Raw genomic sequence first — 70,673 nt, 5'->3', positions numbered from 1 at the left:
CGGTAGAATTAGGTAATCACTCTTTAATTTTTATTTTTTTTGGCTTTAGTGGAAGAGTTAGGTAAATAAAGTTGAAATGACTATGCTGCAGTTCATTACTTTATGGGTCTCACACTTGCTAATGAAACCTCCTTTTATCATTCTTAGCTGAAGAATGAAAAAAGCAACATATTTCACCACTTGATTAATTGTTTTTCTCTTGTGAAGAGAGTGGCAAAATTGCAAATTCTCACCCGATAGGGTGCTACATGAGGTTATCTTTAAGAAAAGGAAAGGTGCATGAAGTTGCTAAATAATCATCCACACCACACATCCAAGGATGATAAGAAGAAGAAAAAGAAAACAAAAAGCTTCATTTTGTTATATCATAATCTGCAAAAGCTTGTCCTCCACTATCACTACCCTTCAAATAAACTAAATTTCCAAAAGGCGACAAATGATTCAAAAGGTTTTATCACGGGAGTGTGTCACTGGAACATGGTAAAAAAAACAGAAAGAGGAAGAAAAAAAACAGAGAGAGAGAGATGGGAGAAAAAAAGAAAAGAAAAGAAAAAAGGTCTCAAGGTAACGTATTTCCGTGCCTAGTATGCGTAATTGCGTATAGATCGAACACTTCATTGTCAGAATCTTCAACATGTTCAACAGTAACAACCGAAAAATTCTTTCATCTATACGACCATCAATTTGTGTTCTTCCTGTTAGTTGGTGGCTGGCAGTTACTATCAATTAATTAATCCTTCAATTCTTAAACCTTGTTTGTATAAAGAGTTAAGTCTTTTGAATATCAAAAATATAAAAGATTCTCCTAAAGGTAATTCCGATAGGTTTTAAGTATATAAATTAATCATTAATAAAATTAATAAATATTCTACATCAATAATATAATGATAAAAAAATATATATTGAAGTGTAATTAAAAAAATATTATAATTATATTTTAGAATTCTAAAATAACCAAAGTTTTTTCTTATAAAAAATATATTAAAACAATCAAAGTTTATGAATGGAAAGAGTAATACAACCAACTTCAAACGATAAATATTGATCAAATTAATGATAATGTTTAATATAATGTAAAATAATTTGAGATAATAATTTAATTATAAATCATCGTTAAAATGACTTTTAAAATAATTATTAATAAATTTAAACTTGATGTATAAGAGTTAAATGACGATATAAAAATATTTTATACTTTTAGTATATAACCTAATTTTTTCCTAAATGATATAGATTTTATGTCTACTGATAGCTTCTTTCTTGAAACAGCATGTTGAAGATGTTGTATGCATAGGACAAGAGCCTTCTACTCCGCTGGTCTTAACCAGTCGATCACGCATTCAGCTCGATTGAAAGGATTACTGCCATTTGGCAATCAGACATCAGCTAAATTCCTACATTGCAAGCAACTTATGCAGCTGCAAAACTTACACATGACAAGACATACTACATTGTATTTCGAGACCCATACCACTGATAAAATGTACAAAATCCTCATACATAAAGGACTAGTTGTGCAAAACTTATGCAACCTCTACAACTTACACTTCTAACCACATATTGTTTTTTTTTCCCCAAAGCTCAAACAAAATATTTTTAGTAAGATGTAAACAATTAGCACAAGTTGTGCACATCCTACCAACAAACACAAGTTCTAACTACATAATATTTGATTCTGTCGAATTTTAACTTGAAATTGGAGTCCCTACAAGTACGACATCTCGTGTCACAAACTTAGAGAAAGAGGATATCACCATACCTCAAATTAAATGTCAAAATTGTTGAGAATAAAACTACTCACACACTCAAGAAGGAAGAAGATAAATGAGAGGTGAAGAAATAATAATTTTGTATTTATTACTTGAGTGTACATGCATTCATTGCCTATCTTACAACACTCGTACATAAACACCCATTTATACATTACACATATAGATGCATATATCTAACTAACTAACTAGTTGATTATACAACAACCACTAATTGATTGAACGATGCACAATGGATGACATTTAGTGTACGAGTCCAAGCCTTAGATTGGATGACCCATACTAGACGACCTAAGTCTTAGATTGGACAACACACCTCTTGTGTCCGTCAAATTAACTAACAACACTTTTCCCTAATTTGAATGACTCAAAGAGATAACTCCTAACACATCTCTTAGATCTCTGAACTTTTCTCCCTTCAAGGCCTTAGTAAAAATCTTTGCAACTTGTAGTTCTGTCTTGCAGTACTCCAAGATCAATTTTCCTTTATTCACTTGATCTCTCAGAAAGTGAAACCGTGTTTCTATGTGTTTGCTCCTTCCATGTGCAACAAGATGTTTAGCTAAGTTTATTGCTGATTTGTTATCCACAAACAACTTGACTTCTCTTGAGTTCTTTACCTTGATTTCTTGCATCAATGTGTTAAGCCATACATCTTGACAAGCACTCATTGAAGCTGTAATATACTCAGCTTCACATGAGGATAGAGCCACTATAGATTCCTTCTTCGAACACCAAGAGATTGGTACTCCTCCACACATAAAAACATAACCTATGATACTTTTTTAATCAGATTTGTCACCACACTAATCTGAATCAGAGCACCCAAGCAGTTCAACTTCTGAGTTGTCACTCACTTTAGGAAATAGAATTCCAAAGTCCAAAGTCTCTTTCACATAAACATTATTCTCTTGGCTACAAGTAAGTGAGGCACTCTTGGTGTCTCCATAAATCTGCTTATTAATCCAACACCTCCTAAATCAGGTATGATGTTACATAGATATGAGTGATCCAATGATCTACTTGAAGTAGGTAAGATTTATAAGTTCCTCAATGTCTTTCTTCTCAAGTACCAATCCAATTTTAGCTAGTGTGACAATTGAATTACACTTGAACATGTTGAATTTTTTCAACAAGTCAGTTACATACTTGGTTTGGTGCATCATAATACCATTATCTATTGTTTTGAATTCAATCCCAAGAAAGTAGCACAAGAGCCCCAGATCACTCATCTCAAACTCCTTCATCATTTTCTTCTTGAACTCTTCAATCTCCCCTTCATTGCTTCAAGTCACTCCTAAGTCATCTACATAGACACACAATATCAGCAATTTGTACCAATGACCACTTTCAAGACTTTGAAATACACTCTATGGTTAGATGTTAATTTAACAAAGCCTATTTGGCTTAGAAAGTTGTCAATTCTTTTGTTCCAAGCACATGGAGCTTGCTTAAAGCCATATAAGGCCTTCCTCAATCTGAGTACCTTCTCATGTTGATCCAAAATCTCAAAACCAGAAATTGGACGACACAGGCTTCCTCATCCAGTGGTCCATTCAAGAAAGTAGACTTCACATATAATTGGTGCATAAACCAACCTCTTATATTTGCTATAGCTATGACCAATCATATTGTTTCTATCCTTGCCACAAATGCATAGACCTCACCATAGTCAACCCTAGGTTTTTGTAGAAGTCCCTTTGCCACTAGTATGGCCTTGTGTTTGATCACATAACCATTTGGATTCACCTTCGCTTTATAAAACCACTTTAATGCTATGGGTTTCATGTCATGAGGCACGTTGACAAGTTCCCATGTTTGATTCTTCTCAATAGACTTCAGCTCCTCTTTCATTGCATTCACCTATTTCAGATTGTGCATTGCTTCATTAAAGCTAATTGAGGCAGATTCAATAAATAATGCATAATGCATCAATTCTTCTTTTGACTCAACTGTAGAATCTGACACTAATTCAAAGTTATGTAGGGTTGATGAAATTTATCTGGTTCTGGTTGAACTCCTTAATCTAGTAGTAACACTTGTGTTGTTTTCAACTTCATCAATATTGTTATGATTTATCAACATTCTGGTTGATCCCTTCTCAGTTTTTGTGTTCTAGTCCCAGCTCTTTAATTCATCAATCACAACATCTCTACTGATTACAATTTGTTTATGTCTTGGGTTATACAACTTGTAACCACCAGTAGAGTGATACCTACAAGAACCATCTACTCACCTTTGTTATCCAACTTCCTCCTTAATTGACCAGGCACATGTCTAAAGCATATAGAGCTAAACACTTTAAAGCGAGTCACATCTGGTTTGGTGCCTGCCCATGCATCTTCTAGTGTTTTTCCACTTAACCTCTTAGTTGGGCTTCTATTTAGAATATATAGGCAGCATTGGATGATGCTTCTCACCATATTCATAATGGTTTTGTTCTTTATCTCAGCAGTGCCATTATGTTATGGAGTGTAAGGTGGTGTTTCTTTATGCACGATCCCTTCTACCTCACAAAAGTTTCGTAACACATTTGACACATACTCACCACCTCCATATGTTCTTAGCACTTTTATATGTTTGCCACTTTGTTTCTTAACCATCCTTTTGAAATTTTTGAATACATCAAATACATCACTCTTCCTTTTAATCAAACAGATCCAGAATTTTCTACTTAAATCATTGATGAAGGAAATAAAATACCTATTTCCACTAAGACATTAAGTTTGAATGGGTCCACAGACATCTGAATAGATCACCTTGAGCTTCTCCCTTGATTTGATTGAAACATTTTGCTTGAAGGTGTTTTTGGTGTGCTTGCACTCTAAGCATTCCTTATATACTTAATTCGGCACTTGAATGTGTGGCAACTCGTTCACCATATTATCCCTATGTAAGAGGTTTAGATCCTTGAAATTAAGATGCTCAAACCTATAATGACAAAGCCACTCACTTTTTCTAACTGTTGTGGCTAGACATTCATGTTCCATAACATCAATTCCCACCTTAAAGGTTATGTTCTTTGACAGAAGAGCCTTTAGAATCAGTCTCTTCTTGTTGTCATACACCTTTAGCACATTATCCTCCATTTTCATTACAAACCTTTTCTCCAACAATTGACCAAGGCTTAGGAGATTACTCTTCATTCCTAGCATAAATAGCACACCAAAAATGAAAGATTGTTTACCATCATTCCATTTGATCAACACTTTACCAACTCCTTCAGCCCTTAGACTTACAAACCAATCTCTTTTGCCTGTCATGTGAGTGGTACAACCAGTGTCCAAGTACCAAGATGAAAAGTTATCAATCTTAGTACTAGGGGTGTTCAAAACCAAACCAAACCGATCCAAAAAATTGAAAATCATTTAAATCGAAAATCATAAAAACAAAAAATATGAAAAATCACATATATTATGCAGTTTGGTTTGACTTTCGTATTTTGTTATAAAAAAATAGAATCAAACCGAACAAACCACATATTATTGATTTTTATTATGATAATTAATAATAAGTATTAAATAATTTATTACTTTTCATTTGCTTTTATAATCAAGATGCATATTTTACTTTCATATGTTAAAAAGGATGTACTAATATTGTTAAAAAAACTAGTGTTAAATATCAAGTGATACACAAATTACTATTATGTTACAAAAAGAGTTAACAATATTATTTTATATTAATGCTAAATAGAAGTGAAGATAATAATTTTTAACTAAAATATGTTAAACAAAATTTAAATTCATTTTTAAAATTATATAGCATATATAATTATTATGTAAGTTTGATTAATAGATTAAAAAAATTTGCGAAAATTCAAACTGAATCGAACCAAACCAAACCAAACTGCAAAAGATTGGTTTGGTTTGATGTGAATTTGATGTTATATTTAAACCGAACCAAACTGAACCACATCTTTGTTTTATATTTGGTTCAGATGACTTTTTGTCTAAAAATCCAACTAAATCACACCGTGAACACTCATACTCGCTACTTGTGGTGACCATCAACAACACTGGATCAGAATTTGACCCATCATCATGAGCAAGATTTGCTTCATCATTTAATTTTCCCTTACCTCCTTTGCCACTTCTACACTCATCTGCAAAGTGTCCCCATTTATTATAGTTGTAGTAGCACTGAATCTTCCTCTTATTGAACTTCTTTTTCCCACTTTTATTTTGATATTGGCCACCATTTCTTTTCTTTGAAGATTCACCTTGATCAGGATCAATATGACACTAATCTTGACCATTTGATGATTCACGGCTTCTTCCACCTTTCCACTTTCCTTTCCCTTTCTTGTTCTAGCCAGTTGCACCTTTGTTTTAAAATTGTATTGAGCCTGGAGAGCTTGTTCTTGAGTTTTTTTCACTATTTTTCCTCTCATTTATTCGCTGCTTGTGTGCTTCAAGAGAATTGTGCAACTCCTCGACCTTCATTGAATTAAGATCCTTTGATTTCTCGACCGCAACATGATCAAATCGAGGAGTCAATGTTCTCAACATCTTGTCAATAATTTGTTGATCAATCAACTCTTCTTTGCATACTTTCATGGCATTGACGAGAATTTGAACTCTGTTGAAATAGTCAACAATGGACTCTTGATTAGACATAGACAATAATTCATATTTCCTTCAAAGGGTTTGTAGCTTCACCTTCTTTGTCTTGTCAGCCCCTCTATACATTTTATTCAAAATATCCTAGGCTTGTTTTGCTGTTGTAGCTTGGAAATTTTTCCAAAGATTGCAACATCAACATACTGATGAATCAGGAAGTGTGCTTTAGAATCAAGCTTCTTGAATTCTTTATACTCTGCCTTTTGTTCCTCTATTTCATTTCTTTCTAATTCTCGAAACCCAATCTTAACGACTTCTTCCACCCCTTGGAAGCCGAAGATCACATTCATCATTACACACCAGTCAACAAAGTACTTTCCATCAAACACTAGTAAATTTCCTAAGAAAACACCACTTGAACCCACTATGGCTCACTGCTTGGATTCTGCTAAATTGCACGCCAAGAAAATGCACAAGACATAGATAAACCTACACTAGACAAGATTTATCATATAGCAGAAAACCTCATACACACACAAGTCCATGATTGAATTTTCTCTAGATACCAATTAGTTGGGAATGAAACTACTCCCTCACTCAATATGAAAGAAGATATATGAGAGAAGAAGAAATAATGGTTTTGTATTGATTACTCAAGTGCACATGCATTTACTTTCTATCTTATAATAATTGTATATAAGTGCCCTTTTATGTATCACACATATAAACAAATATATATAACTAATTATACAACAAACACTAATTGATTGGATGACACACAACATACGACACTCACTGTACAAGTCCAGGCTTAAGATTGGACTACCCACACCAGACGATCCAAGTCTTAGATTGGACGAAACACCTCTTAAGTCCATCAAATTAACTAACAACAAGAATGTCGTGGAGGATTTAGATCAAACATCCCATCTAGTTAAAGTTTATCTATGGACAAAAATTAATAATCTATTAATATGATCATGTGTTATTATAAATTTATGATCTCTATATTAATCCTTTATTTTTTTTATAAAAAATAATTAAAAATTAATGACTATATGATATTTTTAATTATTTAGTAATGATCGAAAGAAAAAATGAAAGAGGAGAAATGACCTATGAGCTAACTAATAAACTAATTAGGGGATTTTAAAAGTTTAACTCAATTGATTGAATCAGATGTATAAGTATTATAAATTTTTTGGAATTATTTTTAATTCCTACAAATAGAAAAATTAATAAACTTATTATACGATGTATATAGAAATTTTCAGTTGTACCGTGAAAATTATTTTCTTAATTCCCTAATTGTGTACAAATAATACTTTTTACACGTTTTATGTACTTTCACGATAAACGTAGAACTTATAGAGATAGAGTGTGTATCACAATATTAAAATGTGAAAAAAGTTGGAATTAAAGATTGAGAATAGTGGGGAAAAAGAGAAGTGAGGACATATATATACTGACGATATGCTTCCATCATAAACAAAAAGGAGTTTTAAATTAAAAGAGAGAAAAGAGCTAAGCATATGCATGTGTGAGCATTTTGTCTAAGTCTAACAAAGATGCTCTTACAAATCTTGTCGGTAAAAATCATTTAATTGGCTCCACTCACCTAATCACCGTTCAATTCTGTTTACCTCTAAAATACAAAATACGTGCTGGACAATTTGGCAGCCAATGCCCAGTGGCGTGCATGGCCTCATTTTTGTACGTTTCTTGATAGATATGGATTTGATTATTTGAATTTTGTAGAAGGGAGAATATGTGCCATGTGTCTTCATACATAGGCATACGCAACCCATATATGATCTTGGGAATTTATGTCACATATCACCTAGAGGTCAAACTTTGTAAGTATGAAAACATTAAATGTTTGTATCATCGTTGAGCTTCATGTTTTATTATTATTATTTTTAAATTGAGAGTATCTCTTTTTAATTGGATGAGCATATAAGTAGTATAAGGAATACTGAAAAAAACATACACGGTAGATCACTCTAATAGTTTTTAAGCTACTTTAAATAGCTTATAAACTTGTTAGACCAATTGAGTAGTGTTAATTATTTACACAAATAAATACATTTTATTATATTCACACACTGATCAAAGATCAAATTGACAACTATAACCCATCCCAGCAATAAAGTCAGGTCTAAGATCTAACTTTAATAAGGTCCATATATCATACAAGTAATATTGAAACTACCTCAATGAAATATTATCTTATTATATATGCATAAGCCAAATACCTCAAGTAACGTGTCATAAAAATATTACAAAGTTTTCTAACTTTTTTACCTTTAAGTAAATATTTACCATGTTGTGGATAGTGAGTTTGTCCATCATATGGTAAAATAACATGAAATTTGATCTTACCAGACCGTACCTAATGGGATATCGGGCAAGAAAAGAATTAATGATCTTAATCGTTTTCATGTCCAAAGCACAACCAGCATAATATCATCTTGGACACAAATAAATCTTCTACAAAGTAGATTCAAAGTGTGTTTGGGTGTACGTTAATAGTGTGAATCAGGTCCTCTCTCTCCACATCTAATCCAAAAAATACACAGAAGCTACTTATACTTGCTTTTGCTGGACTTGGATTCATTCAGCTCGAACACACAAGCAAACATGAGCTCATTCTAGTAGCTAGGAGTCTGTAGTAGTAATGCCATGAGGAAGTCAAGGAGGTTGATACTTCCATACATACGTGTGTGAATAACACGTTAGACTGAGGAGTATAACACATTCAAATGGTTAAGAGTATCTCATAATTGATAGTCAGTAACTAATCTTTTTGAGATGAAAAGACTATCAAATAGGTTCTTTCTCTTTTAATGAAGTTTTTTTTTTCATATGCAATAATAGAAATTAAACCATTAGGCCTTAACAATATGTTTAAGTTTAGGGTGTAAAAAAAATTAATTTGGATTAAATTGGATTGTAATCGAATCTAAATCGAATTGATTTTTTGTCTGAACGAATTCAAAAAAAAAAGAGTACACTATTTTATAAAATCAATTCTGAATATTGATTTTTTTTATTGAATTAATTGTTACACACTCTTAATTTAAGTGACTTAACTATCAACTATTGGTTGAGATCGATGTTTTATTTATTTACTAATAATGGTTGTGAGAATGAAGTACACATTGTTGGATACTAGATATTGATATAATTAAACTAAAGTATAAAAAAGATAATCCTTCTCTTACAAACTGATTTTATGGGATTGAATTAGACCCTAATCAAAATTTGAAAATAGTATAAAAAACTATTTTAATAATTATTCTTGAATTTATCTTATTACCACTTATGAAATGGTTATCTGATGACACATATATCTAATCCTACAAAGTTTTGTGTGGACTAAATTAAACCTGAACCTAAATTTTAAGGTATGAAAGCGATTATAATGTCCCAATCTGGTGTATGTTGTTTTATTATAAAAAACATTTATTGATCTACGCATTCATTGCAAAATTCAATGGTTATATCCTGTTCATTTTTTAGGGGTATCAATGTGTTGTTTCTAAGAAGAACCATTTCGCTTGTATAACATTAGATCGAAAAAGAACTTTTTCGGTGATTTTTTTAGAAGATAATTGTTATTGGAAAATTTTCTTAATTGAACAAATAATTAAGAATTTAAAGAAACATATGCCAGTAATTATTTGAAGAAAAGAAATCCTTAAATTAAGCATTTACTTTGAAATATAAATTGTTTAGTTTCGTGGAATGAAAAAATATTCATAAGTTGAATGCAGCCATCATCAACCAACAATTAGGCACCATTTTCTTCCCATAAATTATTGACTTATTGAAGTTAAGCAATGTGTTCTCATATTATAAGCACTAGATAACACTATGTCAAGGTCCTTGTTGGCTTTTGTTCGTCATTTATAGTATTTTTCTCATGTTTAGGTATTGACTAAGTTAATGACGTCTTCGCGTTCATCCTTATATTTGAGATCACTAGCTTAAGGTCAATGTTTGAGAAACTGTGTGCATACGGGTCACATTCCACGATATATAGAATTTGCAGAAAAAAAAATCACGAAGACAAATACGCTTCACATTATACCACCCATCTGTGTTATCAAAATCTAAACAAGAGTTAAATGCACGGTAAGGGAGCTTTACCTTCAAGAAAATAATCAAAGTTCAAAGCTTCTAGCTAGCTTGAAATAAATAAATAAAAATATTGTTTTAAAAAGGTTGGCTATAATTTCCCAAAATTTCATTATGAACTTATATAAATATTAGACCAAATCTGAACTTCATTAAATTTGTCAAATATGGAGTTCTGGTTGTATAATAAATCAATCTCTTAGCCTTTCCCATTATAATTTCATGGGTTCAAATTCTCCACTGATATACAAATTACTAACATTTTTGCCTACATAAAAAAAAATTTCGATCATTCTCAGAAAAGTGATATTTATTTGGAAATGAAATATGTCTAAAGCTACCATAATGCATTCGGTCTTGTTTTTAACTATTTATTCATGGGGCACTATGCTAAAAAGTTGCTCAAATTCATATATGATAGTATCACAAAATATCCAACATTCATTAAAAAAATCACTCATTATATTATTCATACACTAAGTTCAACATTGTTGAGATGAGAGTCTATTACAAAAAATTCAAGTGATTCATGTTAACTAGAGATAATATTAAAATAGAGTATATAAGTAGAGAAAAATTCATATTCTATGAATTAATTTTTAAGGTTGAATTAAACTTAAATCTTCATTTTAAAAATTGAGAAAAATCTAAATCCTACATTACTAGAGATAGTGCCAAAATAGTATATATATATATATGAGTTAGCTTTGGAAGTTAAATTAGATTCAAATTCACATTCTAATTAAGATGGTAACAAAGTTTATCCTAGATTCATTAAAAAGGATCACCCATCATATACTATTCACACATTAAACTCAAAAGTATTGGACATGAGAAGTTTGGACATACAATTATGTATTTTTAGAGAAATTTTTTTATCACTCATAATGATTATTCCTAGTTCGAATAAAATTGTCTCCCGTAAAAAATAATCTTAATTTATATCAAGAAAATGAAAGTATTATGCATTCCCTCCTTATTTATTAATGACGATAAAACTTGGGTAATGCTAATATGATGTTTACTTTATTGGTCAGTCTTAAAATAATCTTAAGAAAAAAATGTTTGAATTCATATATTTAATTAAGATTCAGATTCTCTAAAATAAGTAATATTTATTTACATTAGAGGATAAAGTAAGTAATCTTAATCATAAAATCATAAATGTATTAAAATACCTACCAAAAAATGAATGTATTAAAATATTAACATTTGATTATCTCATTAACAACTGAAATTACTTACTTTACTTTTATGCCCTCTAAATAAGCCAAATTCTTGTATTTATTTATATAGTTAAATAATTATTTGAAAGTAAATTTATTGCATGAATCAATTATGTTTTTTTAAATTTTATTTAATTTTTCAACCAATTTAATTCCATGCTAATTAAACTTATCCAAGAATCAATGATGTCTCTCAAATTGATGACCAATGCGAATCTTTCCTAATCTGATGACTAGTATTGATTAGAATTCAAAGTTAAGACTATTCTAGGATTCTCTCTAATAAATGGGGCGAGTCCTATTTTTTTGCATGTCATTTTCAATCCCCTCCCATTAGTCTCCCCGTAAAAGAAACAAACAATTAAAGGACAAGAAGGGGAAAATAAAAAGTAAGGGCTAAAAAATAAAGAAAAAAAGAAAAGGTCCATAAAGACAAAGAAAGCCTCATTCCTTAATCAACCATATTATAAGTGCAGGGTTTCTATCATAAAGTCTGAACACACAGACACATACATAGCCCTTTTCTGAGGAGGAGAGAATTTCACCAAATCAAGGGGAAACTCTCTGAAGAACATGGGTTTGATGGAGTGCAATGTGGAGGACAATAAGAATCTATACCTTCATGCTCCTACTTTCATTGAGTGGCTTAAACCATGTTCTTCTCCTAATTCATATCTAAATAATTCCAATACAATATCATACTCATCTTCTTCTTCTCCTTCTTCATCTTCTTTTTCTCTTACTCAGAATGAGTTTGTTCAGGAAACTATCCAATTCTTGCCAATTTTAAGTGAGAAGGCCTCAAAAGATGAAGATCAAAGTTTTGAGGTGAAAGAGGAAAAGGTTGAACAAGTAACTGTGGCTTTGCACATTGGATTGCCTGACAGTAATAAAGGGCATGCTGATGAGGTTGATGAGAAGATGATTTTCCATGTTAAGGAAGAAGAAGAGTCATCAAAGAGAAGCTTCCATGGTTGCTCCTTTAACAACCAAGAGAGAAGGTTTTGGATTCCAACTCCTGCACAGATCCTTGTTGGACCTATGCAGTTTGCTTGCTCCATTTGTAGCAAGACCTTCAATAGGTATAACAACATGCAGGTTAGTTCAATTGATTCTCAACTTCATCTCATATCATAAATTTACTCTATATTTTGCACACAAATCAACTTAATTTTTATATATAAAAGAAGTGGAAAGCTATGTAAAAGGACCATGTGGAAGAAAGAAGAGGAATGAAAGAGTCGCAACTGTGAATTAAATTTATAATTATTATTACTATGTTTCTATTATTTTTTTTAAACATATACATCATAATATGTCTAACTCTGTAAAGTTTATAGGTGTTTGTAAAGAAGTCAAATAAGTATAAATATAAGCTGATTTTACATTGTATGAAAAGTTTGATCAATTTTAATTTATTTTTAAGTATTTGTTGATAGTTTTTTTAAACTGTGGTGGTGGAAGTTAGGGAACTCATGTTGAGATTAGGATCTATTTCTAGGCTGTCAAGTAAAGGGTTCAGCAAACAAATATAGATCACCACCGTAAGAGAAGATATAGTTGCACGTGCTTGATCTACCTTTAATTTCCTTTGAGGGGAACATGATCATAATAGTCACGATTTGGTTCAATTAAAACTGAACATATACTAATTACTTTACGTGATTTCCCCGTTCTTTCTTTTCTTTTTCTTTTTAAAAAAAAATGAGGTTTCAAGATTTATTGTGTGGAGGAATGTAATCTTAGTACTAACAAGTACTCTCAGATCAAAGACTTTGGCACCCCACTTACGACAAACTTGGTTGTAGATTTGATCATTCACCTCAAAAAATGGCTTCAATTTCATTCAGAAAAAAATAGTTCTGAATACAATAAATTTTTAAGTCCTTTGGAAGGAAAAGACAAGTATAATAATAATAATAATAAAAATAATAATATTAATAATTAATTAATTAACAGGCCTATATATATATATATATATATCATGGGGATATATAATTATCACCTAGCTAGGCATTTCAATTTTGTACACATATTCTGGAACCGGGTAGCACTGGACATCTTTAGTGAGTTAGCTTACCTAGCTATGGGCTAGGTATTGAGGGAAGAAAAAATCTTCTATAATTCTTCAACTATATATGATGTTGTTTTTGTTTTCATAATTTTACAATCACATCAATTTTCTTTTCTTGTCATATATGCATTCCATCAAAACCAAACCTATGAAAAGAGTCAATGTTTCTTTTATTTTTCCTCAGCTTCTTAATTTTGTACAGCATTCCGTAGTTTTCAATATATATAGCTTGTGTGTATACCTACTGATGAATTTGAATTGCCTGCATTCTTATCCGCGCCAAAATGAAGTAGATGCTTTACATGATAACGATAACGATGATAATAGTTAAGAAGAAAACAACTATATAATTTAACTTTAGTAACAACGTATACATAACCATTTGATACCTTTTTTCTTTTCTTTATCCTTTTAAATGAAAGGCTTCTTTTTCATCCCATAAATTTCAAAGGGAAATTATAATAATCTTGATCATGCATGCTTTTATATCCTTTCCAATTGGAGCTATTATATATGTCGGAGAAGGTGGCATAATTTATCACAGTAGCTAGGACTAGGATCCATAACTACTAGGCTTAAACCAAGGTTAAGAAAACTATTCAAAACATTGGATTGTCGTTTTAACTAACTAATTACTTCTGTATATTTATAAAAATATTTCTGATTTTAAATAGATAGATATCGAGAGATTTATACATTTCACCGTTAAATCATGGGGCTAACTACAGCTGTAGCTTTTTGACGAGAATTTGACATGTTAGACCCATCACTAAAGAATAAAGATAAACAATTATTTGCAACAATGGCCACTGCTAGGATATATAAAGGACTAAAGGACGATTTTGCTTGGTCAAATATAGCAGCCTTGATTATTTTCTAAAACACGAAATAAAAATGAAAATATAGGCAATATTTCTGTAATTATTTGTAGTTATAAGAAATAAAAATATCACACGATTTTTAAAGCCAAACAAACTTTTTAAATGAATTCACACAAAATGTAACTTCTGAATACTAAAGATTTAAGGAGGAAAAAAAAGAAACTAAACAAACTCCTAGTTAATTTCAAGCAAGCTTAATTAAGATCAATTAGTACTAAGCTTGCATATACTCTAATAATTAATTCAACTAGAACCAACTTTTTTTTTTTCATAATGTGCAGATGCATATGTGGGGGCATGGATCAGAATTTAGGAAAGGACCAGACTCACTCAAAGGAACACAACCAGCTGCAATGTTAAGGTTACCATGCTATTGCTGTGCTCAAGGATGCAAGAACAACATCAATCATCCAAGGGCCAAGCCATTGAAGGACTTCAGAACCCTCCAAACCCATTACAAAAGAAAACATGGGACAAAGCCATTCATGTGCAGAAAATGTGGGAAAACATTTGCAGTCAAAGGGGATTGGAGGACTCATGAGAAGAACTGTGGCAAGTTGTGGTATTGCACTTGTGGCTCAGACTTCAAGCACAAGAGATCCCTAAAGGATCATATTAGGTCTTTTGGAAAGGGACATAACCCTCATCCTCCCTTTGAAGCTTTTGAGGATGAGAAGGAATGCATTACTGGCTCTGATGAAGATGAAGTTAATGCTCATCATACATGATCTAACAACATTCTATAGCTTATTTCCTTTATTATGAAGATATGGTAGTAGCAAGGTTTTAAATTGCGATCGCAGTTACAATTTCGTCGTGATTTTTGGTGTTACCGGAAATTACAGACAAATGCGGTTGATGCAATTAATACCTTGAGTAGAAGTGGTAATTAATGTACTAGAGGGTTTGGTCACTACGCTTGTGCTCAGTAACAAAAAATTCTCAACAACTGCTGAGGCATGAAGACTCAGGGAAAGGTTTGCTACCGAGCACTTGCAGGGTGGTGATAAACTTAGTTATATCAATAGAGGTTTGGAGTAGTTTGCTTTTGGTTTAATTAATAAGATGGTTGCCTCAAGTGATGAAGCAGATGAATTTTCTTCTCATAGCAACAGAGATTAGTGTTATGTCAAGTTTAGTTTTTTTGTAACCTCTTCAATATGGAGGAAATTTATCCGCTTCATTACTAAATGGTAACCCTCACTCATTCTAGGACTTTATTGTATGTAAGGTCTTGTTAAAATATCTTTGTGACGCTTTGATGTGAATTAATTTGCTGCTATAAATGGATAGCCAATGTGTGTGTTTTTTTCTTCTTTTTCTTAGAGGAGCCAATTTGTGTTATTAATATGTGTTTTATAATCTTTTACCATAGAATAATCTTTAAGCAATGCTAAATGTGAAACCAAGTTAAGATGGCTGAGCTATATGCGGCGTTATATATTATATCATTTCCATTAGTGAGTTTCATTTCATATAATATAGACATTTTTTTTTCAATTTGTTTTTAACCTATGTCCGTGATGAAGTTATAGATACAAATTATATTTTAGTTGGAATATGATAAATAGACGCTCATATTCCAGTAGACACTAAAAAATAAAAGAAAAAGAAATATAAGTATGATAATTAATATGATGTAATAGGAAAATTGACGGATATAAATAAAAAATGTTAATAAAATATTTTAACTTTGAAATTATAAAGTGTTCATGTATTATTTTATTTATTAAATATTTTCTTGATGACTAAGTCAAAATTTACTATTTAAAAAATAAAATTAATGCCAAGTACATACCTTTTAATTATGTGAACACGGTCATATCATATTCACTTCATTTTTATGAGTAATGTATTATTACAGTAACTTCTATATATATTTATTGGCTTTATTACATAACTTACCTTATCATGACCACGTTCAAAAATTATTATTAATTATGAAAACTTATTATAAGAATAACATTAATTATTCTTTTATTATCGTATTATATATAATCATTTTATTGTACACATACATAGTGTTCTGTTTCTGATAATTATGCAGATGTAAAGATGTGAAACATGATACAGATAGATGTGATGAACCAACCATTTTTGGTAAAAGAACCATTCAATTATTATGCAGAAGGTAACATCTTCCTAATCCATAAAGGTTTTATACAATGTTTGAGTGTAATTATTAACTGCCGTTCATTTAAGGAACATTAAAAAGTGCTTATCTATAATGCACGATCTCTTTTTCCCTTAACACTTACCCCAAATAATTTACGAGCTAGGGGAAAAAAAAATCATAAAAAGCTTATAATTTTATAGTGGTGACAATATATAGGACTTCATCGACATCAATATCATAGTGTAAGATGATGGTTATGTATATAATAAGCACCAAATTTATATATATGTGAAATTAAGTGGTGTAAGTTGGGATTTGTTTTTTTTTTTTTTCCTTTTCAAAGTAATATACCTGCTCTACTTTCAGGTCACTGTGAGAGTCCATTTTGGGGGGCCTTGCCCACCAAATCATCCACCGATACATAGCTACAGAGATCAATTACCCAATATAAAATCTCAGAACTGGATATAATTAATTAGTGTGAATCCATGTCTCATTCTTAATTAGATTAATATTATTTGGTTAGAAAAATTCCAAACATGGAGATTAAGAATATGTGTGTTTTGACAAGCGATCATGAGTTAGAAGGACCTCCTTTTGTTTTATATACAATATAAAAAAAAATCCTTAACACGTGAGGGAGATAATGAAAGGGAGAGAAAGAGTTTGAAATTTGAGTTTTTTTTGAGATAGTCTTGACCAAAGCAAAAAGTAGTAAAAAAAAAAATGGAGAGTGTGTATTTGGTCTTGAAAATAAGGGACCTCCACTAAGTTTTGTCGGGGGTAAGAAAACGTTGGAGAGGGGAAAGATCACAATTACTATCTTGAGCAGCATTATTATTTAATTTGCTAAGTAGCTATGTTCTTTCATATTTAAAAGTTACACTTTCCCTGTGCCAGTAGCCTTAATCTCTTAATTTAACGACTCTTGCTGCAATTTTTTTTATCAATGGATCGGAAAAGCAAATAAAGTGTCAAAAAATTTATAGCGAGTCACATATTTTTATTTAATCAATTGAATTAAATTCTGTTGAGGGTGACTTTTGCTAGTTAAGTTAACTTAATCTAAATTAAATCTGGTGATCTTTGGCAATATCCTGCTCAATCAAAGTATCTATCCCATTTTATGTCGTTTCATCAATCAGTGTCAAAAGTAGGTTTAGAGTTTCGTCCATCCTTTAATTCAGTTAGTAAATACCCCGGAGGAAATTATTTCTTTTTTAATCGTTATATTCATATATATAACTTCTTAATGATATTTCTTTTATTAAACACAATATCTCGAGTGGGTGTTAAAAGATAAAAAGCTTGATTTAGTTTCAAGCTTGTAATATTAGTTGGGCATTTTAATTTTATAATTTTAATTTTTTTTTATTTTTTATTTTTTTTATAAAAATCAGTACTGTAGTTTTTTTTATTATTGTTTAGTATGAAGAATTTTTAAATTTCCATAGAAAGTGATAGTGACATTTAATATTGACACTGTTGAACAAAATTGCCATTGAAAGAGAATGTCTTCGGCGAACTAATTAGATCATGTAATTTTCCATATTATTTTAGGGAATTCTTTGATTAACTTATTATAAAATTCAACTCGTTTTATCCTCAAATAAATAGATTTTTGAATATGAGAATGTAAGATTTTATCTATCTATATTCTTACATTTTTGTGTTTCTAATTTTATAGTATTCCATTTAATTTATAATTTATAATAATAAATTTAAAAATCCAAAAATAGATTCGGAATTCATTGCAAATCAAATTCAAATTAATATAACGTGAAACATAAATTAATCCAAAATCAAATTATGTGCTCCAAATAAAAATTGGATTTGCATTAATGTGAGAAATTAATTGAGATAGTATTAATCAGAAACATCTCAATTCAATTAAAATGAGAATAGTAAAACTAATAACAGTACAATTATTCATTTATAGATACTTTCATCACTATTATAAACTTTTCCTTCACGATACGTGTTTAATTTAGCACAATAATGTGTTAATAACACCATTATCATAGTTGTTGGGTAAAATTTATTTCTATACCCTTCTCATTTTCCTTAACGGAGATGATTGGTGAGTTGTTAAGATGTTTGGGCGTAGGAAAGTTACGCGAGTCTAATATAATATTTTCTCCTTCTTATTATAATTGTTTGTGTAAAAAAATTCTAAAATAATTTTTATTTTAATTTTTCAATATAAAATTAATTATTTTTTCACTTCTATAATATTAGTGGTGAATAAAAAAATTATGAATAAATTAATGATGATATAATATTAACTTTATAAAATTATTACATTTATTATTATTATTATTATCTGTATAAAATAACTTATTATTTTGAGATATAGGAAGTATATATATCCTTTCATATCACAATAATAACAATTCATTGAATATCAGTTTTATATTTATTAATTCTTTTACTATTTTTGGAGTTATAAAATTGTCTTGTGATTAAAGGAAGAAAAGAGGAAAAAGAGAGTGACTTAGAATCTCAGTTACTACCAAAAACTAATTAATAAATTACTCCATGTGTCCACAATAAGTAATGATGAAAATATATAAAATCAGTTCAGAATAATATTGTTTCATAGAATTTCTAGATATTGCAACGAAGGAGCACATTTAAGTCAATAGCTTATTCAAAACTGAAATGGTAAAAGATGTTACCCACTTACTGTTTTAATGACATCTGAAGGGCTTATAATGCTGGTGCTACTCAAGACTCCTCCTTATTATTACTAATTAGGTGCTTAACAAAGACATTGGACTCTCGTTTTTGGATACAGTGATATTCAGTTTTCTAACAGCCTTCAGTACGTTTCTAATTTATTCTAGCATGATGTCCAAAGACTATGCTGTGCAGAGTTTTTTGAAGTGGTGGAGGTTAGATTCTTGAAGTGGTGATGGTTATTCTACTCAAGTCAGTTCAATGTGGGAGCATGTCTTGCTCAAGGGCGTGACTTTCCTAGCATGACAATAATACTATCCAAATACTACAATTGAAGCATCCAGATTTTTTGTCATTGAAGAAAGTGTGCAAGATTTATTCTATCAACCTCACCATTATTTATTAAAGGTATCATGGCTACGCATTGATATTTAGCTACATTTCTTTACTTTTAGGGATATAGCTTATTATACACTGATAAAAGTTCGCGGAAATATATTAATAAAATTTATTTATATTTAATAAATGATATTTTTAAAATATTTTTAGGAATGTACTCTCAATTAATTATGATAGCTAATTCAACATGTAAGCAATGATCTATGAGTAATTATAATTATATTAGAATATGAGTTTAGGACTAATTTAATTTAAAAATTAGTTTATAAAATAAGAATTAATTTTTATTTATATATCTTTATTTTTAACTCTATCTTCAAGATATTATCTTTAGATGTTTTGAAGTTGGATGCGCATATCTTGTGGCTCATTAAAGTGAATCTTCATTCAATAAAAAGAATGAGAAATGGGATGATGGGAAGGGTGGTCCTGTCGATCTGGCATTGAGGATGTAGTTTCTTTCCAAGTGAAATTGGTGATGTTACTTGGATCGGTATATGTGGTCATTTGAAGTGAATAGAATAATCATCCCATCAACCATTTTCATTTGTATCTTATAACAAATAGTTCGCTTTGCGATTGTCAGCTGGAATTGTACCAATTAATTATTAAAATAATTTAAGTTTAAGGGATTTTAAATTCACCATCTTCTAGTCATTTCTCTTTATGAAAGGAACTAGTCATTTCTAGACAAAAGGATATTAATATGATTTCAATTTTACTAAAAAATATTATCATATTGTGATCTAAGATACTATATGTTTTTATTTATTTCAGACAAATAAAATAAATTTTATATAATAATAGCATGATGATTATCATTAGTTTAATTCGAATTTAACAATATATTTAATATATCTATAATTTTTATATGTAATAATTATATAATGTTTTATGTATTTTGTATATCTCGTTTATGATAAGTGAAAAAGAAATACTTATGAAATAAATAAATATTAAAAGTATAATTAAAAAGATAATATTATTTTAAACTTGTAAATAGAAAATAAATATTTTAAAAAAAACGTAAAGTTATAAAGAAACAGGAAGAAACACATATCCGAATAAGTCGAGAGCTATACGTGACTCACATCAATTCATTTATTTAACAAGTATAATTTTAACTCAAATTCAATTTACTTAATTTATGAAGTATGCACAACAAATTAATTAATAATAATTTCCAGTTGATTCGAAGTAAACCCTATCTGTGACTATCGCCAACATATATGATTTATCATTCAACTTTTAACAGAGGTATTTCTTTACCATAAAAAAAATATTGCAAGTTCATGTTTGCTAGAGGACACACAATGCCGATAGGTTCGAAAAGCTAAGCTCAGATGCGTGCTTGACTTGAACTTGTCTGCATGTTAACTTTTTCAACCCATGAAGTAAACACCAACTCCTTTATCTTTTGGGGAAAGAGAAAAAAAAGAAGAAAAACAGAAAAGTTGTTTATCTCCTTCCTCGAATATATAAGCACCGTTTTCTGACGCCAATCCAACCGAATGGTGCATGCAAGGGTCAGCAGAGTCAGATTAAAGGATGTGAACAGAAGAATAATTGATGATGAATGGAACAAGAAACATAATGGCATGATTTTCCCACATTTCACCGTTTAAAGCCTCAAAATGTACATAGTTGGCCACGTGTCAAGAGCTAGCAAACGTGGCATGTTGTTGTGACGACAAGAAGATTTGGTTTTCTTGTGAGAACTGAGAACTCAATGTACGTGGCAGTTCAGGGCTGTTGTTGTTGTCTCAGCTGTTCAGAGAATCAAAGCTTATTTAGTGCACATCATATGCGAGTCCTCAGACTCTGAACTACATGCTTTTGTTCATCATAGTAGTAGTGGAGAGGTCTTTCATTATTCAGTTGGATTTAGCACCACCAAGATGAAGGTTTGTTCTTGTTTTCAGTGTGTGATTGACATTTACTTTCAAAAGGGGTTCTTTCTTTTCCATGTAGCCAACTTGCTAATAATAAAGAGTTGTTTTGTTTTGTTGCTTTTTGAAAGTTTGTTGTTTTGTTAGTGGTGTAGTTCTTTGTTTGTTTAACTAGTTAAGGTGGTGCTTTTTGGGGATTTTGAAGGTTCAAGAAACGAGGTCGCATGTTCATGCACTTGGGGAAGAAGAGAAGGTGATGACAAGGAAGCAGAAGGCTGAGTCCAAGGCACATGAAGTGGAACATTCTCCAAAGAAGGCCAAGGTGGAAAAAGAAGATGGCCACATCAACGGGAAATCTGAAACTGGCGTTGCAGAAGAATATGATGAGTTCTGCAAAGCCACAACCGAGCACCTTCCTTTGGAACAAATGAGAGACATTCTGGAGGCCAATGGCCTTGATTCTTCTGGCTCTGATCTTGAAATTACAAGAAGATGGTTGGTTTTGGTTTAAGATTAGACCCTTTCTTGAAAGTAGATTTTCATTGTTAATGACACAATTACAATTACCACCTTTTTGAACAGCCAAGACTTGCTGTTTTATGGTGCATTGGACAAATGCTCGGTTTGCAATGGGAGTTTGGAGTTTGATGGCAGACGTTATGTTTGCAGAGGGTTCTACAGTGAGTGGGCTAGTTGCACTTTCAGCACCAGAAACCCTCCAAGGAAACAGGAACCCATTAAGTTACCTGATTCTGTTCAGAACTCTCTGGCTTCAGACGTGACAATTCTCCCTACTTTTTATTTTGTTTTTCCTTCGTTGTGTATTTCACTGTTGTTGCTTGTATCCTAAGATTTTGTCTTTCTCTTCTTTTTGTTGACTTGTTTTCCTGTGTTTGCCATAGTTGCTAAAGAAATATCAGGACCCGAGTCACAGGCCTCACAGGGATCTAGGCTTAGCAGAAAAACCCTTTACTGGAATGATGATCTCTCTGATGGGTCGTCTTACTCGGACACACGTATGCTGCTGCACTGTCACTCTTGTTTTTGTTGCATTAGTTACTGAATGGATTTTGTTTTTGGCTACTCAGCATTATTGGAAAACAACTATTGAAAAGCATGGAGGGAAGGTGGCAAACTCTATAATTGGTAATATGATAGTTGTACTCTAGATTTGATAGAGTTTCTTTTGTCATCCTTTTGTTGCTGGGAATTACCATAACCTGGCTTGTTAAATTTTTCAGGGTCAACTTGTTTGGTAGCTTCACCTGCTGAGCGAGAACGTGGTGGCACATCCAAACTTGCAGAAGCCATGTAAGTGCACTAGAAGTTTTTTAGGAAACGTTATTGCTTTGTTTTAATCCTTATTAGTGTGATAGGCTAGCTATCTCTGTTTTGTTAGGTTCCATGTCATGAACATTGTGAGCAGCAGTAGATCTTTAAGCATTTCTGTTCAAGAACACCCTTAGCTGCTATCTGCTTCTAGCTTCTATCCTGGAAGGAGAGGTTACGAAGTAGCTCGAACAACGGGAGAGGTCAAAAAACGGCTTTTTCTTAGGCGCAGGCCAGCTTTAATCGAACTCAGGTTCAGCTAAAGAAGATCCTTTCCTGCTTTCTCCCGTCTCAGCAATATCATTGTTTACTTTGACTATATTTCTCTCGCGACTTCCTTTCGAAACAATTCTTTCTGCATGCCCGTCTGTACCCCCACTCCCTAAACTGATTATTATGACCTCCTTCAAGTCTAGTAAAAGATTGCTTGGATCCGGTATTCCTAGGAGCTCTGGTAATAGTCATATGTCCCCTTCCATCGTACACCCAATGCACAGACATGGTACTAAGAAATTCATTTCTCAAACTCAAAACACAAAAGGAGTGGAGTGTGTAGATGGGCTTTGAATAAGAGTTGGGTGAACTATTGCAAAGGATGGACGAGATTCTGGATTACCTGCCGGAAACTCTGATGACCAAGTTGCTTCGACCTGCCTTTGATGGCATAATACGTCCATAAACGATCTTCTTTCTCTTCTTAGTCGAGCGGAGACCTGGAGACCTGCTAATCTGCGCTTCCATTCGCCATAACAATTGCCATTAAAAAAATGATCACGCAAATAAGATACAGTATAATAACTAGGCTTATAAAATGGGTAATGTGCCACATTAATATTAACACAATAAGCATTCCTAGTTTAACTATTAATGTATCTAACTCCTGCAGGGAGAGGAGTATACCAGTGGTTAGGGAGGCTTGGTTGATTGACAGCATTGAAAAGCAAGAACCACAACCTTTGGAAGCTTATGATCTTGTCTCTGATCTTTCTGTGGATGGCAAGGGTATCCCCTGGGACAAACAAGATCCTGGGGAAGAGGCTATCGAATCACTCTCAGCAGAAGTATACAATTTACTATTTCATACTGTTATTTTCTTATTAAGAAATAAAATAACACATGGAGCTCCCTTTTATTTGTGTTTGATTAAATTTGGTCTGTGGTAACAGCTCAAGCTTTATGGGAAGAGAGGAGTCTATAAAGATACCAAGTTGCAGGAACAAGGTGGAAAGATATTTGAAAGAGATGGGATACTATACAACTGTGCCTTCTCTGTTTGTGACCAAGGGCGAGGACTGAATGAGTAATATTATGAAGACCAATTTCACTTATAGTCCATATTGACATTTATAAGATAACTGTGCCTAATTGGTGATGTTAATTTGGAGCAGCTACTGTGTCATGCAACTGATTGTTGTCCCAGAGAATCGTTTGCATCTGTACTTTAAGAAAGGGAGAGTTGGGGATGATCCAAATGCAGAGGAGCGATTAGAAGAGTGGGACAATGTAGATGGTGCTCTGAAAGAGTTTGTGAGGCTCTTTGAGGAAATAACAGGAAATGAGTTTGAACCTTGGGAAAGAGAGAAGAAGTTCCAAAAGAAACCTTTGAAGTTTTACCCCATTGACATGGTACATTACATTTCTATTCCTTCTCATAAATTATGTGTCCATGCCACCTCTTTCAGCTAACACACAGTACTATGAAATTGCATAGGATGATGGAATTGAAGTTAGACATGGGGCACTAGGTCTTCGGCAGCTGGGGATAGCAGCAACACACTGCAAACTTGAGCCTTTGGTTGCAAATTTTATGAAGGTCTTGTGCAGCCAGGAGATATATAAGTGAGTACAATATCTCTGAAAACTATCATGCATGATTTTACTTTGTATTTTCAAAATAACCTGCCTTGTTATTCAGGTATGCATTGATGGAGATGGGTTACGACTGTCCGGACCTTCCAATAGGAATGGTTACAAATCTTCATCTGAAAAAATGTATGTACACGAGCAACACTAGTTTCCTATGTCTCTAATGTCCTTCAGAAAAACTGACATTAGAACCTTATCAGGTGAGGACGTTCTCTTAGAATTCATAGACAAGGTGAAATCATTGAAAGAGACTGGGCCCAAGGCTGAGGCTGTGTGGACTGATTTTAGCCAAAGATGGTTCACTCTGATGCACTCCACAAGGCCTTTCAATTTTAGAGATTACCAAGAGATTGCAGATCACGTAAGAACAATTAGTCGCCACCTTTATTGGTTCAACTCAACAACTTATTAAAATGAGTCTTGAGTCTCGTCCTTATTTTCCTAGGCTGCTGCTGCGTTAGAGGGGGTGAGAGACATAACCCAGGCTTCTCACCTCATAGGAGATATGACTGGCTCAACCATTGATGACCCGTTATCAGAGACATACAAGAAATTGGGTTGCTCAATTTCTGCCTTGGACAAAAGTTCAGATGATTACGAGATGATTGTGAAATACCTTGAAAAAACTTATGAGCCGGTCAAAGTTGGTGACATTGTAAGATAAGAACTTCCTGCTTTGTGTGTTTTATGCAACCATGCGCATATCTTGTTGAGTATTTACTTCCAATGAACTTCAGGAATATGGGGTGTCAGTGGAAAACATTTTTGCGGTTCAAACAGGTGGTTGCCCTTCCTATGAAGACATTATAAAACTACCAAATAAGGTTCTTCTATGGTGTGGTAAGACACGCTAGCATATTGTTCAAATTGAATGGAAAAAAAAAACAACTCATTTGTGATTAGCTTGGTTCTTCTGAATGACTACAAATTTCTATGATGCAAGGATCACGAAGCTCAAACCTCTTGAGGCACTTGCAAAAGGGATTCTTGCCAGCAATATGCTCATTACCTATTCCGGGTTATATGGTAATAGAAAGAGAAATAGTCATTCAATTTTAGTGTTTGTGAACATCTACTCATCCCTTGTTATTTGCTTTTGGCAACAGTTTGGCAAAGCTATTGTCTGTTCTGATGCTGCAGCAGAGGCTGCAAGATATGGTTTTACTGCTGTGGACAGGCCAGAAGGATTCTTGGTTTTGGCCATTGCTTCTCTAGGAAATGAGATTACCGAGTTGAAAACCCCACCTGAGGTATCCAAAATGCACTTAAGTCACCTTTTCAACTTTCACTCAACTAATATATATTTGTTTTCAAAATTTTTGACACAGGATGCATCATCTTTGGAGGAAAAGAAGGTTGGAGTGAAGGGACCGGGGAAGAAGAAAACAGATGAATCGGAGCATTTTGTTTGGAAAGATGATATAAAAGTTCCTTGCGGTAAACTAGTTGCCTCAGACCATCAAGATAGCCCCCTGGAATACAACGAGTATGCTGTCTACGATAAAAAGCGGGTATGACCAAAAATCTCTCAAGTATGATTCATATTATCAATAAAGAAGGAAAAAAGAGAAAAACATATATAATTCTGAGATCTGTGCACTTTTTGCTCACAGGCACGCATAAGCTACTTGGTGGGAGTGAAGTATGAAGAGAAGGAAGAGAAGGGTGCGGTGATTGACACAGCTGAATGATGGGACCAAAAAGGATGTAAGGGAAGCTTTTCTTTTTTGTGATGCGGGAATTGAAAGCTATGACCATCTATGTACTAGTAGTTTCTCTAGTTAGTGGAAAATTTATGTCATTTTGATGTATATTTACATGTGATAAAATAGGCTGTATGTGGTGTCACATTTTGATGTATGTATAGGTAAATGGCCCGTTAGTTAGGGTAAGTAAATATTTTGTCCTACACATGACGGCATGAGAATGGAACTACATCTAACACTATGTTGTTTCAGTCCTAGTTGACTACTCTGTCTGTATGAATGAGATGATATAGTAGAAATGGTATAATGATGTCCTTTTGTTTAACTTGACCGTTATCATCAAAGGCAACTATGATAAAGAAAAGGTTTTGATCTATAAACCATAAGAGTCGTTAAAAATAAAAATCAAGTTAATACCTCTAGCATTTGGCCGAATGTAAGCGTCATTGAAACATATCATGGAAGAATGAATCCCAAATGGCCAGACGCCCTGCATATTTAAATGGAAGAAGCGTGTTATGAACTGTAAAATAAGAGGAATCCATCATCAAAAAATAACAAGGGCTGCACTTTAAAAGTGCGTTCAAATTAAAAATCGATTAGTTTCATTTGCAGCCTTCAAAGTTGTTAAAATGTTGCATTTCAGCATCCAATAAAGTGCTTCGTATTCCCTTTCTGTACCAAGGACGTGGCAATTATCACTTTAACTAAAGGATAAAACAGGCAGAAGATGATGTCTATTACCTAAGATGCCCGGCATCTCTTACCATATCATTTGGTTTAATTTGAATCTATGATGTCATATAAGATGCCAAAAGCAAATCATTTTGGTTCAATTTGAAGGCTGAAGGCATGCACAACAGAATATGGTTAGCTTAGTCATCATAGCCGGCAAACAAAATTACCCAATTTTGAAAGTGAATCCAGTCTTGAATACACTCACAAATAACACATGGACATGCATAATCATTGATGGAGTCAAAGAACTGTATTGATCTAACCAACAAAATTTACACTTGGTGTTGCCTTGAGGCTTCATGTTGGACAGTACAACACAAACAACAAAAACGAATCTTGAATCAGTATTTTGCTTTCCACTATCTGTGCATTTCACAAGTATTACAATAACAGAACAACAATTCACAGAGGCCCTCCACCACCACTTGCAGCAGCAGCAGCAGTTCAGCACCCATCATTGATACATGACAACAGGAGGAACCTTAAACCTATCCTCAAGAAAGGGTATAGGCCTTTTCCCATCCACAAGGTCCCTATAAAACGCATACTCAGCCTCATAGTCATGCAAGTGAAGCTCAGCCTTCTGGTTAGTGTGGTAATGGTGCTTAGCAGAAGTCGATTTCCCAAACCCAAAAATGCTAACCCTATCACAAATCCCCAAAGCCAGCATCACAGCCTGCATCCCTGAAGAGTAGTGAAAAAGAGAACCATCATGAGCCTCTCCCCACTTCTCCAAACCCTTCCCACTCTCCTCCACAAACCTCTTCAACGAATAGTACTTCACAATCCTCGCACACAACACATCAAACCTAGGATCAGTCACCAACAAAGGAGCCTTGTGAGAAGCATTGCACACAGTGTAGTCCATGAAATGCAAGGCTTGACAAATGTACATAACAATCGGAACACGGTCACCATAAGGGTGGCAGAAACACCCTCCCCTTCTAGCACACAAATGCAAGATGTTACTATTCATGAATGAAATGCTAGTTTTTTTTCCAACCTTGGTCTCAAAGTGATCAACCCTAGCATTGTTCAACCTTATCACAAACTCATGGGAATCAATTTCACTACCATAGTCTCTATTCAACAAAATTCCGCTGTTTCCAACTACGGCACAGGAAGAGTATTTGTTTTTGTTATTGGTTTGTAGTTTGTTGTTGTTGTTGTTGTTGTTGTTGTTGTGTGAATCAATTGGAAGCTTAATTGACCGAGTCAACCCGGACATGATACCGGGTTGGAATCGTCGCTTCCGGAACCAGTCGTGGAGGACCTTCCGGAAGTCGAGCCAGGAGCGGTAGAAGAGCGGCGACCGGATAGTCGCCGGGAGTTTGGCGGCGGTGACTCCGGCGCTGCCGCGGTCGTGGTGGATGAAGCGGCGCCAGGAGACGAAGGTGCGGTGGCGCGCGTGGCTGCCGAAGTTGCCATCAAGGAGGCTCTGGATCTCCTGCTTGAACTTCTCCTCGCCAATTTCGACGGCTGCGTGGTGGAGGAGCGTGGCGTTGAGCTGCGGCGGCGGGGGAATATGGCGGCGGATCCGGACGCGGGATTCGAGCTCGATGGAGAGGATGCCGCGGCGGAGGACGGCGCGTGAGGTGAGCGTGGCGGCGAATACGAGGAGGAGGAGGAGCGCGAAGAGGGGCCGAACGGTGCGTTTCATCGGAAAATGACTCTTCACAGAGAAATTGAAATTAGGTTTCGTGGTAGCTAAATGTGGAAAGGGAAATGGATCCATGATTGGTTTTAGGGTTTCGGTTTCAGATCCATCTTTTTCTTGGCTTATCTTAGGCATGAGTAAAGAAGAAAAATGAAAATGAAATGCGGTGATAGTGAGATCTTTTTTTTCCTATGAAGTTGCTGCTGGGGTTAATGTGAATAGCATTGGGAATGTGGGAGTTGAAACTGTGTTTGGGTCAAAAAGTGATTGTCTTAATCATTGTAGAGTTGAACATTTGAACAGAAAGTGGAAAAAATGGAGAGTGAGTGAGTGAGTGAGGTGAAATAGAAGGCAATATTGTTAAGTGATGAAATAGGTCATGAGGGTTTATAGGAGAAGAATGAATATTTGGTGTAGTTGTAGATGCTGAACATTGTGTGAGTTTGAGTGCATGTAATGGAGTGAAAAATTAGTGGAGGTGGAATAACCAAGCCAAACCAAAACAAAACAAAACAAAAGCCTAAATGAGAATCTAGATTATTAAAATGTGTGTGTGAGTGTGTGGTGTGGGGGAAGGGAATGCATGAGAGGGGGGCATGTGTTGTTAGAGCACATTAAAAAAAGCATGTTTTCTGGGTCATGGGGATGGCAAGTGGCCACTATGGGGAATGATAGTGTGCTTTGCAAGGGAGTGATGATTGTAGAAAAAGGGATGAGGAGTGGGTCCATGTGCTGGCTTAGTTTAGAGATGCCATAGATCTAATCTACCATTCTTGCTACGAATGAATGGATTGAAATAGAAAATAGAACATGGATGGGTAATGGGTAGATAGATCAATGATGTGAATGTGTTTATATAATTGGATTTAGGAGTGAAATTCAGGTATCTTGATTTCGAATTTTGCCACAATCTCTAAAAATCAATGTGGATGTTTTATATAAATTGGGAATTTGGGATTTAAGAGTCGTTACGCGTGATTTCGAATTTTGCAGATCTTGCTAAAAATGGACATCTTTTTTCTTGGTTGTGTTCATGATGTCATTCAGTGTCTTACAGCGCGCATAGGTTAAATTTTGGCACCGCAAAAGATTATTAATAAAGAAAGAAAAGAGGTTAACTTTAATTAGTGCTACGCTAAGAAGACGACGAAACGAAAGCCATGTTGGTTGAAGGTGTAAGATCTAAGGTAAAGAATCACCTAAAAGTAGATGAGGATCTTGTTTCTATTTTTCACCCTTTATTAGAGAATTACCTGGTTAAATTAAATAATTTTTTCAACTAAAACTGGGTGAGCAATATAAGGAAGTAAAATTATTATGAAGTTATAATCAATTTATACGTGAACTCACTGGGGTCAGTCAGTTTAATGAAGGAAGATTTAGATAATTTGAATAAGGATTTAGGTTCAAATATTAATTTTATTACTGTACAAAAAATTAATTAATTTATTTTAATTTTAACTTTTGAAAAAGGTTGAATTTAATTTATTTTTATTTTCTTTTCTCATAAATGTTAATTTACAAGTTTATCTAAATTGAACTTAATAGAAAATACTGAGATACTGTAGTCAATTCAAAATACTAATGGCATGGCCTAGGCATTTTTGGTGTGATGAATTAATGGCTCTAGGCGATTATTAGGCTTCAAATATTAAATTGAATTTTAAAACAAAATATGTTTAGTTGAGATGTAGCAATTATTAGCAACAGTGTAACAATTTTAAAACAAAAATAGTCTAGTAGAGATTATTAACAAAATAAAATTTCTTATAGGCAAGCGTATTTTTTTATTGTTTTATATTTTAGGTTTAGTATAATTTACATTTTTTCAAAAAAAAATTATTCACTTTAAGTAAAAAACAAATTATTCAATTTCTTATGTAGCCAAAAATTATTTTCTTCGTATCCATTTGCAATTGCTATTTATTCTTAATCACCACCGTCATTACTGTTAACCGTCCATATCTATTGACATGTATTCCTCATTATTGTCATCGTTTTCTTTACCATCAATCGACCATCGTTCTTCTTACTGGCTATTATCATTATTATCTAAGTTTCTACCACCATACGTCAAAAGGTTAAATTTATTTGGTTATTAATTTTTTAAAATTTAGTTTACTTATTTACTATGTTTTAAAAAATTTAATTTAATCATTTTTTTTAATTTAATTATTTATCTTTTTAAAAAATTTATTTAATCTTTTATCTTATAATTTTGATTCAATTTGATATCTTTATTTATTTATTTAATTTCATCCTTCAATCTATGTATTTAAGATCGATTTCGTTAATCTTTTTTAATTCAACTTTTTTTTCGATTTTATTTTTAACAAAAAGTTCATTCTTGAATTATTGATACTGTTAATCTTAAATTAATTTAAGGACTAAACTAAAAAAATAAATTTAAAAGATAAAAGACTAAAACGAAATATAAAAAATAAGACAAATGATTAAATTAAAATTTTAAAAAAATAAAGAACTAAATTAAATAAAAAAATTAAAAAAACTAAATAAATCATTTAGTCTTTATCAAATACAATACATAAAATAGAGGCGCTTGACATTGAGGGGAGTAAAATAGTACTCCCTCCGTAGCATTATGATTATTGTGTAAAAAAATATCTCAAAATAATTATTATTTTAACTTTTTAATGTAATATTAATTATATTTTTATTTATATTTTTATAATATTATATTATCAATGATGAATAAAAAAATTATAAATAAATCAAAAATAATATAAGATTAATTTTATAAAATTATTATTTTATTTTATCTATTTTTTAGTTTTTATTTATATAAAATAAACTAAGACAATTATTATTATCTGGGACGGATAGAATATCATCTTAGAGGGCTAAAAAATCTAATGGTGTTATGGGCTTTACCTAGGAACTTTTTTTTTTTTTTTGACTGAGCTTCTCGTTGGAACTATAAATTCATGCAAGATTTAAATGAAAATTTAGGAAATATTTGTTCACTGAAACTATTTGTGCTATAGCAAGTAATAATTAAATTATATTACTACTATTTTGATTCTCTTATATCCTTTCTTGGGTAGTTGTGTGCCGCACAAAACACGAGAAAAAACGAAGAAGAAAGAGATGGGAACTACCATAACCACTGAAACACATGTTGGAGTCAAAACATCATTATCTACATTATCTCCACGGGAATGTTAGGAGAATATAGTTTATATATAAAACATTTATCTAATATCGAATGAAATATAATTAAATTTGCATCTTTTCTTCCACGGTTTCACAAGTTATTCTCTTTTGTCTCCAATGCTTATTACTTTGTCTGGGAATAAAAATTGACAATGTTGTGAAGAAACTAGTAGTAACGAACGAGTGAAATTAGTTTGTTGTTTGAGAAACGGTTAGCTAGTTGATGAATTGGCCTGTCAGTTGTCGATAATAACCACTGAAACGCATGTTTGAGTATTTTTTTTGCTTCAATTGTAATTAGAATGTTTCACTTTCCATAGGTATTACGCATATTTGAGTATAAAATATTAACTTACAAAAGTAAAAGTAAAAAATTATCAGCCCTTAATTAGTCACAATTGATAAGCACACCAAATCAAACTTAGTCTTGAGATTGGTTTTATTTTTCCGAGTTCATGAAATTGGTATATGTAGGAGGATAGTCCAAATTTATTTCGCTATAGTTAATGTAGGTTATAGCATTTCTCACGAAATAAGTCACATCAATTAATATCATATATTATCTTTCTTTTTTTTATTTTAAGTAATCAGTTCTTTTTTTAACTGAAAAGACTAGTTAAAGTTTTTTAATAGACTACTAAAGGTGATAAAATAGACTATTTTACTTGATGTATACTAGTTTAATGCAAGTTATTATCATCAACACCATTATGATATTATCATTATCGCTATCATCCGTGATACCATCACAATTGACCTCCTCATCAAAATCATTATCATTATTAATTTCACTAATATTAAAAATATTGTCATTGTTGTCAACAATTAACATCACTCTTTCACAATGAAATCTGATAAGTGAGAATCCGGGTAAGTTGTTATTATCACTGTTATTTCTAAACACATATGTACTTTTAATCTAGTTTTAATAGAATATGAAATTTTTAAAATGAGTTTATTTTGAAACTAAAAGATAAAGAGAAAAATTAAAATTAGATTTTTAAAATTAAAAGCCAAGGGTGTGCTTAATTTGCATTTTCATTTTTTGTTTTCATTTCCTGTTTACTGTTTTCATTTTCAAAATATTAGAATTCTAAAAACATGTTTGATTTGACGTCTTGTTTTCTGTTTTCAAGAAATAAAAACACTGAAAATGTGTTTTCAAGAGGAAATGCATTTTTAAATTTGCTTAAAATTACATTTCTTGTCACCGCATTTTCATTTTACACAAAAATGAGATTCTTGGTTTCAAATAAAAACGAAATTTTATTATTTTTAGTTTTTGATTCGTTTGAGAAAATATTTTCACTGAAAATAAAAACAGAAATCCAACCAAACACATTTTCATCACTATTTTCTATTTCCATTGAAGATGAAAACACATAAAATAATCAAACCAAACACCTCCTTAATTGTTTTTAAAACTTAAATTTAACTCAAGTTTTGAAAATTTTAATAAAAATATGCATTAAAGGAGGAGTAAAACAAAGCCTTCTCTCTCAATATTGATTCAGCAACCGAAGAAATTAATGGAAAGGAAAAAAGGAATACTCGTAAATTGTAGTAATTAGTAATACAAACAAGTAGCACCGCAAAGTCTTCTTCTCCTTGATGAAAACAATTACTTTTTGACAGAAACGCACATTCAAAACTTCCATATTAACGCAGTACTTGGTCTTTTTCTTCTTCATCTATGCCTAATGTAACCCACTACAAACATAGTTCTGAAACCGAAAACTTGAAATCCATCATCAATCCACAGTTAGCAACCACAAAACCTAATCTCTCCCAATGAAACGCTCCCTTCGCCCCCTATTCCTACTCCTCCTCATCATCATCCTCTTCGCCGCCATGCTCACCTCCAGCGACATCCTGCGCCATGGCACCCCCTCCATCGACCTCGAATCGCGCGTCCCAATCCGCCACCTTCCGCCGCCGCAGATCAACGTCACGCTCCTCCGCCACGCGGCCGTCGAGATCGGCGAGGAGAGCATTAGCCATGAGATCCAGAACCTCCTCAACTTCCGCCACTGGCTCCACTTCCAGAATCTCCTCCAAAACTGGTTCCGGAAGCGCCGATTCCAACCCGGCATCATGTCCGAGCTGACTCGGTCAATTAAGCTTCCAATTGATTCACACAACAACAACAACAAACTACAAACCAATAGCAAAAACAAATACTCTTCCTGTGCCGTAGTTGGAAACAGCGGAATTTTGTTGAATAGAGACTATGGTAGTGAAATTGATTCCCATGAGTTTGTGATAAGGTTGAACAATGCTAGGGTTGATCACTTTGAGACCAAGGTTGGAAAAAAAACTAGCATTTCATTCATGAATAGTAACATCTTGCATTTGTGTGCTAGAAGGGGAGGGTGTTTCTGCCACCCTTATGGTGACCGTGTTCCGATTGTTACGTACATTTGTCAAGCCATGCATTTCATGGACTACACTGTGTGCAATGCTTCTCACAAGGCTCCTCTGTTGGTGACTGATCCTAGGTTTGATGTGTTGTGTGCGAGGATTGTGAAGTACTATTCGTTGAAGAGGTTTGTGGAGGAGAGTGGGAAGGGTTTGGAGAAGTGGGGAGAGGCTCATGATGGTTCTCTTTTTCACTACTCTTCAGGGATGCAGGCTGTGATGCTGGCTTTGGGGATTTGTGATAGGGTTAGCATGTTTGGGTTTGGGAAATCGACTTCTGCTAAGCACCATTACCACACTAACCAGAAGGCTGAGCATCAATTGCATGACTATGAGGCTGAGTATGCGTTTTATAGGGACCTTGTGGATGGGAAAAGGCCTATACCCTTTCTTGAGGATAGGTTTAAGGTTCTTCCTGTTGTCATGTATCAATGATGGGTGCTGAACTGCTGCAAGTGGTGGTGGAGGATAGGTTTAAGGTTCCTCCTGTTGTCATGTATCACCACTTCAAGAGTCTTCAGTATCCAAAAACGAGAGTCCAATTTCTTTGTTAAGCACCTAATTAGTAATAATAAGGAGGAGTCTTGAGTAGCACCAGCATTATAAGCCCTTCAGATGTCATTAAAACAGTAAGTGGGTAACATCTTTTACCATTTCAGTTTTGAATAAGCTATTGACTTAAATGTGCTCCTTCGTTGCAATATCTAGAAATTCTATGAAACAATACTATTCTGAATTGATTTTATTTTCATCATTACTTATTGTGGACACATGGAGTAATTTATTAATTAGTTTTTGGTAGTAACTGAGATTCTAAGTCACTCTCTTTTTCCTCTTTTCTTCCTTTAATCACAAGACAATTTTATAACTCCAAAAATAGTAAAAGAATTAATAAAGATAAAACTGATATTCAATGAATTGTTATTATTGTGATATGAAAGGATATATATACTTCCTATATCTCAAAATAATAAGTTATTTTATACAGATAATAATAATAATAAATGTAATGATTTTATAAAGTTAATATTATATCATCATTAATTTATTCATAATTTTTTTATTCACCATTAATATTATAGAAGTGAAAAAATAATTAATTTTATATTGAAAAATTAAAATTAAAATTATTTTAGAATTATTTTTACACAAACAATTATAATAAGAAGGAGAAAATATTATATTAGACTCGCGTAACTATCCTACACCCAAACATCTTAATAACTCAACAATCATCTCCGTTAAGGAAAATGAGATGGTTGTAGAAATAAATTTTACCCAACAACTATGATAATGGAGTTATTAACACATTATTGTGCTAAATTAAACACGTATCGTGAAGGAAAAGTTGATCACTTTTTTTTAGAGGGAAAAGTTGATCACTTAAATAGTGATGAAAATATCTATAAATAAATAATTGTACTGTTATTAGTTTTATTATTCTCATTTTAATTGAATTGAGATATTTCTGATTAATACTATCTCAATTAATTTCTCACATTAATGCAAAACCAATTTTTATTTGGAGCACATAATTTGATTTTGGATTAATTTATGTTTCACGTTATATTAATTTGAATTTGATTTTGCAATGAAACTAAACACCTATCAAAATACTAAATGATAACATGTGACTTGCGAAGCTTGAAAAGTAATCTTGTTTCGTCGCATGAATTCCGAATCTATTTTTGGATTTGTAAATTTATTATTATAAATTATAAATTAAATGGAATACTATAAGATTAGAAACACAAAAATGTAAGAATATAGATAGATAAAATCTTACATTCTCATATTCTAAAATCTATTTATTTGAGGATAAAACGAGTTGAATTTTATAATAAGTTAATCAAAGAATTCCCTAAAATAATATGGAAAATTACATGATTTAATTAGTTCGCCAAAGACATTCTCTTTCAATGGCAATTTTGTTCAACACAGTGTCAATATTAAATGTCACTATCTCTTTCTATGGAAATTTAAAACTTCTTCACGTGAAAAATTATACTTTTTTGTTAAATTTAATTTCCGTTAGTATTCGTTCACATTAATTTTTTTCATACTAAACGATAATAAAAAAAAACTACAGTACTAATTTTTATAAAAAAATAAAAATAAAAATATAAAATTAAAATGCCCAACTAATATTACAAGCTTGAAACTAAATCAAGCTGTTTATCTTTTAACACCCACTCAAGATATCGTGTTTAATAAAAGAAATATCATTAAGAAGTTATATATATGAATATAACAATTAAAAAAAAGAAATAATTTCCTCCGGGGTATTTACTAACTGAATTAAAGGATGGACGAAACTCTAAACCTAATTTTGACACTGATTGATGAAACGACATAAAATGGGATAGATACTTTGATTGAGCAGGATATTGCCAAAGATCACCAGATTTAATTTAGAATGAGTTGAATTTTTGAAATGAGTTTATTTTGAAACTAAAAGATAAAGAGAAAAATTAAAATTAGATTTTTAAAACTAAAAGCTAATTGTTTCTAAAACTTAAATTTAACTCAAGTTTTGCAAATTTTAATAAAAATATGCATTAAATGAGGAGTAAAACAAAGCCTTCTCCCTCATTGATTCAACAACCGAAGAAATTAATGGAAAGGAAACAAGAAATACTCGTAAATTGAAACTGGCTTTTCTGTTGTTGGTAACTCCAAAATGACATCATTTTGAAAGTTAGTGTTTTCAAAATGATATCATTTCTCTTCAAATGTGAAGAGACAGCACAGGAACAACAAAAAGAATAACAGAGAAACCAGTAACGCAAAGTCTTCTCCTTGATGAAAACAATTACTTTTTGACAGAAACGCACATTCAAAACTTCCATATTAACGCTGTACTACTTCTTCTTCTTCTATGCCTAATGTAACCCACGACAAAGATGGTTCTGAAACCGAAAACTTGAAACCCATCATCAATCCACAGTTAGCAACCACAAAACCTAATCTCTCCCAATGAAACGCTCCCTTCGCCCCCTATTCCTGCTCCTCCTCCTCATCATCCTCTTCGCCGCCATGCTCACCTCCCGCGACATCCTGCGCCATGGCATCCCCTCCATCGACCTCGAATCCCGCGTCCCAATCCGCTACCTTCCGCTGCCGCAGCTCAACGCCACGCTCCTCCGCCACGCCGCCGCCGAGATCGGCGAGGAGAGCATCAGCCAAGAGATCCAGAACCTCCTCAACTTCCGCCACTGGCTCCACTTCCGGAGTCTCCTCCAAAACTGGTTCCGGAAGCGCCGATTCCAACCCGGCATCATGTCCGAGCTGACTCGCTCAATTAAGCTCCCAATTGATTTACACTACAAACTACAAACCAATAACAAAAACAAATACTCCTCTTGCGCCGTAGTTGGAAACAGCGGAATTTTACTTGACAAAAATCACGGCAGCAAAATTGATTCCCACGAGGTTGTTATAAGATTGAACAACGCTAGGGTTGATAGCTTCGAAACCAAGGTAGGGAGAAAAACCAACATTTCATTCATGAAAGGTAACATCTTACATTTGTGCGCCAGAAAAAGAGGGTGTTTTTGCCATCCTTACGGCGACAGCGTTCCGATAGTCATATACATTTGTGAAGCGGTGCAGTTAATGGACTACACTGTGTGCAATGCTTCTCACAAGGCTCCATTGCTGGTAACTGATCCTAGGTTCGACGTGCTGTGTTCGAGGATCGCCAAGTACTATTCCATGAAGAGGTTCGTGGAGGAGAGTGGTGGTGTGGGGGAGGGTTTGGAGAAGTGGGGTGAGGCTCATGAAGGTGGTCTTTTCCACTACTACTCTTCTGGGATGCAGGCTGTGATGTTGGCTTTGGGGATTTGTGATAGGGTTAGCATTTTTGGGTTTGGGAAAACAGATTCTGCTAGGCACCATTACCATACTAGCCAGAAGGAGGAGCTTCACTTGCATGATTTTGAGGCTGAGTATGATTTTTATAGGGACCTTGTGGATGGAGATAAGCCCATTCCCTTTCTTGAGGAGAGCTTTAAGGTTCCTCCTGTTGTCTTTTATCAGTGATGTGGATGCTCTCAATTGCTGGTGGAATTGGTGGAGGACATTTTCTTTTATTAGTGAAATTTTAGGTGACTTGGTTATGAAGACTTCAGATGGAGAAGATATATGAATATTTGTATGACTATATAAATATATATCCAATTTTTTCATAATAAAGTCCAATATATAAGAAAAAGAGCTTTAAGAAAAATGTCAAACATAAATTAAAAACAATAGATTGAAATGATAAATTCAAGTTTATACATAATTGTAAAAATAAATAAAGGAAATACTTAATTTTCGTTCTTTTATTTAAAATATATAATTCTGGCTTTCTATCTTAAAATAAAGACATTTAATCCTTTAGTTTTATAAAATTTTAAAAATGTTTATTATTAAAAAAATAATTTAATATAATTCAAATTTAATGATGTGAAATCATATTATTTGTTTAATTTCTATTATTGTCTCTTAATAATCTAATATTTTCAGTCTAATAGAATGATAAAAATGACAGATTTTACAAAAATAGAAGATTAAATATTTTTATTTTAAAATAGAGAAATAAAATTGTGGATTTAGAAAAATAAGAAGACTAAAAATATTTATATTTTAAAATAAGAAGATTAAAATTATAGATTTTGAAAAATAAATACCAAAATTATATTTAATCATAAAATAAATTAGACAGGGATTTATAATTTTTTCCATGGGGTCCCACTCTTTTATCACTGGCCTAATAACTCGCATATGGAAAAGGTATTGTGAAAACTTATAATTGATGTGTCTTCTAAGATTCAAATAATAATTTATCATTATTTTATAAAAAAAAATATTTCTCTTTATTGGATTATATCCCCATTAATTAATTAATATACTATATTTTATGTATTTCATCAAACATTAAAAAAAATTCTTCCATTAAACTTGTCAAATAACGCAACAATTTCATAGGCCTATGCAAAACAAAAGCGGACTCTTTCATCTCGAAAGAAACTTTATTTATCTATTTTGCCACATATTTTTTATCATAAAATTAAAGATAATGTGAAAAAATTTATAATAAGTCATATATCATATATCATGTTATGTCAAACGAATTATACTTCTTTTTACTTTTGTCAATATATATATATATATAAAGAATAAAAATATATTTCTTAAACTTTTTACTTTTGTCAATATATATATATGTATAAAGAATAAAAATATATTTCTTAAATCTTTCTAGCATGAAGATTAATTAATTAAGAGATATTTAATAGTAATATATTATATTAGATGTTTAAAAGAAATCAACTTGCGATCTATATATTCATGGTAAAAGTAAAAGAAAAGAATAGTAGGAAAAATGCATGTGCTATAAGACTAAGTAACGTCCATAACTGAAATTGAGGAAATATTTACAACATTATCACCACCGCTTTCTCGGTTCCTTCCTTCAAAAACCAGTTATAACTCCCACACCATTTCTTTCTGTTTCCCTCATCACTCACTGCACCAAATTTCGTTCTTCCAATGGCACGAGTGAACCTGGACGGAAACTCGATCCCGATGCTGGCGATATGCATGATCGGCGGCGGCGGGTTCATCGGATCTCACCTCTGCGAGAAGCTGATGGCGGAGACCAACCATAAGGCCGTCGTCGTCGACGTCTCGTCCGAGAAGATCAACCACCTCCTCGACAGGTCCCTCCCCTGGGCGCACCGCATCGAGTTCCACCAAATGAATATCAAGAGCGATTCCCGCCTCGAAACCCTCGTCCAAACTACCGATCTCGTAATCTAATATTCCCTTTTTCTCGCACTTTTTTTCTTCACATTTTGAATATTCTTATTCCGGTGGCTAACTAGTGATGGTTAAGAATGTGATTGAATTAATCTTAAAAAAATATTTCTTATAGTCGAAGTTTTGAAAAACGGTCTGCAATGCATATGTAATTGTGGTCACATTTTTCTGCGATTTCCCACAATATAAAAAATGTGACAAAGTTGTAATTATGTTAGCGACTGTAACTGCGATTTAAAACCTTTCATATAATATAAAGAGTTATTTTCTTCACGAGATAACATAGCTTGTTACTTATCAGGGTCAAAGTTTTAACTTGCAGTCATAGTTGTAGTTTCGTGATTATCCTTGAAATTGTGAAAATTTACGAATAAGTGCAGCTGATCTAGCTGCAATTGGTGTTGCAATGCAATGACAGACTGATCAAGTGATGACTTTGCAGTTGTTACTGCGATTGTGGTTATGATTTCATCTCAATTCTTGATATTGTGGAAAATTGTGTACAAATGTGGCTAATTAATACAACTGCAATTAAGGTTGCAACACCTTGACTTTGTGACTATATATAACTGTAGTTGCATGTATTTTTTGATACCTTGGTAAAAAATGTTGCTATCGTGTTATGTCAGCACTTCTAGATGTTATCTGTTACGAGAAATTACATATAACTATGGAATATGTCTTCATAGAAATTACAAAAGTTTTAGTGTTGCTGCTGGAATTATGGTTGTAGTTCACAATATACAATAAAAATCATAAAAAATTATGAACAAATGTGTAGATGCAGCTATTATCGCATGGCAAGACTGGTAGTAATGAACTGAAATATAATACTTGACTGTTTTGATGAGTTTTGTATTTTGATTATTTTTTGGATGTTCTTTGTTTCAGACAATCAATCTCGCTGCAATTTACACCCCCGCGGATTACAACACACGCCCTTTGGACACCATCTTCGGCAACTTCATTGATGCTATTCCGGTGGTGGGTTTTGAATATTGAGTTGTTGTTTCTTGAAATGGGTGCTCTTCAAGTTCGAGTTTTTACGTGCACGCACGCGTATGTAACTGTGTATGCAATTTGATTGTTCATGTGATGCAGATTAAATATTGCACTGAGAACAATAAGCGTTTGATTCATTTCTCTACGTGCGAGGTTTACGGGAAGACTATAGGCAGCTTTCTCCCAGAAGAATATCGACAGGTAGTTTATCAATGCTAATATAATTTCTGCTTTCTAAATGTGATTTTTTCCTTCTTAATGGGTTTCCAAATAAGAGATGTAAGGTTGACTTGATGATAAATAGTGAAGGGAGGGAGGGATAGGTTGTGGGTTCAAATCCCTTCCGTTAACAAAAACTAACATTTGTCCATAAAAAAAATGGGTTTCCAAACATGCTAGAAAACATATCAGACACTGTTTTGGGATTGTTACTTTTTTATTTAACATGAATCTGTATGATGCAGGACCCCAAATATTTCATGCTCAAGGAAGATGTCACTCCTTGTATTTTTGGTCCGGTTGAGAAACAGAGATGGTCTTATGCTTGTGCAAAGCAAATGACTGACAGACTAATATATGGTACACAATAACCTGGATTTTTCCTTTGTTTATGATAATTATTATGATTAAATTTCCTTTCCCTTCTTAACTTAGTCTTCAGTACTAACCTATAGCTGAGCACGCGGAGAATGGCCTCAAGTTCACCATTGTGAGACCTTATAACTGGATTGGTCCAAGAATGGACTTCATTCCTGGTGTGGATGGCCCAAGTGATGGTGTTCCTAGAGTCCTAGCTTGCTTCAGTAATGTAACATCAGCTAGCTGGTTTTGTTTTCTGTTTATGTCCTCTTGAATCACAATCTTAGCGAAACTATTGTTTTTCACAAAGCTTCTTGTTCCAGAGTCTCCTGCGTGGCGAGCCCCTCAAACTTGTTGATGGTGGGAGATCACAGAGAACCTTTCTCTACATCAAAGATGCAATTGATGCTGTTGCGTTAATGATTGTAAGTTCAGAAGTGAACTTCCATCATCCATGTTGCTATATGAGTTTGCACTGATGTACATGCCAACATGACACAGGACAACCCTGAGAGAGCAAATGGGTATATCTTCAATGTGGGGAACCCAGACAATGAAGTATCTGTGAAGGAACTAGCTGAGCTTATGATAAAGGTAACCCAAAGCTTCAATTCTAGTTGTTCTGCTTTCTAAACTTGGTCTGTAGATAAGCTCCTTGACTTTGTTTTTTACAAAAAAATAAACTGATTTAGCTCTTATTGTCTTTTACATTAAGGCTTATGCAAAGGTGTCTGGTGCACCTGCCTCTAGTCTATCAACCGTAGATGTTAGTGCAGAGGATTTCTATGGTAAAGGCTATGATGACAGTGATAGGCGCATCCCTGACATGACAATTATCACCAAGCAGCTTGGTATTCAACAATTATTCTTTTAAATATATGTATTTTTCAGCAGAATTTTAACATTGTTCTTAATGTGTATTCTTCTGGGTTTCAGCTTGGAAGCCAAAGACACTTCTTGAAGAACTGTTAGATGTAACCCTCCAATATCAACACAAGACATATTCTCGTGCTATCGAAAGAGAACTTTCAAAACCGTCAAATTGACTACAAATTTTCTTGGAGATTCAGCTTTATTTTTTTAATGTAAACACGTCAAGAGGCAGACAAATGTACATGTTGCACTAATTGTGAGGTTATAGATCACAAATCAAGTGTATATCTATAGTCATATATTTTGTTAACTCTTTCCTGTAAAACTATAGCTTTTTGAATTAGAATTCTTCCCTTTCTCTATACTTTCTCTCCCTTTTCTTGGGCTACTATAACACTTTATCACTTATGCAGATATATCATTTACAATATTTCAACATTTACATTGAAATGCATATGACTTCTCTCTACATTGTTCTACCTTCTGCATGTATGCTGATGCTGATTTGTCAAGATGTATAGTGTTCAGTGTTTAGTCAGCATTGATCAGTGAAATTTCATACATACATTAAATCAACAAGTATCCTGAAGGTAAGAGATCTCTTGATGAAATTTCACACCAAACTTGAGCAGAATGTACCTTTAAAATTTTGTTTGTTACACTTGATAATCTCAAGCCAAATCCAATTCAATTTTCATATAAAAGAAAGGCAAGTTCCAAGCAATGGAGCTGATTAACAGTGATGCTTGTCCAGTTATGAGTCTTATGACAAAATTAATGCAACAGAAATACACTTTCTAAGATGAAGTTACGCAACACCAACTATGTAAGCATTCCAAGAATCTTGTTGCTGAAAACTTGTAGCCTCTTCATATTTTACATTCTTTCCCGCACCAAACCCCTCTGTTCTCATAATTTCTGTGGTGTCTGGCATCTCTCGAACCCAAAAGTGAACAGACCGAAATCCAGCCTCTTCTAGGCAATCCCTAATTTCAGGCAATGTCCACCTGAATCACAGCATCACACCTCTTACGATGTTAAAAATTACCATAATGCACAATAAAACCAAGAATGCAATTGAAGATTGAGAAATACTGAGCATAATTTTCAACTCAAAAATGGAAAATCATTTATGAATTAATGTTGGAAAAAGAACAAACAATACAAGAAGTCAAGAACTTACAACCGCCAGCTGTATGAAAATGCATGGCGAAGTTTTCTTTGTTCCTTCTTCATATGAAAATGGAGGCTAATCCTTGTCTTCCGTTGAATAATATCAAATTCAGCTTGCTCCCATACATACTACAGATTTGATTACAACGTTCACATCATAAAATATATACAGGATAATATTCACAACTTCAATATTGACAATCAAAGAAATTCAGTAAGAATATACTTATTTTCATGTACTAATAATATATATGATGCCATTGTGTTGGAACTTGGAAAAACATAACATCCTTGTCCCACAAGTAAAAGGTTCTAGCTCCTCAAATCTGGTGTCATGTAAGTTATATATCATAAGCATGTAAAAATAAATAACTACAAAGGTCAGGGAAAAAGCTACAACAATGGCAAAAGAGAAGAAAAAGCTAAAAGAGAACTGGAATAAGAAAGTTAACCGTGAAGCTCTGACATACCTGCAAATTCAATAGGTCAATCATAAAAGACTTGTAACGAGTGAAAATAATATCAAGGGTAAGATATGGGAAAATTCAGGATCATGTGGCAACAAAATTGAATACAAGTGGAACAATTTTAGTAAAGAATGTTAGAGTGTTTATACTACTCTACGTATCGACTATTTATCTGTCCAGTGTTCCCCGTGCAGGTGTGTCAAAATTTCTTTAAAGTGTGTCAAAGTGGATCAAATCCACATTATCCTAGAAAGGAAATTCCACATAGATTGTGGCAAGGCAACATCTTCATGTTAGTCTAATAATTGTTACAAATTAACATCAAGAATATTATACCGTAAAATTGGGAAATCTTCTCTGAAGCCTCAACTTGTGCTCTGATGACGTACCCCCATATAAATCCATCACAAAAATTCCACCTTTAGTTGACAAGGCCTCACGAGCATGCTTGAAATACAGAACCAGTTCTGCTCGTTTATGTAGACAACAGCAGCTGTAGTTAAAAGCACACACGATATCTCTTCCAGGCAGTATTATGTTTCTCTTAGTATACTTGTCATCTTGAGCAACAGAGCCTGTTGGAGCATCAGATTCTGGCACATCAGTCTGAAGATTTTCTTCATTCTGTGACAGTGAAATGTCACTTACCAGCTGCTGAGGATCTATTTTTACAAGTTTAGACTGAAGAGGTTGTAGGACATTCCCATGAAAGAGAGACATTCTTGAAAATCCATCAGCCCCAACTTTAGGTATGTTGCTTTCCATGCACCAATTGAGTGCCTCAAGATCCAAATCTAATCCTACTACTGTTCTTCTTGAATCACTGCGGAGCCATTCTGTACTGTTAAACATAAATCACTGTCATGTAAGTACACTGGGACTGACAAAAAATAATCAATGGACATCAAAAGAGAAAATGGTTAACAGTGCATTTGGAACTGTGTTACGAAACCGCGTTAGGGTGCCATGACCCATTAGTCACAATATGTAGTGCACAATTGGACAGCCTGAATGTAGTTCAAAACACACACTGAATGAATAAAATCCCATTTTGAAATAGATTTTCCCAATCGGGCATTTAGATTTTATAAGCATAAATGAAATAACAATAAGAAATTTGGGAGTAAAAAATCCCAATTAAAAGGATGCCATTCAGGATACAAAGCAACCACATTTTTTAAAACCAAATCAGAATTTGATATGCACATAAATAATGAAAGAGCATAATTTATGCAAACTCATGATAATATATGGCAAGTGGTCATAACTCATAACCCATAGATTTTGCCTGTAGTATTAGTGATAGTGCACAGTATTTCTCTAAATATGCTAATCTCTGCAAGACAACTTCTAGTCTTCAACTTAGAGTAAACCATTTAGATTGTGAGTGTTGATCACTTTAGGCCTGACTTTACAAAATTCTAACTCAAGTTCTTGACTTTGCAAAATGTCATTCACTTTTAGTCTTTTTTAGTACGAAATGAAGTAGAAAAGAACCGTGTGTTTGGAACTGTGTTTAGAGAGACGAGCGACCAATCATTCGCTACATATTATAGATTCCGTGTCATGGCACCCTAACTAGAGTTTGTAATGCAGTTCCAAACACTAATGAACGACTATTTGCAAAATCCAATACTAAAGGTAGGGATTTGTAATTCGAGGAACCAAAGCAAGTGATGGTAATAATAATCTCAAGGACTAACGAGGGTTTACTCCTTCAAAAAGAGATAACAATTTAGTATGTCCAAAAGAGAGTACTAATAAACTAAAAGAGGCATAGCTAAAAGAAAGAAAGAAAATACAAATGGCAGGATATACCTAAGAAGCGCCGTGCCACAGAAATCTTCTTGAAGATGGAGGGGCATCCTTCCACCCACGTACATGAGAAAGAACTTTTGCAAATAACTTATATCTCCTTTGGGTGACTGCACAAACACAAACAAAAAGCATGATTCACTAAGCCACATTATGAACTTTTCAATCAACACAAAACATCACACAATAATAACCCACCAATTTGGCTGCTAGGGAACTCAAAAACACTAAGAAACACATACATAACTACCAAGTTTGAATATTGTAAATTTCATCATTCATCTATATAATATAACCAACCAAACCAAGCAATCCCATTGACAAAGATACAATTTTTTTAAAATGGGGACACAAACCTGCACAGATTGTTGGTAAAGGAGGAACTTGGAAGGCATATCATGAGATTGGTTTTCATGACCTTCTTCTTCTTCTTCTTCTTCTTCTTCTTTTTCCTCATTGCTGTCATCAGCACATTCTTCTTCAGATGGTGAGGGTCTTGGAGTGTCATCAAAATCATGGTCCTCTTGAAGATAGTTGAAAGACCCTCTTCCACGGTGTCCCTTCTCGTGCCTCTGCTTCTGCTTCTCTCGTTTTCCCATTTCGCCGCTGAAAAGTGAAACCCCCACTCTCTCTAACGTCAACTCTACACAACGAAAACTTTTTTTTTTTTTTTTTGTCGTACATAATTTATATATTGATGCAAATATTAGTTTTCTTACAATATTTGATTCTTTTGCATTGGTTGAAAATTATTACTAAAATTTCCTTAATCATTAAAATTCTTGATTTTTAATCTTTATAAATGAAATTTTATTTAACTTTAATATTTTAAATTATCTTTATAAAGACTTCAAATGTGTTTTTGTATTTTTTTTCTATTTTTTAATCCAAATATCTATTGTTTTTTGTACAAATAAAAAAATCACTATTAGGACTCACTATTAAGTCTTTCATTTTAAAATTATTTTTAATTAATTAATATTATTTACGATCAACACTTTTAAATTTGAAGGCTAACTATTATTTCATAGAGATATTTTTTCTCTATTAAAATATATTTATTAATTAAGACGTTATTTTTAGGTTATCACGTTTTATATATTTTATATTATTATTTTAATTTGATCAAAATAATTTTTTACTACGACTGCCAATATATCATATTGGAATTTTTAATAAATGAAAACAATCATTCATTCATTGAGATATTAGTTTTTTTAACTTCATTGTATTGCAAAATTTGTTGTAATATTATTTCCTTGATTTAATTAAAGTATAATTGTTCTTGTCTACGGCCTAACACTATTGATAATCCTAAATCTTCCAAAAATATTACCTAAAAAAATCTCCTAAAATATCTTCTTACTAAATCTCTGATTTCTTTTGCATTGTAAGTGTTGAATGTTTTTAATATTTTCAACCCATTAAATACATTTTTTTTTATTGAAAACTTTCTTTATAAAATACTTAGAAGATTTGTAATAGAACTCAATTATGCACCCGCAAGCTGTTTGAGTTGTCTAATTAACTGATCTTTACCTTACTCATTCTTTATTTGATTAATTTACTCTAAAATCTTTTAACGAATATTTGTTTTATGGAATTTTTTTTACTGTCGGAAATGTTATTCTCTGTATATAACATGATAATATCATTCTTTGATATTTTTTTAAAAGTTGCTCGGTTACAATTTTAATATTCCTGAGAATATCTTTTAAAATTCAAATAATTTAAATAAAAAATACACAAAAAAGAAATTAATTATATATAGAAAATAATTCCCCTCATTCCCATAATAAACATGGGTCATGGACATATAATATTCTCATGTTAATTTCCCAAAAATAAACTTTTAATATATGAAACAAATGTACTCTTACATAAATATTTTCATTACCACATTAAAAAATATTTAAAAATATAAATAATAATAATCGTTATTCTTTTGGTTGACATAAGAATAGGCATAACAATTAAAACTAAACATGAGAGTAACTATTTGTAACTAACCCGACTTTAATAAAGATAAATCCCTTTCGATTGAGATTGAATTTGAGTTATTAGCTATAGTTTCTAAGTTTCTTAATATATTTTAGTTTCTGAATTTTTACCTATATTTTAATTCAAATAATATAAAAAAAGAGAGAGTTGGACTAGTACCATACATGACATGTCCAATCATGTATATGAAAGAATCCATTCCTTAATATACACAATTTGATTGTGTCAGCTTTTATCTTTTAATAATTATCTTTTTTTCTTTATAAACACTTAAATATATTTTTCATATTTAAAAAATAAATTATTTTTATTTTACTTATTAAAATTCTTTTTTTTTTCATTTAAGTATTCAATATTTTTTATGTTTCACTTTTATATCTATCTTTAATCTCATTTTGTGAAATAATGACGTGGCAGACAGAATGTCACGTTATTAATGCATAGTCACTAACACGTAAGCAAAACAAAATGACATGTTGTTGCCTCCACTTTCGGCACTGGGTCCAATGTCATGTGTCCAATTCACCTGTGGAGTTGCCCCACTTTCGACACCACCACCATCACCACTATTGCCACGACCACCACGGTGATCCCTTTGCTCATAATCAAGATCATTTGTGGGCAACTCATACTAACAAATTGAACAAGAATTATGCAATTCCAACAATGGCAAAATGCAATCTGTGTGATATATATACTTATAAGGGATTTACTTCGCAGTCTCACCAAGCTCGAAGGTGTCTTTGCAAACAGTGCACTACGAGGAATCTGACGCTAGTAGCTCCTTAATGACAGAGATGTCTGACAAGCCCTTGACAACGGACTTGGAGGCCGGTGGGGTGTCGTAGTGGTTAAAGTTGTTCTTAGTGAGGTGTTGGATCAGCTCCTTAAGGCCTGACTCGAAGAAGTAGTTGTCATGGGTGATGCCGGGAAAGCGAAAGGCTCCGCCAGGGTCATTGGAATTGATCACGAGTTGGAGGTTGCAACGCTATTAGGGTTTGAATATAGTTATGGAGGAAGACGAGTGAGTTTGTGATAGAGGAAGGGATCTTTGGAAGAGGAGCAAAAGAGAGAACGAGAAGGGGAAGGGGAGATTTGAATTTTTAAATAATTTAAATAATAAAAAATGATATGAAAAATTTGTTATTGTTCCGTTGATTAGATGTTGATGACGTGATACTCTATCTGTTACATCATTACTTCACAAGATTGAACTAACTAACAGTAGATACTAAAATAAAACATAAAAAAATATCAAATACTTAAATGGAAAAAAATTACATTTTAGGTAGTCAAATGAAAATGACTTATTTTCCAAATATAAAAAATATATTTAAGTCTTTAATAAATAAAGAAATGTCCACGAACTATGATAATATGAAGGGAAGTCGTGATCTCTCGTAGGATAGTGTTTTGGATCTATGCCAAACAGTGATTAATGAACTTGGCTGGGAAACAATGACTGTCTAATGACAAAAGCCAATGATGGAGACTATATACTACAATAAAATTTCAAAATTATTTATTCACTACAAAATTCAATAATCTCCAAATCTCATCAACAAGATACAGGGGCTACACTCTAAGCTGCTCATAATGTATGAGCCAGAAAATAGTAGGTGCAAGAATACATCGACTAGATGTTCTTGCAAGTATAGAAGTAGAACCACTCTAAGCAAGTGGATGGTAAGTATATCAAAGATTGATGAAAAACCGGCATGGATTCCCCTCCAATGACTCCCTATACTCGATTTCTTCAGCTTGGTTTATATAGCCTGTCCTCACAGGAAAGCCGACAGAAGACTCCAAGCACTATTCCCTGGTAGAAAACAAATTAATAAAATCAGAAATTAAAAAGAAAGAAAAAAAGAAAAGAAGTGAAGAGTACTTTGCAAACCAAATTATACTTTCACCCAATTTTGAAACAACTCAAACATGAAGATAAAAATCATTATACTATAATGTGCACATCATAACTATCGTGACTTTTTTTCCATTTTCTTCCCTAAGACGAGGAACTGTGGAACCCCCCACCCCCCGCACCAACTCCCGCTTTAGTTTTTTTAGCCCCCTCCTTTATCTTTGAGAAAATTCTGCAATCAAAATGATTTTCTTAATTCTTCTGTTTATCATAATCTTGATCTAGGCAGTAACCCGTGCCAACAAATAACCAGACAGCAGTGGGAGGGTAAAATGATGCTATGAATAATAAAATATCAAATATTGGAGATGCGCAGGAACCAGCACAGGTCAGACATAAAAGCTATGGCATCAACATCAGATTATAGAACATCAATACATAATATGCATCAATTCAATCAAAAACCCAACACCACACAATAGCTATTTTATGCAACAACTATTGCTTTGGAAATTCCACATCGGCAAATTCATCATGAAGTTAAAGCAGATGACCTCTAATGCAAGAACAAGCAATCATGTCTCACAAATTGACATGCACCAACTTAGGCAACAAGTTTTGCAAACTAACATCCTTGCCTGGATAAAACATTTTATGTGATTTATTGCATAAATAATAACTAAGTATTTGCTAAATAAGATGCGCGGAGAATGAATCATTGATTTTTTTAAACTGTTCAGGCAAAGCAAAAGAGTGTTTTAGAACAAAACAGAGGGTGTCGGGGAGTGTTTAAATGTTTTTGGTAAAGTATACATATGTTCTGTGGTTTTTGAATTTAGGCATGGGTAAATTCATTAATCATTACTATGAAATTCATCCAAAAGGTTACACAATTGACAACAAATACATGTTCAAACAAGAATGTATGCACTGACAATTGACATGCATAATGCACCAACATAAGCAATAATCTAGGCAGACGAGCCTTCGCCAGGAAAAGCAGATAAACTGATTTCATCACCAACCGACAAAAATTATTTCTTCGATAACATGATTTGGTCCGCACTATGATTTCCATAAATTGATATAGCATATAAAGACGCAAGATCTTACACACCAGCCAACAGTTGAGTACATAATTCAAGATTGCTGCTCTGAGCAGCAAACAAAAATACATCCTTTCATTTAAAATCACATCCATATTGACATGTGGCTACATCTAGGGTTTCCAAAATTGTAAACTCTTGTAATTTCTCTAGACTAGGTCCATAAACTATACATCCCTAATTCCTGCAGCATCATTGCTGCTAGAAATGACCTATGATCATAAATATTAGGGAATCAATAATACTCAACTGGGATTATGATGGACAGCATCCAACTGTTCACATTGACTATTCAGGACCCAACCCAGAAATGTATTAGTTTTGAAATTCTTTTATTTCATCATTGAATGCGTGTTTGGAAACACATTTAAACTTTAAAGAGGATAAACATAGATCAATTGAGCCTTTGATGCAACTTCTACTGTGGAGAGTGTTAACAAGGATGTGTGAATCTGGAGTAACGGACATGGTTCCAAACTATCTATAAGTAAACTTTTCATTATAATTTAACGCTACCAATTTATTTTTAAGATAAAGGTTCCATCTTATAGCATGTTTGGATTCCCCTTTTTCACCGACGTGTGCATGTCCATTCTGAAGCATTATAGAGTTGTTTCTACTTCATTTGCATAATATGACATGAAAACATAAATACATGTGCATTACAGTTGAATGTTATTCCAAACGCACACTGAATCTATACTATATGCCCAGGGATGGATCTAGAGGGGGGGGCGAGTAGGGGTTCGAGCCACCCCACCCCCCTCCCCTCCTTGGATCTTTTCAAGTATATACATATATATATATTTTTAAATTAATTAGTATAAAATTAATTTTGTATGTGGTTATTATAATAATGGTTGATGTTAATTAGTACAAAATTGTGTAAGATTAGTTGTGTTGTTTATTGTAATGATTAAAGTGATAACTAGTATAAAATTGTGCAAAACTAGTTGTATGTTTGTTGTTATTATGATAACAATTAAAGTTGTCATCATTTAATTAAAGAAATTAGCTTAAATTTTATGTGTAAAAATAGTAAATGTTTTAAAAATGATTAAATATATTAAAAGTTAGACATTTAAACAATTATAAAGGAAGAAAAAAAAATTTCCCGCCTCCCCTTTATAAGGTTTCTGGATCGGTCCCTGTATATACCTAATGCCTACACTCCATACAACTAACTACAAGTAAATAACCTAATGCCCTACAATACAACAATGCCAAACACATTAAGTGCATAGAGAGGATCAAAGCAAAGCAATACAAACAAAAACAGCATCACACATACCACTTAATAATCGACCCGAAAAGAAAATGCTGCATGATGGGGACCTTCTCCAAGACCTCAGCTTTATACATCTTGAGCAACCCACTGTTCACCTTATTCCAATTGGGCACCCCACTGATATCATCCAACATGGGTGAATGCTCAGCAAACACCCCCTTCTTCACCTTCTTGACAAAGGCAATGCCAGCAAGGTACATATACTCATTAGAGAAATTCTCCAAAATATCCTCATTGTGAATGGACTTAGGCTTCATATACTTGTGATCAATCAACTGCGAGGACCCGAATATGAAGGGCAAAAAGTGATAATCATCAAGCCCCCACACACCATGGGACCCAGCAGGCTCCAAGCAGTACTGCAGCTGCAGCTTCCTCATGAGGTCCAGGTACTTCACAAACACCCTGGCCACCACGGCGGGGTAGTCCTCCACTCCGATGACCCCGAGCCGCGCGAGGCAGTACAGCCACGCCGCGAAATTGGTCTCGTGGCCGGTGCCATAGTCGATGCGGCTCGAGTTCCCGAAGGAGTCGGTGAAGTAGGGCACGAGTTCAACTGTTGCGGGGTGGAGATTCTCCGGTAGGAGGGTGAGGATGAGGGATTCGGCGGAATTGGACATCTTTTCGTGCCAGGTGCGGTAGGCGACGTTGCCGTAGCGAGCGGATTGGGGGACCGGGGGGGTTTGGTCGGCGATTAGGGTTAGGGTTTGGAGGATGGAGAGGAGGGAGGTTGTGGCGGGGGAAATGTGGCAGGGGTCGGAGATTTTTTTGGCGCGGATGGATTCGGAGAGGGCGACGACGAAGCCGAGGAAGTTTTTGCCGGAATCGGAGGAGTGGAAGCGGCTGATGTCGTCGGGGGAGTGGATGCGCTTTGTGGGGAGTTGGAAGTGGTGGGGCGGGGGCAAAATGGGAACTTTTTGGGATTGTGGGACCGGGGAGAGGATGATGGCGCGGGTGGAGTTGGGGTCGGGGGGATGGCGGGGCGCGGATGGGGCGGTAGGTTGGGGGAGGGGAGGTGAAGGTGGGGTTTGGGGAGGGGGGCGAAGGTGGTGGGGCCGCCGCACTTGCAGCAGGTGCCGGTGGCGAGAGGGGAGGAGGACGAAGGTGGGTGGTGGTTGTGGTCGCCGTCGTCGGTGTGGTGGTGGTGGTGGAGGTTACCAGAGTCTTCCATGGTTGCGATCGATGGTGGTGGCGATGTTGCAGTGCAAGTGAAGGGGAAGAGAAAAAACTGAATGAGTGCGTCCGTGGGCCCGGCCCAGTTATAACCTTGAGTTTTCGTAAAGGCCTTTGATTGATTATAATGTATTATTGAGTGTATATATTTTTTTCTTAATTATTTAATTATATTATATATTAGAACATTAACCAAACAAATTATATCAAGGTGGTCCACCCCCTAGCCTTGCTTCGCAAATATACACTAAATGACACATTAAAATGAATTTGAGAAAAGTTAGAATTCACACTAATATCTATAAACAAATCTTTAACCTTATTCATTCTATATATATGGGGGAGGATTTACGTGTCTCATCCTTTAAAAATATTTTTTAAATAGACATTGTTTGTCATTAATTATAAACACACCTTTTAATAAAGATTTGAACCTTAATTTGTTATGTAGTAAAAATAATAATCCTTTCATTATACCTATACTCAATGTTTAATAGGGGACAACATGATGAAAGGAAACACAAAATTTGAAATTTAAATTAAAAGAAAAAATCAAATTTTTTGTAAGTTAAATTTCTTTTTGTTTTTATCAATTTTTTTACCAAATAAAAAATTAACTATTATTTGTATTTTCTTTTATTTATGCCCTATTGCAAAAATGAATTATTGTCTATATTTATTTATTTCTTACAAAACACCCAACTTCCTCTAGAAAAAACAAAATAATTCAAACGCAACGCATTACGCATGCGAGACGGAATTCTCCGTAGTCTCCCTATTCGCGCATTCACACATCTAACAACCAAAACCGTCAAAAAAGATCGAACGGTTCATAATTTTTAGGAATAAATCTATCTTAAAATACGAATCCAAAACAAAACACCATTTGATCTTCATCGAAGGATCCCAATCGATGAACGTATAAATCCGTAAACACACGGAATCCGTCTGCGTTCGAAGGAAGGTTCGACAGAAGAATCTTCTCTGACTCGCCCAAACCAAACGCTTTTCTCTTTCCACGCGCAAACAAAACACCCTTTCCTTCTTCTTCTTCTTCTTCGTTCTGATCAGATTCTTCGAATTCTGAATCAAAATTCATCGAAGAAGAAGGAGAAGGAGATGTATAGCAATTTCAAAGAGCAAGCAATAGAGTACGTGAAACAAGCGGTAGATGAAGACAATAAGGGAAACTACGCGAAAGCGTTTCAACTTTACATGAACGCGTTGGAGTATTTCAAAACGCACCTCAAGTACGAGAAGAACCCTAAGATCAAGGAGGCCATCACTCAGAAATTCACCGAGTATCTCCGCCGGGCCGAGGAGATCCGGGCCGTCCTCGACGATGGGCCCAGCGGCCCGGCCTCCAGCGGGGACGCCGCGGTCGCCACAAGGCCCAAGACGAAGCCCAAGGACGGAGGCAAAGATGGAGACGGCGAGGATCCCGAGCAGGCCAAGCTACGGGCCGGGCTCAACTCCGCTATCGTTAGGGAAAAGCCCAACGTGAAGTGGAACGACGTCGCGGGGCTTGAGAGCGCCAAGCAGGCTTTGCAGGAAGCGGTTATCTTGCCCGTGAAGTTTCCGCAGTTCTTCACTGGTGAGGATTTTGACTTTTCAGTTTTTTTTTTGTTTGAACGATTGAAGGAACTTTGATGTTGAACATTTGAAATTTAAATTGTTCGAATGGAATGGTTTCAGGTAAACGACGACCTTGGAGAGCGTTTTTGTTGTACGGACCGCCGGGGACGGGTAAATCGTATTTGGCCAAGGCCGTTGCCACAGAAGCTGATTCTACGTTTTTCAGGTAGATTTATTGATATCCTATTGTTTGAGATTAGTTAAGTACCTGCTTTGGTGAGCGGTTGCAAAATTGGTTCTGAATGAAATAGGTTTTGGTTGAAATTTATTTTGAAGTGACATGATTTATGTAAGGAAAAAAGTTAACCTAAAGGCATTGATTAGCCAATCAAAAGTGGAATTTCAATTCAAAATTTTGAACTCAATCAATTTCTCATTGCGGAACCAAATTTTTGAACATTTACTAAAACTACATCAACTGATATTTCAATGTGGTTTTGAATCATTCAATGTTAATCCAAACACGCACTGAGTTTGGTGGATGAATGTGTGTGCATATGGATGATTTCACATAATCATCAACATTGTTATTTTTAACATTTTCAATTTCTGAGTCTAATAGTTCTGCTTGTCAGTGATTTTGTTTGAAAAATAAGGTCGCAAATGTAAGTGCTTAGGTTAGGTGGGCATTTTTTTGCTACATGTTTTAACTTTTTAATTCTTCACCAGTGTTTCTTCGTCAGACCTGGTTTCAAAGTGGATGGGAGAAAGTGAAAAGCTGGTCTCAAATCTTTTCCAAATGGCACGCGAAAGTGCACCTTCTATCATATTCGTTGATGAAATAGACTCTCTATGTGGTCAGCGTGGAGAAGGGAATGAGAGTGAAGCTTCAAGGCGTATTAAAACTGAGCTTCTGGTGCAGATGCAGGTAATGAATTTATGGTGTCATGGTGTAGTTACGTTAATTGGAGTGATATTTTAGTTGACATTTGAATTGCGTTATCCTGAACAAGTCAAGAAGCTTGAGTCCCAGTCTATGATGTAGCTGTCCTGTAATGCTGTATATATGCATCATTTATTGAAAATTTGAAATCCTAAAAAAATGTCTAGAGTTTAAATACTATGAAACATCGATTCATTCTACAATAGTTGATTTGAAGAGCAGAGTTGAGCTAATTCAGTTTCTCCTTATCAATAGTTTGGGTCTTTTTGTTACATTTGATCATGCAATAACTGCAACTCTTGAAATATCTTGATCTCTATTGGTTCCTTTAATAAGCCATCTGACACAAATGGCCTTTAACAAGATATTTATAAAATATCTTATTATATCTTTTTTGTCTTGGAATACTTTAGAAAATCTTAGGTTCTATCAATTCGTTTCATTGTTTCTTTGGGTTAGTAGGCTTGTCGTATTAGGGGGCTTGGGCTTGTACTAGTAATACTAAACTAGTACTTCACATTTTTTATTATATCTAGGACTAACGAGAAGAGTAAATAGTATGATTTTTAGTGCTTTGAAAAAGGAGAGAGGGAGACCAAGAAGGATATTAGAGGAAGCTTTTAAAGAATTTTGTGGTGAATAATATCTTTGAAAAGTTGGTCTTTAACCAAACTGAATGACGTCCTGCGATCAATTTACTATTATAGCTAGGCCTAGGACTATTGTATCTATCATTTATTACACACAATATCAATCTGAGAATATTATTGTCTTTATTCTCTCTTTCTCCCTTTGCCTACTACCTAAACATTATAATTGAAGCAGTTCTTATCCTTGACTTATGCTGCAAATTTGTTTTAGTTTTCCACCATTGTGCATATTGCCTTGTATATCCACATCTATTATATTCCATTCTTGCTTCTTTTTTTGTATTTCTTGGTTTCCGGAGTTTTTAAAATCCTAGATAATTATCTTGTTAGAAAATAGAAAGTGTGGTTCTTGACATAAATTATTCAATATTTTAATGGTGTGAACATTTGCAGTTATTTTTTTTTGGGGGGCATCCATCATCACCTGACTATTATACTTGGCTATAGTATTATTATACTATTTTTTGCTGGTAAAAAAATCTGTAAAGTAACTTGTTTGATGGTTTTTAGTCATACAGAAAGTTGCACTCAGCTTTTTGACTAACGACTTAAATCCGGTTGTATTTAGCTTCTTTCTTTAAGCTGAACATAGTAGCTTGTAATTTTTTTCAAAAAAAAAACTGTTCAATCCCTCCCCCAATAATTACTATTTACTATTATCATGCATCCTTATTTTCCTAATTCAGAAGATCCAAGGTTTCCAACAGCTTTGGTGTCAATTTTCTTTTTCGTGTTTGTTCCTAATCATAATGTAGTTTGTCCGCTTTACATTGTAGGGTGTTGGACACAATGATCAGAAAGTTCTTGTTCTAGCAGCTACAAATACACCTTATGCTCTAGACCAGGTAAGAAGACAATAGTTCTGTTTACTTTTTTTATTTTTATTGAGTCAATGGGATGCCGTTTTGGTTAATCAACTTGTAATTGCAGGCAATAAGGCGGCGTTTCGATAAGCGTATATACATACCCCTACCTGATTTAAAGGCTCGCCAACACATGTTCAAGGCATGGGCAATATACATGATGATGTTCATTGGTCTTATTGTGTATTGTGAACCTAGCAAATGGCCTTACAATGTCTTTTTCTTGGTTGATAAATTGAACAGGTGCACCTAGGAGATACTCCCCATAACTTGGCTGAAAGTGATTTCGAACATTTGGCTCGCAAGACAGAGGGGTTTTCAGGTTCAGATATATCTGTCTGTGTAAGTTTGACTTCTATATTTAATACCTGGTTAGAATAATGATCATTTTATTTGGATTAGTGTTAAAGGTAATTGGACCTATTCTACAGGTGAAGGATGTTTTATTTGAACCTGTTCGCAAAACCCAAGATGCCATGTTTTTCTTTAGGAATCCTGAGGATATGTGGATCCCATGTGGACCAAAGCAACAGAGTGCAGTACAAACTACAATGCAGGATCTTGCTGCGAAAGGACTTGCTTCTAAGGTATTCAAGATGCTGCAGATTTTGATGATAGTAGGACTGCATAACTTCTTTTTCTAAATGAGAATTAGAGAATAAGAGTTTTTATGTTCTTGTGTGCTGTACAGATCCTGCCACCACCTATATCGAGAACAGATTTTGACAAAGTACTTGCTAGACAAAGACCCACTGTAAGCAAGTCTGACCTTGATGTTCACGAGCGATTCACAAAGGAATTCGGAGAGGAAGGATAATTCTGACAGAATTTTTCTTCAACCATCTTCACTAGTTTAAACATGTTATGATTTGTAATTTACAGAGCTATTGGATCAAGTGAAATGCATATTTTTACTAATCATAATTTGTGTATAAAAACAGACTGATGAAATGATCAGAAAAATAAATTTTATGTGAATATGTGATTCCAGTTACTCATGTTGGTCGGCTTTTTGAATGTAGATGTCACAAATTTTATGATAGTTATAGGTTTGAGTTTTTTCAGATTCCAAGCTGGGGTGAGGGTTGACAATTTCAGCTGCTATGCTTCACCCAGCCGCAAGAGACAAACTAATTTCATCACTAAAGATGCCGATTAAGATATTCGTTTAACTGTAAAATCAAGATTTGAGCAGGTTGTTCAACCAAATGTGATATTACTTAGCAATTCAAATTAGTCCTAGAAAAGCATATAAATTGTCCTAAACGTGGTTTATATATGCGAAAAATGCTTGGAAAGGTCATCTTTATTAGATGTGACTTGTAAGAGAACAGAAGGCATTGCTAATGATGACACGGTCTGAAATTATCAATGGAAACAAAAAAAATTTGGCCACCTCTGATTGTTTGAATCGTAGGGACGGCCAGTTGATAATTTGAAGAAGTGAATGGCATGTAAGCTGTCTAGTTACGATCAGTTCCAAATGTGAGGAGGTGATCTGCCAACTAGATATATTAAAAAACAAAATAGGTTTGTTTACATATTTTGCAGAGGGATTAATTAGGGAAAATTATGAAGTAGGAAAAAGAACTAGTGTAAAAAAGAAAAACCACATTAATTAGAAGGATTCAGCCATTCGTCTCTGTATGTGCATACAATACCAGAACTTTAAAGTTTGATGTGGCCCAGTGGTTGGAGAGGGGAGAAGGGAGAAGGGAGGAGGGAGAGTCATGAGTTCGAATCCCCCAAGTGATATTTTTAACAAAACTAACCTTTGTTGATACAAAAAATACCAAAAGAATCTAAGGATGGAACATTTTTGGCAGAGCACCTAGTAATGAAATATAGCTTATATTTTCTATCTTTTTATTTTTTTTTAAGAATCTTAATTGCACTGTAGCTTATGGTCTGTAAGCATATGCGATTTGTGGTTGCCAATAACATACTCTCAAAGTTCAGACAAGGGAACCACCCATCGTCCTTTGCAGTCTAAAATATTGAAAAATTTGTATTAGTTCCAAATAAGGTAGCTGTGAATGATACAAGTATCAATCCAATAATTGCTGTTTATAATTCGTCCAAATGATGTTAGTTCGTTAAATATATATTCATCTTATCTCCTCTTGTGAATGTCATTTAAGTTTTTGAAGAATCCTAAATGTACAATAAGTTATAACCAGAAACATATAAAGCCGGCAATGATTATTTTTATATGTGTGACATGACATATAAGTTGGTCCGTGTATGCTATAAAATAGGTGAATCACCAACCAAAAAATGAATCAACATTTCCACATCTAGCATCTATTCTGGACCCCTTCAACTTATCATGAGGTTTGCCAAAATTTTGAGCTCTTTCACCCTTCTGTTCATTGGGTATACTTTGGTGAATGGATCCACACCAAAGGTAAGGAGCATATTCACTTGAACTTAATGCATGCTGTCAACGTGAGTTGCATGCATCTACAGCCTATGAGCTACATTACTAGCAGCTCCTAACTACTTACTTATATTGAACAAAACTAACTTTGGGATTTGCATTAATGTAGCATTATATAGTTTACATGGGAGATCATTCACACCCTAATTCAGAATCTGTAATCAGAGCAAACCATGAGATACTAGCTTCAGTTACTGGAAGGCATGTCACTCAATTTAAGATAAAATTCATGGAATTCATTATAACTAATGATGTTATTTTAAGCTTGATTTATTCAGAATGGAATAGCGTAGTCTAACATAGTCTTCCTCTGTAAATTCTTTGCACTTTTTAGCCTCAGTGAAGCAAAAGCAGCAGCACTCCACCATTACACTAAAAGCTTCCAAGGTTTCTCAGCCATGATTACACCAGAGCAAGCTAGTCAACTTGCAGGTATTTATTCCAGTGTTATACCCTTCTGTCTTTATCTTTCCCACTATATTGGCCAAGGAAACATTTTGAATAAGAGATGGAAGACTAATTCAATATTTTGAGAAAGGCTTCTCGATTTAAATGGGGTGGCTCCAAGCCTCCAACAATTTGGAGCCGTATATTTTCAAGTTTCAGAGTGATAAGCATATTCTATATGGAATTCATTCACCACTTTCTTGATCAGGCTCTGAATGACGTTTTGAATTGTGTTTCAGAATATGAATCAGTATTGTCCGTATTTGAGAGCAAAATGAATAAACTTCACACAACACATTCTTGGGATTTTCTTGGATTAGAAACTATCAGTAAGAACAATCCTAAAGCACTGGACACCACATCCGATGTCATTGTTGGTGTTATTGACTCTGGTAAATACTTTCTCTCATACTATCTTTTTTCTTTCATTTTGATTACAATGAGTGACTCAACATTGGTTTTCAGGCATCTGGCCGGAATCGGAAAGCTTCACTGATTATGGACTAGGTCCTGTGCCCAAAAAATTCAAGGGAGAGTGTGTTACTGGTGAAAAATTTACACTGGCCAATTGCAACAAGTAAAAACTCTTTTTGGAATTCAAAATCCATCAGACTGATTTTTAAATTGATGTACTGAATATATATATTGATTATTGAAGTAAATAAATTATGAACTTGAAGCTGTTAAAGTGTAATATAAAATCATTTTTGTGTTTACATCTAATAGTTTAAACTTTTGGGATAGTTGATTTATGACATGGTATTAGAATGACTATGACCAAGAGGTCTAGAGTTCCATCTTTACCAGTTACCACCCTTATTCTTCTAATAAAAAAATGAATTTCAGCTCAAGGTAGATGGATCTGTGTATTGTCCACCCTTCAAAGTTCAAGGGACTCTAACATCAGTGAATGAAGACTTATCATACAACTATTCATGTTTCCTCACCTAATAGCTTAAACTTTTGAGACAGTTTATGTTTGTGATAATAGCTTACTCATGATATGCTATAGAAAGGTACAAATTGTCATTTGCTAACTATGTCACCTCACCTGGAGTTTGGATTTTTCAGGAAAATTATTGGTGCTCGGTTCTATTCAAAAGGGTTTGAAGCAGAAGTTGGTCCTCTAGAGGGCGTTAACAAGATTTTTTTCCGGTCAGCCCGGGATGGTGATGGACATGGAACACACACAGCTTCCACAATAGCAGGCTCCATTGTTGCTAATGCCAGCTTATTAGGTATTGCCAAAGGAACTGCTAGAGGTGGTGCCCCAAGTGCGAGACTTGCAATCTACAAGGCCTGTTGGTTTGATTTCTGTGGTGATGCTGATATTCTTTCTGCCATGGATGATGCCATCCATGATGGAGTTGACATACTGTCTCTTTCCCTTGGCCCTGATCCTCCGGAGCCAATTTACTTCGAGAATGCAATCAGTGTAGGAGCATTCCATGCATTCCAAAAGGGTGTTCTTGTTTCTGCTTCAGCTGGAAACTCTGTTTTTCCACGTACTGCATGCAATGTTGCTCCTTGGATCCTCACTGTTGCTGCTAGCACAATTGACAGGGAATTCAGTTCCAATATCTTACTTGGTAACTCAAAGGTCTTAAAGGTGAAGTCAATAACACAAACCATTTCTTAATTTATCAACAGCATACATCTAATGCATATCAGTATCAGTTAGTAAATCAAGAAAGGTTTGCATCTTCAGGGTTCTTCTCTGAATCCAATAAGAATGGATCATTCGTATGGTTTGATATATGGAAGTGCTGCTGCAGCTGTCGGAGTTTCAGCAACAATTGCAGGGTATATGCTACATTATATGGCTAAGCACAAACTTCATTGTTGATAAATGTTTCAGTTTCTACATAACTTTTTGCTTCTTGGTGTCTACTCTCTACTCTTTACTCTAGACGGAAAATGAGACAATATTTGTTGCAAATCTATTTTTTTTTCTTTTTCTTTTTAAAGATAGACAACTCTAGTCTCCTTATCTTCCATATCATTAAACCATTAACAAAAAAAAAATGTGGATATTTAGAATCGCACGGCTTGTTTGTTTGACTCCCAATAGCAAAAACTTGAGTGTCATATTTTGCATAAAGTATCAGAACTATTCTTGGGTGATGATTTCAACTCAAGACATTTGAAGTGACATGATTCAATTTTTTAATCTTAACTCTAATTTCTTTTGTTAACAGCTTCTGCAAGAACAATACTCTAGATCCTACATTAATCAAGGGTAAAATTGTAATCTGCACAATTGAGAAATTCAGTGATGACAGACGAGCGAAGGCCATAGCAATAAGGCAAGGAGGAGGTGTTGGAATGATACTTATTGATCATAATGCCAAAGATATTGGTTTTCAATTTGTCATCCCAAGCACTCTCATTGGTCAGGATGCTGTAGAAGAGCTTCAAGCATATATAAAGACAGATAAGTGAGTTTTAAAAGTGTCATAAGTGTGAAAAAAATCTCTAATATCGAATTTAGTCACACTTTATTGTCAAAAGATTAATCCATGAAACATCGCCTGCTAATGCTTTTATTATGTCAGAAATCCCACTGCTAGAATCTACCCAACAATAACTGTAGTTGGTACCAAACCTGCTCCGGAAATGGCAGCTTTTTCTTCCATTGGACCGAACATAATAACACCAGACATTATTAAGGCAAGTTTACTCAGTAGACTATATGTTTAGACCTGCATGCACCAGAGATCCTCTTCCTAGTTTGATTTTATGTTGACACACCCAAATAGGAAAAAGAGGATATAGTGTTGAAATTTGATCCTATACTAATATATGTAAAATGGTTTGCTCTCATCCAACTATGCAGCCCGACATCACAGCACCTGGAGTGAATATTTTGGCAGCATGGTCTCCAGTGGCAACTGAAGCCACAGTCGAACAACGATCCATCGACTATAACATCATTTCAGGAACATCAATGTCTTGTCCACACATAACTGCAGTTGCAGCAATTATAAAATCTCACCACCCACACTGGGGTCCTGCAGCCATAATGTCTTCAATAATGACAACAGGTAAGTTGTTCTTGCTACACAAGTTCTTGTCAACAACAAAAACCATGAGAATAGATGTTTGTAAGTGTGATCATCCTAAATCAATGCTTTTGTTCTGATAATTACAGCAACAGTTATGGATAACACACGCCGCATCATAGGAAGAGATCCAAATGGAACTCAAACCACACCATTTGACTATGGATCTGGACATGTTAACCCAGTTGCATCACTTAATCCTGGATTAGTATATGAATTTAATTCCAAAGATGTTCTCAATTTTCTATGCAGCAACGGGGCAAGCCCAGCACAGCTTAAGAACCTAACTGGGGCTCTTACTCAATGTCAGAAACCTCTTACAGCTTCCTCCAACTTCAATTATCCTTCAATTGGTGTGTCCAACTTGAATGGAAGTTCATCAGTGTATCGTACAGTTACTTATTATGGTCAAGGGCCAACGGTATATCATGCAAGTGTTGAAAATCCATCTGGTGTGAATGTTAAAGTTACACCTGCAGAATTGAAGTTCCGGAAAACTGGGGAAAAAATAACTTTCAGGATTGATTTCTTCCCTTTCAAGAATAGCAATGGAAATTTTGTGTTTGGTGCTTTGATATGGAACAATGGCATTCAAAGGGTTAGGAGTCCTATTGGTCTCAACGTAGTATCTACATAACATTGAGTGATTATACCTTAAGAAGATGCATTTATTTATACCACTTTGATTTCTGCAATAAAAAAAAAGCTCAATAGATATCATTGAGGATTTCCATATAGCGAATTCTCCACAAGCAAGACTGGATCTTTATGTACCAAAATTGTCTGAGTCAATGACAGCAACATTGTCAATTTCTATTGCCTGTGATCATTTGCACATATATTCTCTGACTTATGGCAAACTTTTTTGGTCTTCTATTACATGTGTCAATGGTACTGCTCATTGTGTTGTTTATGGAAGGTTAAACTTTGTGAAAGCATGGTGTTGTTTTATGTAAACGTATTTTAAGGTTAATAGTTGCCACGAGTTCTCAAAACAAAATTATCCAACAATTACATATGAAGTCTAATGATTTGTATGTAATGCAATGAAAATTTAAAAATAATCTATAATATAAATTTCTTGCAAACTAGAAATTTAAAAATAATCTATAATCAAGAATATAAATTTTCTATGAAACTCATTAGATAGAGTGACAGTGGGTTGCACATGAACCGGATCCATTTCTTTATAGATGTATTTCATGGTTGGCTTATCCTCACAATCCACTAAAGACAGCTCCGCAAGTAAGGGAAAAGCACCCCTCAAGAGTGACCAATTCCTAGAATGCGTTAAAAACAAGAAATATGAACACAAAATTCATTATTTATCTAAATCAAAGGTTCATATGATCCAATAATCACCATTTACAATTCTTCCACATGCTGTTATTTTGTTAAACATATATCCATCTTATTCCTTTTATAAATGTCATTTGCTTTCTAAAGAATCCCAAATGTACGCTAAGTTATAAACAGAAACATATAAAGCCAGCAACTGATTTTTTTTTTTTTTTATGCATGACATGACATATAATAATTGGTTCGTTTTGGCTATAAAATGGACCAATCACCTACTATAAAAAGTGTCACCATTTCCACATCTAACTTTCTATTCTGGACCCTTTGAGAGTATCATGGGTTTTGCCAAAACTTTAAGTTCTTTCACCCTTTTGTTCATAGGGTATACTTTGGTGAATGGATCCACCCCAAAGGTAAAGAGCACATTCACTTGAACTTGATGCATGCTGTCTACGTGAGCTGCATGCATCTACAACCTATGAGACGCATTACTAGCAGCTCCTAACTACTTACATAGAAAGAAACTAACTTTTGAATTTGCATTGATGCAACATTATATAGTTTACATTGGATTCACACCCCGATTCAGAATCAGTAATCAGTGCAAACCATGAGATACTAGCTTCAGTTACTGGAAGGCATGTCGCTTAATTTGAGATAAAATTCATGGAATTAATCATAACTACGGTTGTTCTTTTAAGCTTGGTTTATTCAAAATGGAATAACTTAGGCTAACATAGTCTTCCTGGGCATATTTTTTACACTTTTCAGCCTCAGCGAAGCAAAGGCAGCAGCACTCAACCATTACAGTAAAAGTTTTCAAGGCTTCTCGGCCATGATTACACCAGAGCAAGCTAATCAACTTTCTGGTATTGCATTCCACTATTATATCTTTCTTCTTTATCTTTCCACTATATTAATTGTACTAGAAAGCATTTTAAATAAGAGTAATTCAACTTTTTTTGGTTTAAAAATGTGGTATCCCCCTGTTAAAATAATGTTTGATTCGCTCCTCATTTTTTGGTTTTAAAAACTGTTTTCTGAAACAATTTCACACTGCTCCATAATCAATTTCTTATCCAAAATCCATTAAAATTTGAAAATTGTTACCAAAACATGTGTTTAAAAATTAAAACCAAAAATAGAAACAGCTGAGATATTTTATCTTCTTCTTCAATCAAACACACCATTACCTGCTAAAGCTCGAATGATATTTTGAATTTTGTTTCAGAATATAACTCAGTAGTGTCTGTTTTTGAGAGCAAAATGAATAAACTCTACACAACACATTCTTGGAATTTCCTTGGACTAGAGACTGTCTACAAGAGCAACCATATATCACTGGACACTGCATCTGATGTCATTGTTGGTGTCATTGATTCTGGTAAATACTTTCTTCTACACTTTCACTTTTTTCTTTCATTTGGAATACAATGAGTAACTTATCATTGTTTCTCTTCTCAGGAATTTGGCCAGAATCGGAAAGCTTCACTGATCATGGATTAGGTCCTGTACCCAAAAAATTCAAGGGCGAGTGTGTTACTGGTGATAATTTTACACTAGCCAATTGCAACAAGTAAGAATTCGCAAACCAATTGCAAGTATGAACTCACTAACCAACTTGGGGACACGTGATTTGAATCCCTCTTTTTTGGAATTTAAAATCTTAGAGTACCAGGTATTGTCTTGCCTCTGATGTGGATAATAAAGTTCTGTAAGACATGGATCATCTACAAAAATAAATAACTTTAGTGATGGATAAATTTGTGTATAATTTTTAAAAATTCGTCTCTAAAATTTTACTGATGGCAATATTAGTGACGAAAATGCAATTTTGTCACTGATAAATTATTTTCTCGTTATCATGTGGGCTCTATTCATGGAAAGCCCAGAATATGGAAATTGGAAAGTATACACATGTGAAAATAGAAATGTACTGTGAGGGGAGAGTTAGTTACATGCTGCTGAGTTGGCCAATTTGTTGTGATATACAACATGCTAATAGCGGGAGGGGTATGTGTGGGAGAGGGATCTAGCCATTTTGTTGGTTGTTTTATGCAGAGAAATAGTTCTCTCTGAGGAGCCTTGGCTCTGGTTTGTCATTGTAAGAGCTCAGGCTCACAATCTTTTCTTCATCAATAATAATCTGTCCTTAATATCATTTTGTTTCTATCAAAATCCATCATAGTCGGTTTTTAAGATTGATGTACAAAGTCTCTACATTGTAGTAAATAAATTATGCACTTGAAGTTGTCAAAGTCTAACAAAATCATTTATGTTTTCAATTAATAGTTAAACTTTTGGAATAGTTGATTTATGACATGATATTAGTGTTGGAGTACAAGTGTGAGGTGAAATCCCACATCTAGTAGAAGTGAAAAAGTTGAGCATCATATAAGTGAAGAGAAGATCTATAAACTTGAGTCTTAAGGTTTTGGGTTAAAGTGTGGTGTCAAGTTTTCTTATGTGATTGTTCATTGCTCTAAATCTAGAGATTTAACATAACATACAACTATTCATGTTTCCTCACCTAATAGCTAAAACATTCGAGATTGCTGGTTTATCATAGAAGTTTTTAAAGTTATTGGTGCACGGTACTATCCAAAGGGGTTTGAAACAGAAAATAGTCCTCTAGAGGACTTTGCCAACAGGATTTTTTCCCGGTCAGCTCCAGATAGTGGTGGACATAGAACACACACTGCTTCCACAATAGCAGGGTCCATTGTTGCAAGCCAGCTTATTTGGCATTGCCAATGGAACTGCTAGAGGTGGTGCCCCAAGTGCCAGACTCGCCATCTACAAGGTCTGTTGGTTTGGCTTCTGCAGTGATGCTGATATTCTTTCTGCCATGGATGATGCCATCCATGATGGGGTTGACATATTATCCCTTTCCCTTGGCCCTGATCTTCCCCATCCAATTTACTTTGATGAGGCAATCAGTATAGGAGCATTCCATTCATTTCAAAAGGGAGTTCTTGTTTCTGCTGGAGCTGGAAACTCATTTTTCCAGGTACTGCATGCAATGTTGCTCCTTGGATCCTCACTGTTGATGCTAGCACAATAGACAGGGAATTCAGTTCAAATATCTACCTTGGTAACTCCTGTCTTAAAAGTGAAGTCAATAACACAAACCATTTCTAAATTTTAACACCAATATACATCTATTGCATATCAGTACCAGCTAGTAAACCAAGAAAGGTTTATGTGCTTTCAGGGTTCTTCTTTGAATCCAATAAGAATGGAGCAATCATATGGTTTGATATATGGAAATTCCGCTGCAGCCACTGGAGTTTCAGCAACAAATGCAAGGTACTTCTGCATTATGATGCTCAGCGCAATCTTCAATCCTGATAAATGTTTCAGATTCTACACAACTTTAGACTCTTTAGGCAAATTCAAGTCAGTATAGTGAGAAAATGAGACAATATTTAGGATAAATCTGAAAATTTTCCTTTTAAAAGATGGACAGCACCAATTTCATTTAACCATTATCCAAGAAAATTGTGAATATTTAGAATCACACGTCTTGTTTCACTCCCAATAGCAAAAGTTAGTGTCATATTCTGCATAAAATGTATAAGGTGATGAATTTTAATCCCAAGACACCTGGAGTGACATGATTTAATTTTTAATCTTAAACCCATTTTATTTCTTTGTTAACAGCTTCTGGAAGAACAACATTCTAGATCCTACCTTAATCATGGGTAAAACTGTGATCTGTACAATTGAGAATTTCATCAGTGAAGACAGACGAGAGAAGGCATTAACAATAATGCAGGGTGGGGGTGTTGGAATGATACTTATTGATCATAATGCCAAAGATTTTGGTTTTCAATTTGTTGTCCCAACCACTCTCATTGGTCTGGATGCTGCAGAAGAGCTTCAAGCATATATAAACATAGAGAAGTAAGTTCTAAAAGTTTGTTACAAAAGAGAGAAAATCTCTAATATCAAGTTAGTCACACTCATTGTCAAAAGATGAAACATTGTTTGCTAATGTTTTATTATGTCAGGAATCCCACTGCTAGAATCTACCCAACAATAACTGTACTTGGTACCAAACCTGCACCAGACGTGGCAACTTTTTCTTCCATGGGGCCAAATATAATAACACCAGACATTATTAAGGCAAGTCTACTCAGTAGGCTCTATGTTTAGACCTGCATGCACCACAAATTCTTCCTAGTGTAACTTTATGTTGACACAAAAGAATATAGTGTTCGAAGGTTGATCCTATACTTGTATATGCTAAATAGTGTGCTCTCATCTAATTATACTGCCTGACATCACAGCACCTGGAGTGAATATTTTGGCAGCATGGTCACCGGTTTCAACTTTAGCCACAATTGAACAACGATCCGTCAATTATAAAATCCTTTCAGAACATCAATATCTTGCCCACATATAACTGCAGTTGCAGCAATTATAAAATCTCACTACCCACACTGGGGTCCTGCAGCCATAAAGTCTGCAATAATGACAACTGGTAAGTTGTTTTTCATTCATGCTACAACAAAAATCATTAGAATAAATGTTTGTTATTGTGATAACCTTAATGAATGCTTTTCTTCTGATGTTACAGCAACAGTTATGGATAACATGCACTGAGTCATAGGAAGAGATCCAAATGGAACTCAAACCACACCATTTGACTATGGATCTGGACATGTTAACCCAGTTGCATCACTCAATCCTGGATTAGTATACAAATTTAATTCCCATGATGTTCTCAATTTTCTGTGCATCAATGGGGCAAGCCCAGAACAACTTAAGAACCTCACTGCGGCTCTTACTCAATGCCAGAAACCTCTTACAGCTTCCTACAACTTCAATTATCCTTCAATTGGTGTGTCCAACTTGAATTCAAGTTTATCAGTGTATCGTACAGTTACTTATTATGGTCAGGGGCCAACATTATATCATGCAAGTGTTGAAAATCCATCTGGTGTGAATGTTAAAGTTACTCCTGAAGAATTGAAGTTCTCGAAAACGGGGGAGAAGATAACTTTCAGGATTGATTTCTTCCCTTTCAAGAATAGCAATGGAAACTTTGTGTTTGGTGCCTTGATATGGAACAATGGCATACAAAGTGTTAGGAGTCCTATTGCTCTCAATGCTATCTACTTAATGTTGATTGCTTCTTTGCCTGTATCATTGTTGGGTTTACACCTAAAGAGAATGCATTTATATCACTTTTGTCTGCAAAATAAATAAGGTTCAATAGATATCAATGGATTTGAAGATTTCCATATAGTTAAATCTCCAAGAGCACTATGTGTATCATACTACACCAAATATTATCTGATAACTGATTCAATGGCAGCAATACCAATTTTTATTGCCAGTGATCATCTGCACATAAATTCTCAAAATCATGGAATAAAAATGTTCTGTTGTATTACATGTGTTAATGTTAATGGTATTGCTTATTGTGTTGTTTATGGAAGGTTAAACTTTGTCAAAGCCTGAATCTTGCAACTTAAATTGATTTTTTCAAGGTCTTATATATTTTTAATAAATTTAAATCTCACCCATACTTTTGCTTCTTTCTAAATTTGGTTTGAAAATGAGTTATCAAATCGTGCTTGAACCAATACCGAATAAAAAAGTTTGTAAAGCACCTATGAT

General features: G+C 33.9%; 9 protein-coding genes and 1 pseudogene across 15 annotated transcripts; 7 read left to right on the top strand and 3 right to left on the bottom strand.

Moving 5' to 3' along the window:
* Positions 1-12,215: 12,215 nt before the first annotated feature.
* On the top strand, positions 12,216-15,964 carry LOC100802773 (protein TRANSPARENT TESTA 1-like). The gene is made up of 2 exons (NM_001254472.2): positions 12,216-12,795; positions 14,934-15,964. The coding sequence occupies exons 1-2, from the start codon at positions 12,271-12,273 to the stop codon at positions 15,378-15,380; spliced, it is 972 nt and encodes a 323-aa protein (NP_001241401.1). The 5' UTR covers positions 12,216-12,270; the 3' UTR covers positions 15,381-15,964.
* Positions 15,965-21,307: 5,343 nt separating this feature from the next.
* On the top strand, positions 21,308-26,961 carry PARP3 (seed maturation protein PM38). 5 transcript variants are annotated; one of them, NM_001250657.1, is made up of 18 exons: positions 21,691-21,750; positions 21,941-22,230; positions 22,318-22,513; positions 22,638-22,751; positions 22,824-22,881; positions 22,977-23,046; positions 23,951-24,125; positions 24,231-24,364; positions 24,453-24,690; positions 24,776-24,903; positions 24,980-25,056; positions 25,131-25,291; positions 25,376-25,585; positions 25,668-25,770; positions 25,874-25,956; positions 26,037-26,180; positions 26,259-26,441; positions 26,544-26,960. In NM_001250657.1, exons 1-18 carry the CDS (start codon positions 21,745-21,747, stop codon positions 26,619-26,621), a joined length of 2,448 nt encoding a protein of 815 aa, NP_001237586.1. In that variant the 5' UTR covers positions 21,691-21,744; the 3' UTR covers positions 26,622-26,960. The 5 variants fall into 5 exon arrangements, with proteins under 5 accessions (XP_040863050.1, XP_040863051.1, XP_040863053.1 ...); XM_041007117.1 differs by having other exon boundaries at positions 21,311-21,750; positions 26,037-26,441; positions 26,544-26,961; XM_041007118.1 differs by having other exon boundaries at positions 21,318-21,750; positions 22,638-22,881; positions 26,544-26,961.
* Positions 22,542-29,318, bottom strand: LOC100816284 (beta-1,6-galactosyltransferase GALT29A). 3 transcript variants are annotated; one of them, XM_014764611.3, is made up of 3 exons: positions 27,381-29,318; positions 27,054-27,126; positions 22,542-23,793 (listed from the first exon to the last, which is right to left on the bottom strand). In XM_014764611.3, the coding sequence occupies exon 1, from the start codon at positions 29,164-29,166 to the stop codon at positions 27,829-27,831; it is 1,338 nt and encodes a 445-aa protein (XP_014620097.1). In that variant the 5' UTR covers positions 29,167-29,318; the 3' UTR covers positions 22,542-23,793; positions 27,054-27,126; positions 27,381-27,828. The 3 variants fall into 3 exon arrangements, with proteins under 3 accessions (XP_014620097.1, XP_014620098.1, XP_014620100.1); XM_014764612.3 differs by having other exon boundaries at positions 27,404-29,318; XM_014764614.3 differs by having other exon boundaries at positions 27,542-29,318.
* Positions 29,319-33,814: 4,496 nt separating this feature from the next.
* Positions 33,815-35,313, top strand: LOC100815746 (beta-1,6-galactosyltransferase GALT29A). Its single transcript, XM_006592254.4, has one exon. It carries the CDS (start codon positions 33,997-33,999, stop codon positions 35,056-35,058), a length of 1,062 nt encoding a protein of 353 aa, XP_006592317.3. The 5' UTR covers positions 33,815-33,996; the 3' UTR covers positions 35,059-35,313.
* A 2,266-nt stretch (positions 35,314-37,579) lies between these two features.
* On the top strand, positions 37,580-38,691 carry LOC100815220 (beta-1,6-galactosyltransferase GALT29A). The gene has a single exon (XM_006592252.4). It carries the CDS (start codon positions 37,600-37,602, stop codon positions 38,662-38,664), a length of 1,065 nt encoding a protein of 354 aa, XP_006592315.4. The 5' UTR covers positions 37,580-37,599; the 3' UTR covers positions 38,665-38,691.
* Positions 38,692-40,033: 1,342 nt separating this feature from the next.
* On the top strand, positions 40,034-43,244 carry LOC100814699 (UDP-D-apiose/UDP-D-xylose synthase 2). The gene is made up of 9 exons (XM_003540745.5): positions 40,034-40,419; positions 41,320-41,412; positions 41,530-41,631; positions 41,895-42,009; positions 42,105-42,238; positions 42,333-42,434; positions 42,511-42,603; positions 42,725-42,860; positions 42,946-43,244. The coding sequence occupies exons 1-9, from the start codon at positions 40,159-40,161 to the stop codon at positions 43,053-43,055; spliced, it is 1,146 nt and encodes a 381-aa protein (XP_003540793.1). The 5' UTR covers positions 40,034-40,158; the 3' UTR covers positions 43,056-43,244.
* Positions 43,245-43,506: 262 nt separating this feature from the next.
* LOC100801710 (uncharacterized) lies at positions 43,507-47,006 on the bottom strand. The gene is made up of 5 exons (XM_003539775.5): positions 46,694-47,006; positions 46,341-46,447; positions 44,859-45,363; positions 44,066-44,184; positions 43,507-43,889 (listed from the first exon to the last, which is right to left on the bottom strand). The coding sequence occupies exons 1-5, from the start codon at positions 46,934-46,936 to the stop codon at positions 43,691-43,693; spliced, it is 1,173 nt and encodes a 390-aa protein (XP_003539823.1). The 5' UTR covers positions 46,937-47,006; the 3' UTR covers positions 43,507-43,690.
* A 2,829-nt stretch (positions 47,007-49,835) lies between these two features.
* LOC102660705 (serine/threonine-protein phosphatase 2A activator-like) lies at positions 49,836-53,886 on the bottom strand (annotated as a pseudogene).
* Positions 53,887-54,679: 793 nt separating this feature from the next.
* LOC100801165 (protein SUPPRESSOR OF K(+) TRANSPORT GROWTH DEFECT 1) lies at positions 54,680-58,791 on the top strand. Its single transcript, XM_003539774.5, has 8 exons — positions 54,680-55,360; positions 55,462-55,567; positions 56,071-56,269; positions 57,711-57,779; positions 57,865-57,939; positions 58,041-58,139; positions 58,229-58,384; positions 58,489-58,791. The coding sequence occupies exons 1-8, from the start codon at positions 54,886-54,888 to the stop codon at positions 58,612-58,614; spliced, it is 1,305 nt and encodes a 434-aa protein (XP_003539822.1). The 5' UTR covers positions 54,680-54,885; the 3' UTR covers positions 58,615-58,791.
* Positions 58,792-59,510: 719 nt separating this feature from the next.
* LOC106794255 (uncharacterized) lies at positions 59,511-70,393 on the top strand. The gene is given in 27 exon segments (XM_026124574.2): positions 59,511-60,204; positions 60,347-60,438; positions 60,572-60,669; positions 60,924-61,076; positions 61,150-61,261; positions 61,756-62,298; positions 62,416-62,487; positions 62,883-63,122; positions 63,240-63,353; positions 63,517-63,728; positions 63,836-64,307; positions 64,683-64,691; positions 65,404-65,456; positions 65,595-65,616; positions 65,618-65,683; positions 65,817-65,914; positions 66,277-66,429; positions 66,510-66,622; positions 67,623-67,777; positions 67,779-68,044; positions 68,047-68,157; positions 68,240-68,354; positions 68,709-68,951; positions 69,059-69,195; positions 69,323-69,424; positions 69,427-69,531; positions 69,628-70,393. Coding segments are annotated over 27 exon segments (4,566 nt in total). The 5' UTR covers positions 59,511-60,126; the 3' UTR covers positions 70,260-70,393.
* Positions 70,394-70,673: the final 280 nt, after the last annotated feature.

Source organism: Glycine max, chromosome 12, assembly GCF_000004515.6.
Source record: "Glycine max cultivar Williams 82 chromosome 12, Glycine_max_v4.0, whole genome shotgun sequence".
Taxonomy (NCBI): Eukaryota; Viridiplantae; Streptophyta; class Magnoliopsida; order Fabales; family Fabaceae; genus Glycine; species Glycine max.
Note: the sequence above shows the minus strand (reverse complement) of the source record. Positions and strands in the feature narration are given on the sequence as shown.

Bases quoted from the DNA above. Each gene is read 5' to 3' on its own strand.
- LOC100802773 (NM_001254472.2), top strand. From the start codon at position 12,271: ATGGGTTTGATGGAGTGCAATGTGGAGGACAATAAGAATCTATACCTT. The intron at 12,796-14,933 runs GTTAGTTCAATT...CATAATGTGCAG, and splicing joins ATAGGTATAACAACATGCAG to ATGCATATGTGGGGGCATGG.
- PARP3 (XM_041007116.1), top strand. The intron at 23,047-23,950 runs GTAAGTGCACTA...TAACTCCTGCAG, and splicing joins TCCAAACTTGCAGAAGCCAT to GGAGAGGAGTATACCAGTGG. The intron at 24,365-24,452 runs GTAATATTATGA...AATTTGGAGCAG, and splicing joins CAAGGGCGAGGACTGAATGA to CTACTGTGTCATGCAACTGA.
- LOC100816284 (XM_014764611.3), bottom strand. From the start codon at position 29,166: ATGCCTAAGATAAGCCAAGAAAAAGATGGATCTGAAACCGAAACCCTA.
- LOC100815746 (XM_006592254.4), top strand. From the start codon at position 33,997: ATGAAACGCTCCCTTCGCCCCCTATTCCTACTCCTCCTCATCATCATC.
- LOC100815220 (XM_006592252.4), top strand. From the start codon at position 37,600: ATGAAACGCTCCCTTCGCCCCCTATTCCTGCTCCTCCTCCTCATCATC.
- LOC100814699 (XM_003540745.5), top strand. From the start codon at position 40,159: ATGGCACGAGTGAACCTGGACGGAAACTCGATCCCGATGCTGGCGATA. The intron at 42,435-42,510 runs GTAAGTTCAGAA...AACATGACACAG, and splicing joins ATGCTGTTGCGTTAATGATT to GACAACCCTGAGAGAGCAAA. The intron at 42,861-42,945 runs GTATTCAACAAT...TCTGGGTTTCAG, and splicing joins AATTATCACCAAGCAGCTTG to CTTGGAAGCCAAAGACACTT.
- LOC100801710 (XM_003539775.5), bottom strand. From the start codon at position 46,936: ATGGGAAAACGAGAGAAGCAGAAGCAGAGGCACGAGAAGGGACACCGT. The intron at 46,448-46,693 runs GTTTGTGTCCCC...GTGTTTGTGCAG, and splicing joins TTTACCAACAATCTGTGCAG to TCACCCAAAGGAGATATAAG. The intron at 44,185-44,858 runs GTATAATATTCT...TCAAATCTGTAG, and splicing joins GAAGATTTCCCAATTTTACG to TATGTATGGGAGCAAGCTGA.
- LOC100801165 (XM_003539774.5), top strand. From the start codon at position 54,886: ATGTATAGCAATTTCAAAGAGCAAGCAATAGAGTACGTGAAACAAGCG. The intron at 55,361-55,461 runs GTGAGGATTTTG...GAATGGTTTCAG, and splicing joins GTTTCCGCAGTTCTTCACTG to GTAAACGACGACCTTGGAGA. The intron at 58,140-58,228 runs GTAAGTTTGACT...CCTATTCTACAG, and splicing joins GTTCAGATATATCTGTCTGT to GTGAAGGATGTTTTATTTGA.